This window comes from Eurytemora carolleeae, unplaced genomic scaffold, assembly GCF_000591075.1.
Source record: "Eurytemora carolleeae unplaced genomic scaffold, Eaff_2.0 scaffold34, whole genome shotgun sequence".
NCBI classification, from domain to species: domain Eukaryota; kingdom Metazoa; phylum Arthropoda; class Copepoda; order Calanoida; family Temoridae; genus Eurytemora; species Eurytemora carolleeae.
In genome coordinates, this window is record NW_019396116.1 from 479,015 (window position 1) to 551,103 (window position 72,089).

Consider the following 72,089-nt stretch of genomic DNA (forward strand, 5'->3'; position numbering starts at 1 on the left):
TTGCCAAACAAAGCTTGAAATTTTCAGAAAACTAAATTTAGTTTTCATTTTTGGACATTGTCTCGTATTATTATAGATGTTTTAAAGGGAGTGACCGCCAATGTATGGTAGTTGAACTAAGGATGTAGTATTGTGGAGAAATTTCTCGGGATTCATTTGAGCCAGATAAAACGTTTTAATGATGTATAGTTACTCAGTTTGAGCGCAAAGTTGACGTTCAAAATCATCCATTTGGGTGGTTACATTTTGAGAATCGATGTGTTTTTAAATCTTTAACTACCGACGACGAAAAATGTATCAAAAATTCAACAGTAAACTATATAGTAAAATTAAAATGAACAAAAACATATGCAAAATTGTTTTACAAAAATTGTACAATCTGCTTCTTTTTGTTTAAGGCTTTAAAATTGCTGTGCATTTTTTATATCCAATGACTGGAAGTGACCAATTAAATGTGGATTAATAAATGTTGTATAGGTAAAATAAGGCATTCAGGCTGCCAGGCAGTATGCCTGGAGACTTAGGCAGTATGAATTTAAATCCATGGGCTAGGTAGAAAAGTAAACAATTTGAACAGCCGTAGTCCAATACTTTGAGAGTTATGTCATGGGTTGATTGTACTAAGTTTACAATTGGGTTAGATAGATAGATAGATAAATATAATTTTTTAAAAACCATTTCAACTGCACAATTTTTACATTTTAATTAAGCTAGGGTTGATTGTACTAAGTTTACAATTGGATTGATTGTACTAAATTTACAATTGGGTTGATTGTACTAAGTTTACAATTGGGTTAGCTAGATAGATAGATAGATATAATTATTAAAAAACCATTTCAACTGCACAATTTTTACATTTTAATTAAGCCAGGGTTGATTGTACTAAGTTTACAATTGGGTTGATTGTACTAAGTTTACAATTGGGTTGATTGTACTAAGTTTACAATTGGGTTGATTGTACTAAGTTTACAATTGGGTTGATTGTACTAAGTTTACAATTGGGTTGATTGTACTAAGTTTACAATTGGATTGATTGTACTAAGTTTTCAATTGGATTGATTGTACTAAGTTTACAATTGGATTGATTGTACTAAGCTTTCAATTGGGTTGATTGTACTAAGTTTACAAGACCGGTCAAAAAAAGTTTTAAAAAGAATAAAAGTATTTTTTAAAATTATATTTCTTAAATCAATCAATGAAAAGAAAAAAACTGGAAAAATTATCTGTATAATAATTCAATTAGCTTTTCTTATAAAACGAAGAAAAAATGGTGGCATGGAATCTATGGAAAGCAATATTTAAAATACAAAATTGTTACTAAGAAAAGAACACTTAGCGCCCCTAAATCAGTCAGGTCAGACTATTAGTAAATGAGTCACAATGCACTGAAAAGTATGTCGATACGGCCACCTGTTGGATTTTTAGAATTCAATAATTAAAATATATTTAAATGTAGAGGATACGGAAACTATCTTTAGTATAGATAATATTGTTCTACAATGCTAATACGATTAGCATTAGTTAGCATCAGGCAAATATTAAAACACGCTAAAATCACAAAAAATAGAAGAACCTTAATCTTTTAGTTCTTTTTGGGGTTCGTTTTTGAGATTTTTTGCACTTTACAAACATTCCACAAAAAACCGACAAGTTTTACAAAGGAACTAAGTCATTGCCACAAACTCTGATTTTCTTTTCCCTCTTTGCAACTCAATGTCGTGACCTTAAATATTTCAAACTATGAATTTGGTTAGATTAAATAATCTAAGTTTGAAATATCTAATGTTTGAACCATCAGGTTGCATATAAATATAGCTAGATAAAATAATTAAAGGAATTGAGCCTTTGTCACAAACATAATTTTTTCTATCTCTATATCCTTGCAACCTGATAATGTAAACGTTTTATATCTTTAACTTTGAATATTTAATCTAACAGGGTTTGAAATATCTAATGTCCACGACATTTGGTTCCAGAGATCTAGGGAATTGACAATCAGAGTTTGTGACAAAGACTCAATTCGACTTCCTTATAAAGATTTGTATTCTAAACATTTGCTTTTATTACACTTTGCCAAATTAATGCAAAAAAATTAACCAAAAAATCTTTTTTTTCTTTTTGTTTTCCTTTTTACTTTCTCTTAGGATAAAGTATTGTAAAGTTTAATGAAGGCAAACTTTTCCAGAGGCCGGATTTAAAGAATTTAAGCCGCGGCTTAAATTTGAGCTGGGGCTCAATTATGGTTGGTTCCAATTAAAATTGTATTCAATTTTTCAAGATTTAAGCCGGCGCTCAATTGAAACCGGTTTGTGAGGGATTTGAGACGCGGCTTAAATTCATTAAATCGTTTTTTAAAAGCGAACCAAAACAAATAACAACCTTAGACAGAGCAAATATTTTAGGTCCAAATTATTATAATTATAATAAATTATAATAGGATACTATGATTATAATAAATTAGGTCGAAATTACTCTAAAAAGGTTTTGGTTTCACCACACGTTGGTATATTCTTTGTTGTAATAAGATATATGAAGCCTGGCATCAAATTTTGTTGAAACTAAATTAAAATATAAAATTAAACCAACCAAATATCCAAGGTTCTGGTTTTCAAATAAATTGTAAATTTTCTCGGAAACATTGTGAGAGCATTTTATCTCCTGGAATATAATATTGAATATTAACATAAACATATAATTAACCTGTAACCATTTAACATTTTTTGAAGCCTTAGATATCAAGATTTCAAAGCTGCATTGGGCTTGCTTATACCTTCCGTTTTAATAGATTATTAGGCAAAATCCTGTTGCCTTTTCGTCAGCAAGTTGTTACGTTTCTTTACAATGGTTTAGTAACGTTTTTATTTAAGTGTACTGCAAGTGTACAGCAGAGTTGTACAACCTGGGATTGTAAACAACTTTCAAGATGTAAACATCACAAACATTGATTACTCAGGTAGCCTCTTAAATCATCCTGGAAAATGTATTTCATTTCAAATTTCGATTTTTTATAATAGATACATTGTTTTGTGTGACTCGTCAGTTGTTTTTCTGTGGAAAAAAAAATATTTTTTTAAATAAAATCCTAAAATCTTAAAAACATATTTTTTAGAATTCTTGAGCAAACTTGCCCCATTATGGAGATCTGAGTGCAGGTAGAAAATTTGACACCCCACCCCCTTTACATTTTTTCTCAATACAATCTCAATTATTGTCATTTAGCCTTATTACTTTATCATTTCTTATTAGATTTTTTCTTTATTTCTTTATTTCTTTATTTCTGTTAGAATATTTTTTTTTATGAATTTTCAACTTCTTTGTCAAAATTAATTCTGTAAAAAAAATTAAAAGTAATGATGTTTAATTAAACATTTAATTTTTTCGGTAATATGTTGAAAATTCGTTTTTTGATTGAATGTTAGTTACTCACCACCTTCATGCTTTATCCCAACATTTTTAATAAAACTTTAATACAAATCAATACTTTAACACTTTGTGTAGTTTAACTTTAAGAATATTTTTATTTTAATTAAAGGCAAAAAATACAATATATCAGTAAACCTGTTTCCAATTCGTTTTTTGATTTCATGTTAGTAACTCAGCACCTTCATGCTTTATCCCAACATTTTTAATAAAACTTTAATACAAATCAATATTTTAACACTTTGTGTATTTTAACTTTAAGAATATTTTTATTTTAATTAAAGGCAAAAAATACAATATATCAGTAAACCTGTTTCCAATTCGTTTTTTGATTTCATGTTAGTAACTCAGCACCTTCATGCTTTATCCCAACATTTTTAATAAAACTTTAATACAAATCAATATTTTAACACTTTGTGTATTTTAACTTTAAGAATATTTTTTTTTTAATTAAAGGTAAAAAATACAATATATCAGTAAACCTTTTTCCAATTCGTTTCTGAAGTCTTTTTTTCTTTACCACAAAAGGATTATTAAAAGGCATAAATCCCAACGTTTTGTGTTGCGCCGTGTACCTTATAAACCACTTGTTATACACGTGCTGATCTTGCTTACCATTTTTCTTTGATCTTAACTGTTAATGACCATTGGTACAAAGACAATTTGAACAATTGTTAACAGTCACATTTGCATTTATTAACACTTTGTGTTTAATATAAATATGATCAATAATTAGAAGCACATTCTTTCAAACTGATAAAAAAATTGAGTTTTCTGTATATTCAGAAATTGATAATTTTTATTAGAAAAAGTAGCCTGCCGATAAATGCAGCAGCAAAATCAATAACAAGTTTGAGAGAATTAATATTTTTTTTAAAGACAGAGAAACAATAGTCTCATTCTCATTGTTTGTCCTATTGAGATGTTTTGTACATTTGTACGTTATTTTGTTGAAAACCTATTAAATATATTATTTTCCTGTTTTTTCTTCATCTTGTAAACAGGAAATTTTATTCGATATGTTGTTGTTGTTAACAGGAAATGGAATGAGAAGGAAATATATTTGGAAGAAGATAAAGTTAGTTTTCAAGGAAACTATTTCCAGGTAATAAATATGTTTTCCTTACAATCAAAACTATTTTTAATTTATAAAAAAAGTGTTTCAAATTTCGTTCAGAAATATAACAATTCGAATCCAATATTTCTATTAAATTGAGATAATTTTTAAAAGTTTAAATGCCTACACATAAAAACTCCCCCAAAAAAACAAAATTCAAATGTGAAATTTCCAGTTTAATTTTAAAATATATTTCAAATGTTTACAGTTTACAATTATCAAGTTAAGATCATTATTTTTCTAACTAGTTTTGAAGTTATTAATTTAGGTCTGAAGAAATCGTTTTGCGTGTAGGTTTCTATGAAGTTTTTAAGAAAAAATGAATAATTAATTGTTACAGGCTAAATGGTGGACTAGCGGAACTGCACCTAATCAAGACAATGATTGGGGAGTTTGGACTCTAATAGGTTCTTCTTGCTCATCTACTACACAGGTTTGTCTTGATTCTTTACATGGGGGGGGGGGTAGGCTTTTCATGCTCATCTACTACACAGGTTTGTCTTGATTCTTTACACATGGGGGGGGGGGGGGGTGGCTCTTCATGCTCATCTACTACACAGGTTTGTCTTGATTCTTTACATGGGGGAGAGGGTGCTTGGCTCTTCATGTGCATCTACACAGGCTTGTCTTTAGTTATTTACGAGTACTTTACAGGGAAGTTAAGGAAATTTTACTCTACCAAGGGTTCCCAAGACCAATTTTGTCGGAAAATATCCAGAGCGCAGCGAAGGATGTTTTGTAGACAAAATTGGTCTTGGGAACACGTGTTTAAGTAAAATTTTCAATTTCCCAAAAAAGTATATGTTACACAATTTTATCCTTCTTTGAGATGAAAATGCGAGATTTATTTTTTATTGAACCTTCGTTGAGCCGGTGGTTATTTTACCTAACTGTCCCAGCGGTATCCTTTAAAACTTTATCAAAAAGCTTTCATGATGGATCGATCTCTGCATAGCTGATCCTACAAAGCTTTCATGATGGATCGATCTCTGCATAGCTGATCGGACAAAGCTTTCATGATGGATCGATCTCCGTATAGCGGATCAGACAAAGCTTTTATGATGGATCAATCTCTGCATAGCTGATCGGACAAAGCTTTTATGATGGATCGGTCTCTGCATAGCTGATCGGACACAGCTTTTATGATGGATCGATCTGTGCATAGGTGATCGGACACAGCTTTTATGATGGATCGATCTCTGCATAGCTGATCAGACAAAGCTTTTATGAATGTGGTTTTGAATCGAACATCCCACTTTTAAAATAAGAGAAAACTAAAATTTCAGCTGTAGCCCTTTTAAAGGGACTGTAAGCGTAATTGAAAGCAAACATTCATACGCAGATGGTAATGGCCGCGATTTATAGTGGTATCCGAGAAATCTTTCTTTAGGATTACAGGTGCAAAATTCTTAGAATTAATTTAGATTTAATTGTAGTGGAAATGTAGTGAAAGAACGATGAAAAAATAATCAGATTTTAAATTTAAAAACCTTGTATCTAATTCATAGCAAACTGAATCAGACAAAGCTATTAAGGGAACCGTTGAGAATTGGGTATTGCTGTCATTGCTGTCTTTGCACGGAGATGGGAGGGTTACTTAGAACTACGCTGCAGTCCCTTTAACCTAGGGGGGGGGGGGGATCTTAGCTACCTCTCCGTGTGTATTAACCTGAGTGTACACTTCGGATAATTTACTGATAAAGGATATTAAGAGATTATGGCCTGTTCATAGTCATACAGTACAAACATCAAATATGCAGTACGCTTTCGTAGTAAAAATGTATGGGGGAGGTTTTGTATCTTGAATTTTACTCAGTTTTCTCAGAACGGTTTATTAACGATAAAATATAGCTCTGTAAAAAACTGTAAATGTACGTCTTCCTGTGAAAATGTAATCCTGCAAACGATAATGGTGTAGCATGGGTTTTAATAGTTACATGGAAAACAAATTCGTAATTAAAATATTTTCAGAAATCACCCCCGAGTACTTTAATTTATATAGATTGACCTTTGGAAGTGAAGTACATGGTCTGTACAATTAGTAAAGGATTAGCGTACATCATCACTCTATATATACTATTACCTCGTTATCTTTAACCCCTTTTCTTGTTCAGGAAGACACAGATGAAAACAAGAATAACATAGCAGAGGCTGAATCTACTAACACAGATATTGTTGATGAAACTGTTAAAGACGATAAAGAAGTTGAAAATAATGAAGTTGATGTCGGGGGGTCACATCATCTTAGTCCAGGAGAGATTCCTTCAAAACAACATGCAGAACAAAGGTTTGTTTCAAATTCTATCAAAACTTTCGATTATGGATTTTTCATTTTTGTTCTTTTTTAAGGGAAAAAGAATTAACAGACAGTGACCTGTTTAAAATGGTTAAAAAAAGTATTGCCACACTTGAGTCTTCACAAGTAGACAATATCAAACCAGGTAAATTTTCTCACAAAATAAAAAAGTTAAAAAAGTTCTCCACTTTATAGCAGCCAATTAGTCCTTTATCTGCTGTCAGCATTCTACATAACGAAATAATGAACATTATACTTAAAAAAGGGAGGGGAATGTTCCCAAAAAGATAAAGGTTCTTCGGTTTATTTGAAGTATACTGCACTGGGCTGAATTTAAATTTTACATCTGATGTTAGATTAATTAGAAAATTGCAACAACAACAAAATATTTGTTGCTTACAGCGAGGTATCCAGTGAAATCCATCGTTTGCTCAAAATTCCAACCAGTGACATCTAGCGGCTGTAGTATTGCCCTTAAAAGTACTCACATTAACAACGATTTTTAAAATTTTTTTATAGTTTTCTTAATACTCGAACATCAGATAAAAAACAATACTCGAACATCAGATGAAAAAGTATGATTCATTTCCTAATTTAATTTGGATTTTGCCATTATCCCCTTTCTTTAAAGCCTAAACTAAAATTAAAGAACGATTTATAAGATTTAAAAAGGAATCTTTTTCAGTGAAAGTCTATAAAAGATGGATCGAAAAATTCCGTATATACAATTGTTTAGAAAAATTTGTAACAATCTTTTACTTGTTTATAAGGTTTCATTAGCGGCACCTCATTAGTTCTCAAATTTGTACATTTTATTTCGATGAAATATATAATTTGTATTTTTTATATAAGAACTTTATTGTTGTTAGTTATAAAGAAGTTTTTGTTTATAAAAAGTAATACAACAAAGATTCGAAAAAGAAAAAGAAAATCAAATATTTAGAATCCAATTCCAATCCTGAGAATGTTAAGAGGGTTGAAGAACTACTCAAAAGTAATGATTGGGAATACTTATTTCCTGATAGACACCCAGACTACTCATACAGGTATTCAGATAGAAACCCAGACTACTCATACAGGTATTCAGATAGACACCCAGACTATACTTATACAGGTATTCACATAGACACCCAGACTACTCATACATGTAATTAGATAGACACCCAGACTACTCATACAGGTATTCAGATAGACACCCAGACTACCCATACATGTAATTAGATAGACACTCAGACTACTCATACATGGATTCAGATAGACACCGAGACTACTCATACATGTAATTAGATAGACACCCAGACTACTCATACATGGATTCAGATAGACACCCAGACTACTCATACATGGATTCCGATAGACACCAAGACTACTCATACATGGATTGAGATAGACACCGAGACTACTCATACAGGTATTCAGATAGACACCGAGACTACTCATACGTGTAATTAGATAGACACTCAGACTACTCATACAGGTATTCAGATAGACACCGAGACTACTCATACAGGTATTCAGATAGACACCCAGACTACTCATCATACATGTAATTAGATAGACACCCAGACTACTCATACATGGATTCAGATAGACACCCAGACTACTCATACATGTATTCCGATAGACACCCAGACTACTCATACAGGTGTTCAGATAAACACCCAGACTTCTCATAAAGGTATTCATATAGACACCCAGACTACTTTTATAGATAGTCAGATAGACACCCAGACTACTCTTACAGGTATTCAGATAGACACCCAGACTACTTTTATAGGTATTCAGATAGACACCCAGACTACTCTTACAGGTATTCAGATAGACACCCAGACATTTTTTTAATTAAATGTTTTTGTTAATTCCTTCCCACCATTAAAAATGTAGAAACCTTTACTTTGTGTTTATATGCCTCGTTAAAGGAAAGTTTGAATTGTATGTTTTAAAAAATTTACTTGTAATGGATATCACCAAAATTTCCAAAAGCCTGAAGTGAAATATAACATTTTTAAATTTCGCAAAAAACGTTGTTTTAATCTTAAGACAGAAAAGAAAAAACTATCCAAAAGGATATACAACATATTATTTCTATAATTATATTTGTGTAAATATGTTTTAGTTTACGATTGGTACAATTGAAACAACAGTTGAGAATTCAAACTACACTTACTACAATGTTAGATGAATTAAGATAAAAAGCTTAAAATTTGAATGTATTTGCAGACGATTTTTGCAAGCAATTGGCAAATTCCCAGCAATTTGCGGAACCTACTCTGATGGAAGAGATTCAGACTTAATTTGCAGAAAAACTTTGGCGACCATGTTTGCGCATTTTACGCAGGTAAACAGAATCTGAATATTTATGAATACGGTTACGAAAGATTAAGCCCAATAAAGTTCTGTACTACTTGACTTGTTCCACAAAACAGTAAGGTAAATCTCTCCTTGTTTTATGAAACAGAGGGTATAAATATCCCCTTGTTTTATGAAACAGAGGGTATAAATCTCCCCTTGTTTTATGAAACAGAGGGTATAAATCTCCCATTGTTTTGTGAAGCAGAGGGTATAAATCTCCCCTTTTTTTAGGAAACAGAAGGGTAAAAATCTCCCCTTGTTTTAAGAAACAGGAGGGTATAAATTTATACTTGTTTAGGAAACAGGAGGGCATAATCCCCATGGTGAAGCTGAGGAGTGGAGACAAGGGCTTGTATTTCTGAGGGAGGCTGGATGTCAGGTAAAAATAAAGATAAAATAATTCTTTTTTAAGTTTAGATTTTTAGAAATAATATATGTTGACTGAAATACAAATATAAGCAACAGGAAAAAGCTTTAAAACAATCTAATTAAAACCTAATTGTTTGTTTAGAACCAAACAGCAAATTAGAGGTTATACTGAAAACCTTTATATATTAATTTAATGATATGTACGTATATGTACATGGCAGTGTCTAAGAATATTTTGTTAGTTTGTAGAGATCCGGGAAAAAGAAACTTGAGAAAAAATTGATTCTGCGCGGGACATTTATTGCTTTTGAGACTAAAAATAGACTCTAGCTGATCAAGATATGACTCGGGCCGCTTTAGCTTTAAAAGTTAGACACTACAAGATTAGGCTTACAACTTATGTCCTCTGAACAAACATTATTGACTTTTTTGTTTTTATGCATTCATAGTCCCAGAAGCTGAATTATAAGTAAACTAGAATATCTTCTTTACAACTTTCAATAGTTGCTCAATCTTTTACCATTTATTTTTTATTAAACAATAATAACATTTTCGCGGATTTACAATTTATTTCTTGGATTTTCAAAATTTAACGAAAATTCTAAATTATTTAGGGCAACTTTTCGTAATAATAGGTAGCCATAAACCTTCCCTGGGGGTCATGTCGGACTATACATGTGAGGTCACACAAAAAGTTTTGGCTGACCGGTTCAGCCGTTTGAACGTTTATTGGATACAAACAGACAAACACCCACCCAGACAAGCAAAGTATATTTATAGATATTATTTAGGAGACTGGTCCAGGATGTGGATATGATTCTGCTTGTGATTTAAGCACTTGGCAGGTTTGTCGTGTTAAATTTTACAAATGTTAGCCAGAGGAACATACTGTTGTGTGAAAGAATCCAGAACGCTTGATCTCAATATCTTGTGGGGCAACTTTTAAATTTTGGAGATAAGTGCTGGCTCACTCCATTTCAGTTATCACTGCTCAGGGTATAATAAAGATACTGATTTATATATGGATTCAGAATACAAAAGTTTTAGTATTAGGTTTTGTTTGCTATGTATGATGCTTGAGTAGATGTACTCTGAGATTTTCTCCTTTTCTTTTACAATTTATCATCACAATATTTTTCTCTTGTGACAAATATGAAGATTGAAGATAGTACACATTTTTCATTCTTCAATAATTATCATATTTTTACAGAAATACATTTATTTAGACACTATAGCTTGGGAACCCAGCATTGCCCAGGGTAGTCATAATTAGTCCCATCGTTTACCCATCTCAAAACCAAGCTAAAAACATTCCCGTGGGTCTCCCGAGTTCCCAAATCAAAATTTGGAGAAAATCGGTCAAAGGATTCCTAAGTTATGATCGGACAGACAAACAGAGATTACAACTTTATATATAGATATAAACGTTTAATAGTTTTTATTTTCTGAATATGACAGAGTAAAAATAATTAGAAAACCTAGATTTAAGTCTAATATTTAAACTTTATACATTAATAAATATTAAAAGAGAATTTTAAAATATGTCAAAACTCAAACTTTGACCTCAGTTTTGAAAAATGGAAGAAAAAATTCAAAGTTAAATAAAATCTTTATTTTAAATATTTGACATGTAATATAAAAAAGTAAAAAGGAGTTCTTAAAGATTTTAGATCACAGTTCATACTAAAACAAATCTTCTTTTTAAACCAACCTTAACATTCAGTAGTTAGGGTGCAATTATTCGTTGCTAATTGGTTCTCAACAAATACTTTCATACTCTACAGAACATTATCAAATATACGATATGTAAATTTCGAAATTGTTTATGAGGAGCGATTAAACGCCACATATATTCATACGTTGAAATATAATTTATTGGGACACCCCGTACGTTCCCAAGGGCAACCTTCCAAGTGGCAACTTCCTAAATATGCAATTTCCCAAATGTATTTTAAGGTGGCCATTTAACTAAGATACCTGGGGCTGCGCCTAGTACAGACTTGGGAAATTGCACATTTGGGAATTAAATTGCCACTTGGGAAGATACACTTGGGAAGTTGTCGCTTGGGAAAATACCTTTGGTAAGTTGTCGCTTGGGAAAATACACTTTGGAAAATGTCGCTTGGGAAAATACCCTTGGGAAGTTGTCGCTTGGGAAAATATCTTTGGGAAGTTGTCGCTTGGAAAAATACCTTTGGGAAGTTGTCGCTTGGGAAAATACACTTTGGAAAATGTCGCTTGGGAAAATACCCTTGGGAAGTTGTCGCTTGGGAAAATATCTTTGGAACGTTGGGAACATCTAAATATCTAGGGTAAAACCTGGCCGTGCGGCGGAGACAGTGGTTCCTGGAAGAAGTATTATGGAAGAGGAGCTAAACAGCTGTCTTACAACTTCAACTATGGACCATTCTCGGATGCGATGTTTGGAGATGTCCATAAGTACGTAAGGCCTGCTTTTCAGGCTTTTTTTTTGTGAAAAATAACTTATTCACATAACAAATAAACTTGCTGTAAAAAGTTGTCTTTTCAGCTCAAATATTAAAAACTAATTTTTTTTTTTTATTAAAATGAATTCTGGGGACAAACACTTTTTTGTATCAAAACTAATTCGTATCTATAAAGACTAAATGAATTTTACCAAAACCTTAAATTTTGTCTCAAATCAAATGTGGTATTGTCTTGCAAACCAATCCACAGCTAAATTGACTAAAAATAAGGAAACCCAAAAAATATTTAGCACCAGAAAATTTTCATATTTAAACAAATTTTTTAATTCATTGTGGTTTGTAGTTTGATAGAAAAACTACATCTTGTTGATATCTGACTAATCTCTTAGAGCCAGTAACTTCTGAAATCTTGTTGATATCTGACTAATCTCTTAGAGCCAGTAACTTCTGAAATCTTGTTGATATCTGACTAATCTCTTAGAGCCAGTAACTTCTAAAATTGTTGATATCTGACTAATCTCTTAGAGCCAGTAACTTCTAAAATATTGTTGATATCTGACTAATCTCTTAGAGCCAGTAACTTCCAAAACATTACAGAGTTAATTTTTACTATAATGATAACCAGCGAACACTGAAATAAGAAGACGACGTTTAGAATCAAGTTATAACTTTAAAAAGTCCAATGAACATGAGACACAACAATCGTGCAGTGGAAACTGACCTATTTCACTAAATTAGTGATTTGATAAGTTTGTGATAAAACTATTTTCTTCATAACAAAATCAAATACACTTCAGTATTGATTTAATGTCGTCTTCCTATTACATTGTTTCTGGTTATCTTTTTACTTTACAATCTTGAACTTTAACATATGAATTATGAAATATGCAAAAAAATAGATGTTATTCAAATTCCAACGTTAACTTGTGAGGAACAATTGAGGCAGATAATGTGTTAACTTGAAATACCAGTTCATAACACGTTGGAATAGGAAGACGACATTTAAACAATCTGATGTGTATTTGATGTTGTTGTACAGCAAATAGTTTTGATATGTACCTTGCAATGGAATTAAGTTGTTGTCACAAACTCAAATTGTTTAATTTATATACCCTTGCCACTTAATGGTGAAAACCTTCTAACTAGATTATTTGATCTAACAGAATTTATAGTTTGAAATATCGTAGGTCTACGACATTGGGTTTCAAATAGGAACAAAAATTTAAAATCAGAGTTTGTTGCATAACTCAATTCCTTACCATTCATTCATACTCATTCATTTATACTCTACAAAATTGCTTTGGTTTCATATTCATCAGCCAATTCAAGATCATAACTTAATCCTTCTTTTTCCACAGTTCTTTGGTTACCAACGTAAAGTAAATTACTTGAATCTAGACTACTTGAGAATCCTGATCTTGTTGCATCAACTTGGTTGAATCTTGCTTCAGCTACATGGTTTTATGCTTATCCTCAACCTCCTAAACCCAGGTATAATCCTCAACCTCCTAAACCCAGGTATTATCCTCAACCTCCTAAACCCAGGTATTATCCTCAACCTCCTGAACCCAAGTATTATTATAAACTTCTGAACCCAGGTATTATCCTCAAACTCCTAAACCAAGGTATTATCATCAAAATTCTCAACCCAAGTGTTATCCTCAACCTTCTAAACCCAGGTATTATCATCAACCTCCTAAACCCAGGTATTCTCATAAACCTCCTAAACCCAGGTATTATTCTCAACATTCTAAACCCAGGTATTATCATCAACCTCCTAAATCCAGGTATTTTCCTCAACATTCTAAACCCAGGTATTATCCTTAACCTCCTAAACCCAGGTATTTACCTCAACATTCTACCCAGGTATTATCATCAACCTCCTAAACCCAGGTATTATCCTCATCCTCCTAAACCCTGGTATTATCCTCAACATTCTGAACCCAGGTATTATCCTCAAAATTCTGAACCCAGGTATTATCCTCAACTTTCTAAACCCAGGTATTATCATCAACCTCCTAAACCCAGGTATTATCCTCAACCAACTAAACCCAGGCATTCTCTTAAACCTCCTAAACCCAGGTATTATTCTCAACATTCTAAACCCAGGTATATTCCTCAACATTCTAAACCCAGATTAAATCCTTAACCTACTAAACCCAGGTATTATCCTCAACCTCCTAAACCCAGTTATTATCCTCAACCTCCTAAACCCAGGTATGATCCTCAACATTCTGAACCCAGGTATTATCCTCAGCCTCCTAAACCCAGTTATTATCCTCAACCTCCTAAACCCAGGTATTATCCTCAACATTCTGAACCCAGGTATTATCCTTAACCTCCTAAACCCAGGTATTATCCTCAACATTCTGAACCCAGACATTATTCTCAACCTCCAAAACCCAGGTATTACCCTCAACCTCCTAAACCCAGGTATTACCCTCAACCTCCTAAACCCAGGTATTACCCTCAACCTCCTGAACCCAAGTATTATTATAAACTTCTGAACCCAGGTATTATCCTCAAAATTTTGAACTCAGGTATTATCCTAAACCTCCTGAACCCAAGTATTATTATCAACCTTCTGAACACAGGTATTATCTTCAACCTCCTAAACCCAGATATTATCCTATACCTCCTAAACCCAGGTATTATCCTCAACCACCTAAACCCAGGTATTATCCTCAACCTCCTAAACCCAGGTATTATCCTATACCTCCTAAACCCAGGTATTATCCTCAACCTCCTAAACCCAGGTATTATCCTCAACCTCCTAAACCCAGGTATTATCCTCAACCTCCTAAACCCAGGTATTTCCTCAACCTCCTAAACTCAGGTATTATCCTCAACCTCCTAAACCCAGGTATTATCCTCAACCTCCTAAACCCAGGTATTATCCTCAACCTCTTAAACTCAGGTATTATCCTCAGATATTATTAAAGGACTGTTACTAAAATAACAAGATATTATTTAAAGGGGTCGCACGCTTCTCAAAAGAAGAAAATGATATAAAATAAAAAATAGATAAACACTTTAACACTTATATGTAGTTTAAACGTTCAAGGGCATTATTTATATATTTGAATATTTGAATATTTGAATATCTAATATTTTAAACAAATTATGTAAAATGAAATTTAAAGTTTGTAAAAAAAAGTAAAGTTTCCCCAAGAAACATCAAAGACCAACTTCAAGGCATCTGAAACAAGAAATTTCAATAAAATAAAGTTTAAACTTCAAAAACAAGAGAATGTAAAAAGAATACAGTGTATATATTATGTTGTTAATACGATACGTTTTGACAGTAGCTTGAAATTTGTCTGTGCATTGTTTTCCCATCTAGTAGAGTTAGGGATAAGGAATGCTCTACTAAATTTGTACCGGCCCGGGCACCGTTGTGATGTCCGTTTTAAACATTCAAACTTTTTAACTTTTAAGAAAAAAAATCTGGAATGATTTTCCTGGTTTAAAAAGTTTGCTTTTATTACATTATACAAAATCATTTTAATAAATCATTTTTTAAAATTATTTTGATATTTTTGTTAATATCCTTGATCGAAGAAAACTTTGTATTAACTAATAAAAGCAAACTAATCTTCTTCTATATGATAAAACAAGACATTCGGATATATGTTCCTTATACCCGGCCAAACGGCTGGACCGAATGAGCTGAGAATTTTTGTGGACACAAATGGGTGTCCCTGGAGGAAACATGGGTTATAAGAAAGTAGATTTTTTAAAATTCGATTATAAAATTCCACGGGCAACGCCGGGCCCTTCAGCTATAGTAAAGCATATAATTGTAGAATAGGGTAAACACATCTCAGATTCGTGGGGAACACTTATAAAGTCAAAATATTATGAATATTTCCAAACGAACCTCAAAACCATGGGTAAATCTCTGATCATAATTGTTGAGTGCAATTCCGTCGTCTTCGTATTCCACAGTTAAATATGCCCCACTGTATGTTCTAGTATGTTGCACGTGATTGATGGTACTTGGACACCAAACAAAGAAGACAAGAATAATAAGCTTGAACCAGGTATACCGCCCCCAAATTGGAATTGAAAATACGTCAAACCTTTTTTCTTTTGCAAAATATGTTCTCAACAATTATCATCACCGTCAATCAACGAGGTTATAGTATATAGAGTGATGATGTACGCTAATCCTTTACTTATTTTACAGGCCATGTAATTCACTTCCAAAGGTCAATCTGCATATTACAGTATACTTGGGGGTGATTTCTGAAAATATTTAATTGGAGAATTTGTTTTCCATGCAACTATTAAAATTCACTACTCCTTTATCGTTTGCAGGATTACATTTTCACAGGAAGACGTACATTTACAGCCTTTTACAGAGCAATATTTTATTGTTAATAAACTGTTTTGAGAAAACTGAGTAAAATTCAAGATACAGTACTTCCCCGTACACTTGTACTCCGAAAGCGTACTGCATATTTGATGTCTGTACTGTATTAATAGGCCATAATCTCTTAATATCCTTTTATCAGTAAACTATCCCAAGTGTACACTCAGGCTAATACACACGGAGAGGTAGCTAAGATCCAGCCCCCTGCTATCAATGTTATGCAGTGAGAACCAGAATAAAAAGCGATCTTTAGCCTCAAATTATGATTTTAAATTTTCCAATGATTTTTAAGTTACAATTATCATCAAATACACTGTAAATATAGTTTTAAAAAGGGAGTGTTCGCGAAAAATGAAAGGGGGTATAGGCTTAATGCGATAAAAAAGCGCTTTTGATCGCAACTAATTTGACTTCTATCAGTTGCGTCTTTAAGGAGAAAATTGTTAAAGACGTCTCATACCGAATAACTTAGCGCCCATACAAATTCAGAAAATTACAACATATGACTTAGACCATAAAAAATAAGTTTAATTTCAAACAAATCATTCAGATATTACAACCTATAGACATCGATTATCTTTCGCCACATTTGTAAATAGTTTATATTTTACAATATTTTATTTGTTTAGAAAACGTTTTAACGGATTTCGAAAATTGTGAGTGGTTCGCGGCATTCTTAGATAGTTGCGCAAGCAACAAGAGAAATAATCAAATTCAAAACAAAGTAACTAAAAAATATTATAAAACACTCCCTTTAAAGTTGTCCTCCTATTCCACAGTTCACTTTCTTGTCCGGGCTGAAAAAAGAATTAAAATTAAGTGAAAATTTATCGCCATGACTTTTTACAGAGATGAAGGGGGCCATTATGAATCTTAGATTATAAAAATTATTTACAAGTACTTTACAGCGGGAAGTTAATGGAATTTAACTTTACCAAGGGTTCTTCATACCATTTTTGCTTACAAAACATCAACAGCCCAGCGTTATTTTGAGATTAAAATCTAATTTTTTCCCGAAAACTTCGCTAAGCGGGTATTTATTTAACACAACTATCCCAAGGGACATTTATTAACTATAACCTCCTTCTGTTGGGGGAATCATAGGGAAAAGCCGGAAAAAAATTTATATTTTTATTACAAAACCTTTAATCCAGGATTTGGAGCAACCATTATGATAATAAATGGTGGAATAGAATGCGGGCATGGATCTGAAAAACCTCAAGCAATAAACAGACAAAACTATTATAGAAAATTTGCTGAATATTTTAAGGTAAGTTGCTTTTTAAATAAAACCATTTTCTTTGTTCGACTATTATAGTGAGAACCAGACAATTGTTGATTAGGAAGACGATATTAAAGTGTATTTAATATTGTTACAAAGGATATTTATAGAAGAAACATATTACATAGTGAAATAGGTCTGTTTTTATTGCACAATTGATGTGTTTCAAGTTCTATATTGGGATATTTTAGACTTGAGTCTAAAAGTCGTCTTCCTATTCCAGAGTTTTATAGTTGTCACTATATAATGTATTAAGTTAACCAAATAATATTATTTCATTATTTAGCTTGATATCAGCAACGAAGAATTAAGTTGTGCTCACATGAAACAATTCTCTAAGGGAGGAACCGGCTCCTTGTTTATCTACTGGGATAGGTGAGTCTTATACACTTCAGTTGTATTCGGATCCGGATGCAATTGTCAGCAAAACTGCTTGAATTTCAATCCGGATTCTTGCATGATTAATACATACTTGTTTCCGGGTCTGGCTCCGAATGGGATTTTATATTACCGGATCCGGCTCGTTGTATAACTAATGAAATAGTCAACCTATTTCATTTTTTAATCGGTTCCTGTTCATATCCATGTGGAAATTTGAGTCTCTTGCATCTCATTTTATCTGGATCAGTATTTCTACAGAACATCTTCTGGGATAGATAAGTCGTATACATTTTATTTATCCGGATCCGGCTCCCTTTATACTTACCGGGACGAGTCATCCAGAACTTGGATTCTCCCAGAAAAAAAGTTTTGGGATCGAGATAAAAAAACTAGCTCAGTGCCCGGCGTTACCCGTGGAATTTTTTTTTCTTGGAATAAAAAAAAATTTAAAATGTCGAAATTTGTTTAGCCAATGTTACTCCCCGGGCACCCATGGGTTCGACCTCAAAAAATGTGAGCCCATATGGTCCAACCGTTTGGTTAGCTATAGCTAACATATAAATATATTCAAACATAAGCCAAGAGCTTTATTATATAGTTTTAAAAGTCAATGAATTGCAGGGAGTGGGTGAAAGAGTACGAATGTAAACTTGTGAGCTATCAGACCCCTTATAATGCACTCAAACCTGGAGACTATACAAAGTAAGAGAAAAAATGCAAATAGTAAATGTTATTAATCTTTAGATATACATAATTGTGGCTTATTTGGATATTTCGATCCATTGTACAAAAAACGTGTCTGCAAAATCTGAACCGATCAGGTCCAATATTGTCATTGCGCCGGCGAAATTGAAATTTTGCATTGAAATTTGTTTGAATTATTAATATCTCACAATCAAAACTTAAAAAACTGGAAAATTTGCAATGTAATTAAAATTAAGAAAAAAAGAAAAAATGGCGAAGAAACAAAAAATATTGTCATTAAATTTTAGCATTTGTACACACAAAGCTCAAACTTTTTTTTAAAACTCGATTAACCAAGCTTACAGCATACACAATATAAATTCATAATTAATTTAGTTTAACTAATAGATTCTGCAGAAAGCAATTCAAATGCTATTATTTTCTTGTGTTACAAAAAGTTCATCCCCATCAGGGGATCCTTGTTAACAAAAATAATTGCCCTAGGCATTCATCATTTGTAATTATAAAACAAAAAAATCAGATTTTTTCAATTTATTTATTCTATATTATAATCTTATTTTAGATGTGTTGAGGATCAGTTTAAAGTAAAATTGAATTAGAAGAAGAAGACGAAAAAGAAGAAGAAGATTATTTATCCTTTTTTGTTATTGTTCACTATTTGCCATTATATGATATACAAATTGTTAATAACTTAAAAAATATTTATTACCGTAATAAACTTGAATCTTTGAAAATCTGTCCTAAATGGCCACAAATTACATAGTTAAGACAAAATATTTGTTGTTTTAATTCGAGATGTGTTAAATGAAAAATCGTATTCATATTCATATAATTAGGCTATTGATAGGAGAAAAAAGTTATTTTTTTAAATCATGAACATAATCGGGGATTGTATTTTTTTTGCCATTTTTTAGTCAAAAACAATAAAGGCATAGCAGTAGCAATTATTAAAAATAATCGAAATTTCAGTAATATTAATGATTTCAAAAGTAATTATAGACCATGTAAAATAAATATATTATGAAATACCAATAACCAACGAATATATATACGAATTCATCAAATTGAATTCGACAATTGTTAGCATCTGAAAGAGTAGTTTTAATAAAAATAATTTATTATCTGAGTGGAATAATGCAACTTCGGGGCTTTTTTACGTTCTTCTGTTTAATACTTTGAACCATTTTCTCCTTGTATGCTAATACGCAACAGATAAAAGTAAAAAAAAAGCCTGAACCCCTTTTATTTTTCGTAAACAATGTATAGTAAACTTTTTTATTAAGTGACTTTTACAAGTTTAACATTGAGAAAATCATAAACAACATGCGCACATTACTTTAAGAAGCTAATTTGTAAATGCATACAAATAATTAAATTACTAAGTAATTCCACCAGATAATCAATCTACATCGTGCACTAGAAGAATGTTGGAAGCGACTTAGGACAGGATGAACTACAGAATCCAACATATTTCTAAATTTTAGATTTGTTAAAGTTTAAGTTGGTATACAGTGGGGACCAAAAAACAATGGAATAATTATACAGGGTGTCCCAATTCAGTGACGAATTGGATATCGTCTTTGTTATGAATTAACATTGTAAATTGTAATACCTGATTTCAAAAGCCATAATATTATTATGTATACTAGAGTTTATTTTATGAAAACGGTAATTATGGTTGCAAAAGTTGTGTCTATAATGTCTCCGCAAGATGAACATTGAAGACGGACAAGTTTACTCTGTTTGCATACTGCAATTTTCTTGTTTTACTAATTACAACCGTATACAGTCAAAACATGAACAAACAAATTGTAAACATAGCAGACGAAAATTTTACGGATTGCAGCTTTCTCAGTAGGTATCACTATACTAATTCAAAGGATTATTTAAAGAGACGATATCGAATTCGTCACTGAATTCCCATTTTTACAGGGACACCCTGTCCTTTCTTTTACATCATACATATTGCTAAGGATTTTTTATTTTCTAATTGTTGCAACTGATATATTTCTAGAATGTATTCAATAATCGGAACTTTGTTAAACTTTAACACTTGATCACGATATCCAATGTAGGCACTTTTGAGTTTAAGATTTTTGATTAAATTCGAAGAATGAATATGCTAAGATATTCACTATTCTTTGTAAATGTACACGCAAAATGAATTGAACATGTTAACATGTTATTTCGCATTATTTAATAATCTTACTATACAGCCAAAATATGCTTAATGAGGGATCTGCCTAATTTATTTTGGTACCCTTGGAACCATCTCTTTAATATGTGGAAGATAACTTCGTTTTACAAGTTCAAAAATTTTTTATTTCGGATAATTTTTCCATTGCTTCAAATGCAAGATATGCCCAAGTTATTTTTGCAGAGAAACTACAAATAAAAATAATCCATTTTAGAAACAAAAACATGGATATCCAATTCATACTTGAACAGACAAAGGTTTTAATGATGATTCGGGCATTTAACTCTGTAAACTGGTGAGTCACTTTAAATTATGTTAATGTTTCAATCTTCATCTTAGGGAGTAAAAGAACTGAGTTTTTGCCACAGCCTCAAATGTTCTAATCCCAATATCTTTTCAACCTGATGGCGTACACATTTGATATTTAAACTCAAGACTTTTTAATATAACAGAATTCAAAGTTTGAAATATCAAAGTTCCACGACATCGAGTTGCAAAGATATGGGTTAAAAATTAGAGGTTGTGGCAAAAACTCATTTCCTTTTCAAGTGTAAAAAATTTAAAAAAATACTGTGGGGTTTCAAATACAGATTTTTAAAATACTTACTCCAGCGTTATCTGAAGGTCCTCGAACATGATATCTGTTCACATCTGTTTTTGTTGAACACCAAAACTGCAAACCTTTGTCTTCGCTAAAAACAGGCTTTTAAGGAAATGCTCATGATTATAGAAAAGAAGTATTAATCGAGATGTATAAAAGGAGGAGCAAAGTGTTATTTTGGTGTTTTGTGTTATAAAGTAATCATCGTGCTACAATGTAGAATTAGATGTATATTATAATTATAGAACCGTGCTTTAAAGTTTCGATTGGTTTTCGGATTTTCTCGCTAAAGCACAGGTAGAAAATATAATCAAAAAAGCTTGAACCCTCTCGATAAAGAGAAAATTTCTGATCATAAAATTGTAAAGCTTTGTGAAACAAAATAATAGTGTTATAAATAGTTACTATTACTTATTTGTTTGAATTTATTTTTGAATTACAGTGTTTTTATTTTTTAACATTTTAATATTTGTTTCGACTCACCTATGAAGAGGTGCACAACCATTATATTTGACCCCGTTATAAATAAAAGGAAATACACACGGTTCACCGGCAGCTGGCCCGGACTCAGCGAAACAAGCAGCTAGACATAGGGATTATATAGCTAGAAAAAGGGATTATACAGCTAGATAATGGGATTATACAGCTAGATATAGGGATTATACAGCTAGATAATGGGACTATACAGCTAGATATAGGGATTATACAACCAGCCATAATGAGTATACAGCTTGATAAAGGGATTATATAGCTATATGAAGGGATTAAACAGCTAGGGAATATGCAGCTACATAAAGGAAGCATACAACTAAATAAAGGGATTATACAGCTAGATACAGGAGCATACAGCTAGATAAAGGGATTATTCAGTTAGATAAAGGGATTATCAGTTAGATAAAAGGATTATCAGTTAGATAAAGGAATTATTCAGTTAAACATAGGGATTATACTTTATACAGCTGGTTAAAGAGATTTTAGAGCTTAATAAAGGGATTAAAGGGACTGTAAAGGAAAAATGAAAGGGGGTATAGGCTGAAAACTAATCACTTTAGCTCTCAATCGCGGCCCATGAAAGTTATATCTGATTTTCCTATCTCGAGAAATTGATATACAACTGTGTCAAATTTATACGAAAATTATTATATATACAATTTTGTATAAAAGTAGTGGGTTTAAATAGATCAAATTCAGGCCCCACAGACATAAATCTGAACAATATTATGGCAACTAGGGCCCCACAGACATAAATCTGAACAATATTATGGTAACTAAGGCCCCACAGACATAAATCTAAATAATATTATGACAACTAGGGCCCCACAGACATAAATCTAAATAATATTATGGCAACTAGGGCCCCACAGACAAAAATCTGAACAATATTATGGTAATTAAGGCCCCACAGACATAAATCTAAACAATATTATGGCAAATAGGGCCCCACAGACATAACTCTGAACAATACTATGGTAACTAAGGCCCCACAGATAAAAATCTAAACAATATTATGGCAACTAGGGCCCCACAGACATAAATCTAAACTATATTATGGCAACTATAGGTCCCACAGACATAAATCTAACAATACTATGGTAACTAGAGCCCCACAGACATATTTTAAACAATATTATGGTAACTAGGGTCCTACAGACATAAATCTTAACAATATTATGGAAATTGGGGTCCCACAGCATAACTTCAAACAATATTATGGCAACTATGGACCAACAGGCATAAATCTGAGCAAAAGTATGGCAACTAGGGTCCAAGAGACATAAATCTGAACAATTTTATGGCAACAAGGGTCCCACAGACATAAATATAAACAATATTATGGCAACTAGGGCCCCACGGACATAAATCTAAACAGTATTATGGCAACAAGGGTCCCACAGACATAAATATAAACAATATTATGGCAACTAGGGCCCCACGGACATAAATCTAAACAGTATTATGGTATTTAGGACCCCAGAGATATAAATCTAAACAATGTTATAGCAACTAGGGTCCCACAGACATAAATCTGAACAATATTATGGTAACTAGGGCCCCACAGACATAAATCTAAACAATACGATGGTAAATAGGGCCCCACAGATATAAATCTAAACAATATTATAGTAACTCGGGCCCCACAGTCATAAATCTGAACTATATTATGGCAACTAGGGTCCCACAGATATAAATCAAACAATACTATGATAACTAGGGCCCAACAGACATAATTTAACAATATTATGGTAACTAGGGCCCTACAGACATAAATCTTAAAAATATTATGGAAATTAGGGTCCCACAGACATAACTTTAAACAATATTATGGCAACTATGGCCCAACAGGCAAAAATCTGAGAAAGAGTATGGCAACTAGGGCCCCAGAGACATAAATCTGAACAATTTTATGGCAACTGGGGCCCCACAGACATAAATGTAAACAATATTATGGTATCTAGGACCCCACAGATATAAATCTAAACAATGTTATGGCAACTAGGGTTTCACAGACATAAATCTAAAAATATTATTGTAACTAAGGCCCCAACGACAAAAAAAAACAATATTATGGTAATTAGGGTCCCACAGACATAAATCTAAAGCAATTTTATGGTAGCTAGGGCCCCAAAGACACAAATATAAACAATATTATGGTAGCTAGGGCCCCAAAAACACAAATATAAACAATATCATGGTAGCTAGGGCCCCAATGACATGATTAAAATAATATACAATGTACATATCGACACTTTGTGACACCAAATTTTGTACAGGCTGCATGCGTTTGGTCTTAAAAATTGAGATAAAAGGCGGACATTTTGCATGCAGCCTCCAATTATCGTCATTTACAAAGATCACAAAAAAAATTTGGGCTCAGAGGTCATTGACCTTCATTTTGACCTCCATAAACTCAAAAAAAAAATTCAACTATTTTAAGGTAATCAGGCATGTTTCCATATTTTTAGTTGAAGGTCAGGTTTGACTTTTGACATAATTTCCTGAGTTGATTGGTCAACCTAATTTTAGAAGTAAAATTCTAGAGATAATAATCAAAGAATACTTCTAACCCTGGGATATCCAAAATTACCCAAGATATGAAGAATTTAGTTCAGATTTCAACAATTTCTCGGCCAATATTGAAAGCACAAAAAGCAGACCACATTTTGGAAATGCTAGAACTAGTTGATTTGTTTAACAATAAGTAAGTTGACAACTGGATGTCACTAATAACTTCAAAGATCAAGGGCGACTTTTAAGTCATCTTGCTACTGTTATGTTTTTTGTTTCGTGGGACACCCTGTGCCACATCAGGCTTGTAATAAAATAAACACATATATCTGACTTCAAGTTTGACTTCTCTTTAATAATGACCTCTAAACAGGTCAAAATATATAATCAATAAAAACGAATCATGTGAGGTATCAACTATGGGTTTTTGGTGTTCTGATTCCATTTGAGACCCCTTGTCTGAGATGATCCTGGAGGTCGTTGACCTCCAACCGTCACTTACCTCAGGAGGTCAAAATATTAAACCAATGATAATAAGGACCAAACGCAGCCTGTAAAAATTTGGTGTCACAAAGTGTCGAATTGCAACTGTTGATAATGCGACTGGTCACAATTATTACCTATTTCTGTATTAAGCAGTGAACCACAGTCAAGTTTTTCAGGAGACAATGGACTAACTTGGGAACCTTGGGAGCTGATAGGGCTTTGGGAACTTTGGGAACCTTGGGAGCTGATATGGTTCTGGGAACTTTGGGAACCTTGGGAGCTGATAGGGTTCTGGGAACTTTGGGAACCTTGGGAGCTGATAGTGTTTTGGGAACTTTGGGAACCTTGGGAGCTGATAGGGCTTTCGGAACTTTGGGAACCTTCTGAGTTAGAAGGGTTTTGGGAACTGGCATGGTTTTGGGAACTTTGGGAACCGGGGGTGCCTTGAGATTCCTGAGAATTTTGCGGTGTTTGGGATCCTTCCTGTGAATCTTGGGATTCTTGGGATCCATTAGATATGTCTAGATTCTGATTTCTCTCCTCACATTTATCACAATTATATCTATATATTTTAAATTAAAGTAATTTTTCATTTTGGGAAATCAAAAAATCTGATAAATTTGAATTTATAGCAAAAAGAATTTTTTGCTTCAAACTTAGGAATTAAATATTTGAAATCAATACTTACTTGCAGCCTAAACACATCCAAAAATTTTGAAATAAATAAACCTTTAAAGGGACTGTAATCGTAATTTAAAGTAAAAATTATATATCATTATTTTCAATTGTGGTTTCTCTACAAAAAAATGACTTGCGCATTTCTACTGCAAAAAAACGTAGAGGTTTTAGCATGACTAAACAATTTTAAACTTTGAAAATTTACCAATCTTCCACATTATTGATCAGATAAATTCATTTCCTTAACCAAAATTTTATTTTAACAATCCGGATTATGGATGTTATTTTGAAACTCTATAATATGTATTGCTGTAGTTTTTAAGGATCATATAGTAGTTTGGACTTGAGTTCCCAAAGTGTTTTAAAATTGTAAACACTTTAGTTAAACAGCATGGAGTACAGCTATTAGAAATCTTTTTAATGTACCTAGAGATACGCATAGGTATTTGATTTAATAATGTTTACTTTCAAAAACTAAGTTAGTCAGTTCATATATGTCTTTCTATGAGACTATTGAAGCAAGTTCTAAGCTTTGCATTAGATTTCTTTCTAATTTATGCAAAAATGACTTCATCACAGTTCTTGGAAGAAATTTATTTACTATTGCAAATGATTGTTTTGTAGATATGTCTGATCTTAGTAAAATGTTAGTTAAAAAAAATGATGTCCAATTGGACCATGCATGGAAAGTTCCGATTTTACAAGAAAAATAGAATACAAGAATGAATAATTTATATATGTTGAACGATTCGATGATTACGTAATTTCTGAAATAATAATTATGTTATGTAATGAGTAATGATGAATGTTGCCTATTATGACTTAATTTTGCATATTATTTCTTTTGTAAAACTATATATTCGAAATATCTAAACAAATGTAAACCACACTATTTACATATGTATGTATAATATACATTGGATACCTTTGTCTGTGAATAAATAAAAAAAGATTCAAGGGTACCGTTGTGAATCAGGCATTGTTATCTTACCATGGAGGATTGGTTGAAATTACGTTTACAGCCCCTTTAATAAAAGGGGTCGGTTGTAGGGTTTCCACGAAATGGCTAAATCTTATGCGCAAAATTTGCGCTATTTTCTCGCAAATTTTTTTTGAGAACTTTTGCGATGAAACGCAATTAGTTTTGCGCAATTTTTTTTGCGCAAAACTGGAAATATTTTTTGAGAAAGTTGCGTATGAAACGAAATTTTAGTTTTGCGCAATTTTTTTTGCGCAATTTGCGCAAAACCGCTAGTTTAACGCAAAATGTAACTTTTTAGGCAAATTGTAAAAAATTGATATTCTAAGCATAGAATTAACAACTGAAGATTTATTCCATACATGAAAAAAATATTAACATACGAGTATGATAACGATTATACTACACTTAATAGGTTACTTCCAGTTCCATAAAGTTTAAATTAAGGGACCAAAATTAACAAAATAGAAATTAGAGAGTGTGAAACTAGTCAATATTTTAATCCTTTTAAATAATTTCAAGTGAATAAGGTGCGCGCCCGTGAGATTTGAACTCTTCTTAAATGTCATTGGTCAATTATGTAAAAGTGACCAATAGGAAGACATTCCAAAACAAGATTTTTCCAGAATTAAATTCTAAGAAACACACACCGTCCCCAACCGTTTGATTTTTACGAAATTGCGGAATTGCGCAAAACTCTAGTTGCGGAATTGCGCAAAACTTGAGTTTCGCAAAAGCGGAATAGGGCAATTTTTGCGCGAAATGACTTTTGCGAATGATTGCGCAAATTGTTGTTTTTTTCGCGCAAAGAAAGAAAAATTTTGCGTTTCGTTCCGCAAAAATTGCGCAAAAGTGTTTCTAATGGAAACCCTATAGTCGGGTGACTTTATGGAAGGTGACAAAATAAATTATTTAATTTTATAAATTCTGGATTTCCTATTGATGTCGAACAGTCACATGACAAGCAAAGAGCAGAACATTTATCGCAGTTATATGCACAACCAAAATCGGATTCACAACTATGAAAAATACAATAGTATTAGTCACTTTAAATCAGAATAATGCTTTCTAAACCAAAACTTTCATAAAATAAAAACACTAGGCATGATAACCTAAGCTATTAAGGTTAAGTCAAATGTCACAAAGTGTCGTATTTTGTGTAAATAAAAAGTTCTTAATCTCAATTAAAGCAGGCTTTTACTACAAATTTGGTATTTTATATCATCATGTTTATTGGAGGAATTGGATATCAGAATGAGACCATACACTCATCCAGAAAAGGGTGACATGGAAACGCCTCAACACGGAAACGACTCAACACGGAAACGGATCAAAAATTATTTTTGAGGCATTTCCGTTTTTTTTTAGAAATTCAAGGAAATCCCTCAAAAGTTCAGAATTGATGAGGGATTTCCGAATATTTTGTATCCGTTTCCCAATATTTAGAGTTGAATGGTTTCCTCTTTTTTTTGATCAATTTCCTCATATATTTAGGTCCGTTTCCTCATATTTTTGATCCGTTTCCGCTATATTTAGAGTTGAATGGTTTCCTCTTTTTTTTGATCAATTTCCTCATATATTTAGGTCCGTTTCCTCATATTTTTGATCCGTTTCCGCTTTTTTCAAAAACTTTAAAAATCTCAATTTGTAGATCGGTTTCCTCAAATTTTTGATCAGTTTCCTCATATTTTTGATCCGTTTCCGCTTTTTTTATAAAACTTTAAAATTGATCTGTTTCCCCATATTTCTGATCGGTTTCCTCAAATTTTTGATCCGTTTCCGCTTTTTTTGATCCGTTTCCGCTTTTTTCAAAAACTTTAAAAATCTCAATTTGTTGATCGGTTTCCTCAAATTTTATAAGACCCAACCTTGAGCCTTATTCTCCACTAAAACCAACCAAGGTCGGTTTTATTTTCATTGGGCCTAACTCCTTAAGTCGAGCCTAAGATCTCAAAGCTGTCAATCACGTGACACAAGCTGTCATCAGAGTTGGGTCTAAGACTGGGTCTTAAAGCTGCGTCTCAGGAATTAAAACTCGAGCCGAAGCTTTTAAATCGCGGGCTCTGGTTTCAATAGATCTGGAACTAACCTGCAGCCTGAACAAAGAGCCCTGATGTCGATATCTGGAACTTACCTTAACCCTGAACAGAGATTTATGGAACTAACCTTCAGCCTGAACATAGAGACCTTGTCGAATGTCGATATGTGGAACTAATCTGTAGCCAAACAGAGATCCCTGGTGTCAATGAATGGAAGTAACCAGCAGCCTGAGCAAAAATCCTTGGTGTCTATACATGGAACTAACCTGTAGCCTGAACAGAGATCTCTGGTGCTGATATCTGGAACTAACCTGCAGCCTGAGCACAAATCCCTGGTGTCGATGCATGGAACTAACCTGCAGCCTGAACAGAGATCCCTGGTGCTGATATCTTGAACTAACCTGCAGCCTGAGCAAAAATTCCTGGAACTAACCTGCAGCCTGAACAGAGAGCCCTGGTGTCGATATATGGAACTAAATTTCCTCCATTAAAGACCGGAAAACCTGGTCTAATCACAGCATTTTCACCGCCATTCAAAACCGAGTTTTGGTTTATTCTTTATTCAATGATTTATGAATCTGTTCTAGTTAAAATTGGTATAATTAATTCTACATGATATAGTTCAGGAATGGAAGACGACTGTTAGAATGTAGTTACAATACTAAATAGTCAAATTAGCATGAAAACAGCAATTCATGAATTGCTTACAGGGACTGTAAAAGTAAATTCAAGTGAACCTACATACAAAGATGTCTTTGTCTGATTTACAACGGTACCCTTAGAAGCATTGTCTGGTCAAACATGGATAAGATAAGATATCCATGTTTTTGTTTTTTTATTGAATTTTATTTGTGGTTTCTCTGCATTTAAGAAACAACAGAGATATCATCTACGGAAAAAAGTAGGCTCACGGCAACAAGACGTATAAGGGAGTGAGGTGAAACCAAAGGCCAAGACATTGCGATACTTTGAAGGTGAGATTAGTTTTGAATTTTATGACTAACTTTTAGAACTTTTTGATTTGAAAAAACAACCCGTTTCTTCAATTCTTGTGATAAAATTAAGGTTTCAAGGCCCAAGGGTACCGTTTTAAAATCAGGCATCTTAATCTTTGCATGAAATAACGCGTACAGTCCCTTTACAGGTCGTCTTCCTATTCCTGAGTTTTATTGGTATATTACTGTATACAAGATTTCAAACCAATAATTTTCTGTAACTGAGAATAAAAATGACAAACCTAATACAATTTTTATCAAGATTAAAGCAAAAAGTTGAAAATAATGATTTTTAACAGAGTTTACTGATTTAAATTTCATAATGTTTAGTGAACAAAAAAACATTCTTCTGCAGTCTTGTTAATTAAAGTTCTTTTCAACCTGAAGGCTAAATCTCCTTTGTTGTAAAACTTTAAATTAACTTTTTAAAATAAAATCATTCCTTGATGAAAATAAGTTTGATGGTTGATTTAATCCTGGTTGATAAATCCCGGGTTGATAAATTCCTGGGACAGGTTGGTTGACTGAAATCAACGGATTATGAGGTTGGTAGGGTTGGTAGGGGTAGGAGAGAAGAGTAATAGCTCCGGGTTGGGGAGTGAGAGGAACTGTGTGTATTGAAGGTAGGATGAAGAGCAGAATAAATTGCTTCATTTTCATTCAACACAAATCTAAATATTAGATTTAATTGGACTTCAGCTTTCAGAATAGAAATATCTTTTCTTCATTTCCAAAGATATTAAAAATTTTGTTTAGATTTAAGTTCTAAGTAAAACTATAAAATTAACTTATTCTAAACGATATCATTCTTATCTTTAGTAATTATAAAAGGGCAATACAGACAGACAACATATTGTAAATGCCTGGCCAATTTTGTGATTACTTTTACATGAAAACAAAAGGTTACCAAATGAATGCCGCAAACTATTTCTAATGCCAAATACGACATTAGAGGTTGAAATCAGTTAATATATTCTTCCTGTTTATTAAGAACAGCACTCCCTGTATATTAGAATAATTATAAAGTTTATTAAGAACAGCACTCCCTGTATATTAGAATAGTTATAAAGTTTATTAAAAACAGCACTCACTGTATATTAGAATAGTTATAAAGTTTATTGACTCCATCATTTATACTGAAACACACACATTGCAAGGTGTTAAGGATAGTATGGTTAATTGAAATCAATTCTATCCTGGTTCAGCTATTTTTATTTGATGACATTTTTGGAGGAATCCCCCCCATCCCAGGGGTCGGAAACGTCATGTGTGTGTGTCTGTACCAAAAGAGTGTGTGTCAGTTTAAAGTACCGAAGGTGTGTACTGTAGGTTTATACAGTACGTAAGAATCTCGGTATTTGTACAGCCTAGGAGAGTACATTTGTTTATTGTTAATTGTTTACTAGACTTAGAAATAAGTTTAATATACATGTAATATATTATTTACATATTTAAGTCAACACTGTAAAGCCAAATTTTCATGCAAAGAATATAATTTGATTAAAGTTTACAATAAACTACTCGTTATTCAAGTTTAATTATAATCGACGACATTGTTCTACAATTTCCTTGAATGTAGTCATGTTGTGTGTCTGTACCAGAAGAGTGTTTGTAAGTTTACTGTACTGGTCTGCAAAGCAGTGCGACTGTCTTTCTCTTGCCGGACCAGCGCCATTTCCTTTCCCTATATTCCTGTTCCCTGCCCCATCCCCCCCCTCCAACCAATACAAGGTGAATGATTAAATTGTTAAATTGATTTACTTAGCAAAATAATTGATTTCTTTATTTAGCCTGCAGATATTGTTTAAAACTAGCATTCGTTAAAACTTATTCGAATCCAGATTAAGAGATTGTATCTTGATGATATATATACCAATCAATGCAATGCATAATGCATGCGACCAAAGGGTTAATCAATAAGAATTTCTAAATATTTTTAAGCGTTATTTCAAGAGACCCTGCATGAACAAATTTAAAGCTTTGTCCGATAAAGAATGAGTTATATAATGTTTATAATTTTTAAAACTTAATATTTTCAATTGTAGCTTCTATACAAAAGTGATTTGTGCATTTCTAGCACTGTACTGCATTACAACATTTAGGAATTATTGGAATTAAATACTTTTAAACCTATAAAAATGATAATGTATTGTCTTCCACATTTTGGTCAATTAATGCACAGGGATTTAAAGGTTTCAAGCAGGGGGGATGATAGTTCTCTACCTGTGTGCTCAGTTAGCTGTACTGTACACTTACAACTGTTTACTATTATTGATATATTATGGTTAGGCCAGAATCAACTTATAAGAAACAAATATGCAGCACGCTCTTGGTATAGTTTATGGCCTATACAATTAGTAAAGGATAGGCGTACATCATAACTCTATACACTATAACCTCGTTGACCTCAAGCAAAAATCGTTGAGAATTTTGCCAACTACTTCTTAAAAACCAAAGCTAACAACAAGTGCTTTATAGTGATGAGACGTAAATCTAAAGGGCTGCAGAAAAGCAAGAGTGAGCTAGAGCGGTAAAAACCAAAGCCAAAGTGTTGCGACACTTCAAAGTTGACCCTGTCTTAAAAATTGGTGAGACTTTTTATAAGCAGGCTGAATCTACGTGAATGGTTACTGCTGTGAATCGGGCATTGCCATCTTTGTATTGAAGATCACAAACAATTGAAGATCACATACAATTGAAGATCACATACAATTGAAGATCACATACAATTGAAGATCACATACAATTGAAGATCACATACAATTAATTGAAGATCACATACAATTAGGTTTACAACTTCTTTAATGCAAACCTTTCTTTGTTCATTAATCATGAAAAAATTAAATCGGAAAACTGTAAGGGAGGTCGATTTTAAAAATTCCCCTTGCTTCACCCAAAATAGCAAATTAGCAAAATAGCAAAATAGCAAATTAGCAAAATAGAAAACATATTGGATATTTTAACGCTTGTACGAAAAGACGTTTATCTCTCAAGTTTATATATTGCACGGAAGAAAACCGGTTTTTATGGCGATTAAGTTTGATCAATTTAATGTTCCGGAGAACTTTATTTTTATTTGTGTTTTTTATTATGTTTTTCTTAAAAAGAAAATACGTCCTAAGTTGTTCGAATTTCTATGCTCCGTACAACTCCGGTTGAAGCAATTAAGTTTTCGAAAATTCTTTAAAAATCGACCTACACGATACTGTGGACAGAGTGTTCCACGAAACATGACAGTAGCAACTAGCAAGACGGTTAAAAAGTCGTCATTAATCTTAGAATTTATTTGAGGCATCCAGTCGTCTACCTTTATTCACATGGTCATTTAAAAATAACCACATACTTCTGATAGTCCTGGAATTTCCAAAATGTGTTCTGCCTTTTTTGTGTAGTCATTATTACCAGAGATATTGAGAATTTCGTTTATATTTCTATTTCTATAAGATAAAACCAAAATTGTTGAAATCTAAACAGAATCTCCGATAATATCAAAAGCACAAAAAAAAACAGAACACAATTTTTGGAAACGCCGAGGCTACGTGTATTTTGAGACTATTAACTCTAGAATTTTACTTTAATTTGGATTACAAATAAATGTCGTAAATTATTTCAAAGGTCTAAGATGAAAACCACCGAAAACTTTTCTCATATAAAATCATATTCAAGAACTCAAAAAAATCAATTTTTCCTTAATAACTTTTCATTCATTCATTGTTAAAAATAACACTAGGATATAACGGTCGCAACAATTTTCTTTATTCAATCTAATAAGCAAAAGAGAAACCAATAACTGTGCAATCTTGCCTGTCTGTGTATGTTCAGAAAAGAGAAAAGAGAAACCAATAACTGTGCAATCTTGCCTGTCTGTACAAATTGCAGGGATATAATGTTTACCCTTGTTTACTGCCCCTGTACTATCCTAGATCTTTGTGTGAGCACATTATTTATTGTTTACTTTCCAGGCTCAAGTGTGTCTTGAAATATTTGCATTTTTAAAGGGAGTGACCGGTTATGTAAGGTAGTTGAACTGAGTATGCAGTGTTGTGAAAAGCTTCTTTAGGATTCATTTAAGACATGTAAAACTTTTTAAAGATCTGTAAATCTTGAGTTTGAGCGCAAATTCGATGTTCAAAACTTCTACTTTGGGGTTGGATACGTTTTCTGAATCGGTTTTTTTAAATTATCAAATAATGACGACAAATAATGTAAACAAAACTCTACAGTAAACTAATTAGTGGTTTAGAAACCAGTTGAGAAAATAAAAATTAATCTTATCATCGAAAATAAGTAATCTTGTTCAATTATTAGTTTGTATTTTCTCAATATTCTAGTTCTCATTATTCACAAACATTTTCTGCAGATTTTCTTGAATTATTATTGAAAATACGACATTTGAAGAATTTGAAGAAATCTGTGAATAAATTCAAAGAAAATAAGAAATTAAATATAATGATGAAAACGAATAAATTTATTCTAGCATTGATTTATTGACAAATTTCTTTTGCCAAATATGTTCCCAGCCATCTAATTAGATTACTGTATGATTTTTATTTTTCGTCGTCGTTATTAAGTAATTTTTAAAAAACCGATTCTGAAAACCCAAAGTTTATATGTCTTATATGAATCCTACAGAAGATTTTCACAACACTGCTTACTCAGTTCAACTATCTTACATAGCCGGTCTGTCCCTTTAATTCATTATATTTTTAGTGCACTCAGACTCATTGCTCAAAGTGGCTCAATTATATATATAATTGTCACTGAAAAATCTCGTTGATTAACTTTAAACTTAATTTTTGCATAAAATTTGCTTTTAACATTGGTTTAGAGTATAATCTCTGGCGTCAACTAATGGTATATTTTGTTTGACATCCTGCACATATATATTTTATCATCGTTCATCCGTCCTGGTTAAAATTCTAAAAACAAATTCAACTTGGTTTCTTAGTCCTAAATTTTAGAGGAGTCCATCTATATACATATAAAGTTGTAATCTCTGTTTGTTTGTTTGTCCGATCATAACTTAGGAACCACTGGACCTATTTGCCTCAAATTTTGATTGGGGAACTCGGGAGACCAACGGGCATGTCCAATTAGCTTGCTTTTGAGATTCTCAGTTGAGTTGGTCGAATTTAATCAAAACAATTTAGTTTCCCCATAAAATCGTTCAAGTCTGGTAAAACGGCGAACCTGGTCAGCGCTGGGTTCCGAAACTAGTGTTCATGTGAAATTAAATTTATATCCGGTCTTTTTGTAAAAACATCTTTTTTTAAACTTTTAACAGTGTCAGCAATGTACGTAAATATCGGATGGAAATGAATCAAACTTTTTCCTTTGAATTTTTCACAAACCTCCCCTTCACTATAGTTTCAGTAGATGTAAATATTTCCATTTACTGATAGCGCCCATTGAAAGATTCATAACTCTAATTGGATAATAAGATAGATATAAAGATTGATGTCACTATTTTATTGGTTCAGAATAGACAACAAACACATGACTGAACTCTGATTGGATGAGGCGCTAATGGACTTGGCATACAGTTTCAGTATCCGGGTATTATGAATTGCTTAAATTTATGTGGGAAGAGGGAGATACATAAGTTCCAAGATAGATCGAGGTTATGGGACTGTAAGCGTAATTTCAAGAAACCTTCCATGCAAAGATGGCAACACCCGGGATTTACAACGGAAACCTTGACACCTTTAGCTTAGCATGAGACTGTTGATCTTGATCTCAATAATCTACTTTTAGTTGTTAAACACTTTGTTTGAAAGCTGTTATAAGTTTTAATATTAACTTTCTAGAATTGGCAGATAATAATTATTTTCCTTCGAATTTTGGAAACCCCTTTTAATGTACACTATTCGGTAATGTCAAGGGACTCAAGTAACGGGTCAGCTGTTTTGCGTTCACACTGTACGCTGCAGCGTTTACTTTGCTTTACCGGAAATCATACGGTTTTCAAGAGATTTAAACACAGAGCTCTCTTTACTTGAGAAAAAATATTGAAACAAAAAAGAAGTTGAGTTCTCCTAAGCTTGTGTTAAAATTATGACCGATTTTGATTAACTTAGTTTCTCTAAGACTGAGTTCTTACACAAACTCTGATTTTCTAATCTCTATATCTTAGCAACCCGATTTCGTAACTATAGAGTTCAGAGTTTCAAACTATAGAGTTCAGTTAGATCAAATCATCTTAATTCTAAGTTTTAATGGTGCACACCAAAAGATTGCAGAAAAAAAGGATTAATAAAACTAAAGTTTGAAGTAGAAACTCAGTTTCTTTAATAGCCTTAATTCTTGGTTTCACTGAAACCCAATTCATTTGAAGTATTGGCCCGACTTTTAGGCAGCTAGAGCAGTATGTACACTGTACAATGTTCATACACGGTTGTTAATCGGTCGAAAAGTGATCGTTCTTCGTTTCGTTTTCGATCGTTTCAAAAACGATCGTTTTGTTTTCTAAAAAAATTATCGTTTTTGAAAATGAACCACTTATTTTTAACTTTTATAAAACAAATATTTGAAAAAAACGATAGTTTTTTTAAAAACTATGGTTTTTGAAGCGATCGTTTATCAAGAAAATGAGACGATCCATCCCTATGAACATGTATATTGTATAGCATATAGACTTTAATACAAGGCACAGTAAACCAAATGAATCATGCTTCTTCTAATCATATTTGTGTTTGTTCATCGTTACTGATAAAAATCTACTCTTAAAATTATTGACTAGCTCAAGTGCCCGGTTTTGTTCGTAAAATTAAAAAAAATCTTAAAATTTGTTTTTGGAAAAAAAGCTTTATTATTATATAACGATGGAAAATGACTTATTGGTAAAACTGTTGTACAGAGTGTCCCAAAAAACATGGGAATTCAGAGACGAATTGGATATCGTCTTTGTTATGAATTAGCATTGTAATACTTAGTTTCAAGAGTCATAATATATAGCATTGTAATACCTAGTTTCAAGAGTCATAATATTATTACGTCTGCTAGAGTTTATTTTATGAAAAGGGTAGAAGACTGTAAAGATTTGTCTATAATGTCTCCGCAAGATGAACAGTGAAGACGGACAAGTTTACTCTGTTTGTATACTGAAATTTTCATGTTTTAAGTACACCCTTATGCAGTCAAAACATAAACAAACAAAATGTGAACATAGCAGACGAAACTCTTTCTCAGTAGGTATCACTATACTAAATCAAAGAATTATTCAAAAATACGATATACGTCACTGAATTCCCATGTTTATTGGGACACCCTGTATATTATATCTATATCTATGACAACTTTACTTGCAGTATTAAATCAAAAACTGATCAAAGACGACAACCTTTCTACTCTATGTTATTGCAGTTATCACAGAGGCCGTTTCTTCCCAACGAACAGAATGAATAGAGGTCAAACCTCATGACGTACTTTCAGGGATGATGGTTTGACCACTTCCTTATGGTATATTCTTATATCTGATATATAGATAATTAGGACATTGTGATTAAAAGGTCTCAAATTCTCAATCAAAAATCGAGAAGAATTTTGCCAATTTCTTCTTTAAAGCTAAAGCTAACAAGTGATGTATCGAGCTAAACTGTTCATGTAAAGGTCTACAGAAAAGCATAAGTAAGTTAGAGTTGTAAAATCAAAGCCCAAGTCGTTTCGACACTTTAAAGTCGACCCTTTATTATAAATTGATGAGACTTATTATAACCAGACTGAATCTACAGGGTGTCCCACGAAACATGACAGTTAATGAATAATTTTGAATGTCTTCTTCCATATCAAGTATTATATATTTTTGCAGTTCATTTTGCTAAAAATCGTTTACTCAATTATATTTTGCTTTGAAATAATAATACTACCAAGCGATGTTTTTTTATCATTCTCTTTTGTATTAAAGAACTTTGCAAATTAAGGAAGAAGACATTTAAAACTATTCACCATGTCATGTTTCCTGGGACACCCTGTATGTGCTAGGACGTCCATAACTTCATCTACTTCATCTAGTCGAACATTGTGCTGTTTGGAAGAACTGTTAATTATAGGAAAAGTTTTTTCTGGAAATTGCTGCGTAACCCTAAATTTAGTCTTTGAGAGAAACTATTTGCATGGCACGTTAAACTCAACACAACCAACCCAAATCTTTATATAACGGGATACTAAACAGGATTTGTGTGACCTTATGACTCCATTTTGAATTCAAATGTAAATTTCCTTTTGTTAGCACGTCAAAAACTAAAAATACATTTTTTACTTTATACAGAAAGATAAGGTTAAATTTATTCAACATCATTGGTACGACTTTGTGACCTCCTAGCGTCTCTAGTTTTGAATTTCCGAAGATGTATAAAAACTACTTTATCTAGTTACATATCAGAAATTATAAACATACTTGTTTTCCTCAATAGTTCTTAAACAAAACATATAATAATTAAATTTTATGTTCATTTGACGTTATTTGTAAACAGTTGAAATTTGAGCATTAACAATATTTAATTAAGGAAGATATCGTCGTTTTATATTTAAACGTGTTTAATGTTGACAATTTCCTTTACTGGCTCTGCAGTATAAATCCGTTAGACACGTTAACTGAGAAACCACAATTTTCAGTCAGTAAAGCAAGAATGTATTCATCGATCAGACAACAGTTTCAAGGGAAAATCGTGAATTTCACATGCCACTCATAATAGATGGAGGGGGGGTGGGGACTTAAAATTTCGTCTTAAATCAAAGTATGTGCTAAGTAAAGCCAAAGAGACAAAAAACTTTTGAAAATATTATATAGTTTATGAATACATTTAAATATACTGAAGTTTGAAAATAACGCATGAAACATAATGAAAACAATAAATATTTTAGTTTGCTTTTAATACTTTTCTGCACATTCATGAATAGTTACTCCCGCCGTTTACCCGCTCTTTGTATCCAATCATTATTTTAGCCCGACGTTTTACCTGTGGAATTTTAAAAATGTCCAAATTTGTTTAGCCTATTTCACACCAGGGGGTACCCATGGGTCGCCCTAAGCCATTTTAGTCAAGCAGTTTGGCCAGTAAAGAAAACATATATGTATATTAATTTAAATAAGCATGAACGTGTGCAAATAGCTTTATTATATAATTACTACATTATGCAAGACATACAATTTTGAGATATTAATATCAGATTATTATCAATTTCTTGAATAATATAATTTACATTGTTTATGAAAGTAATGTGTTGTAACATGAAGAAAGACGATACGTTTCCTTATATCTATATGGGCTCAGATCAAAGTTTAGATAGATAGTCAGACAGACAGACATACAAACAGATAGATCGATAGCTCTTTACACAAATAGATACAATATAACGAGTAGATGTGTTATTTGAGTAGATATAAAGATATGTCTGTTATATTTATATATGAAAATATATCAATATGAAACTATAGTAGATAGATAGATAATAAGATAGTTAAGTACAGACCGTATATCTTCTATATGATTGGCTTCGATCGTACTGAATAACAGTGTCTACAGGCTTGCATAGGTTTCCTATAGGTTTCAACAACACAGTAGTATTTCAGAATCCATACACAGCTCTTCCACAGCTTAGTGACTTGGTTTCACCTCAAAGGGATGGGTTACAGTTTTAGACAGGTTTTAATGAATATTCAGAATTATCCGAGTTGAAAATATTTTATACTTTTGCCATTTCAAACTAAAATCAATTAACATATTTCCATTGAATAATGTCGATTAGTAATGTATATTGTATATTACTTGTGTTACACTTTTTATAATTACACCTTACAAAGTGCTCTATAATTACATTTTATAAAAGCAACATTTCATTTAGTTTACACTTCAGATAAGAATCATGTAATTTACATTTTACACAAGTTAAAGAAGGTGTAAAATCTTTCCCTAGGATATTCAGAAAGTTGAAAATTTCCCTGTATGATAATTGAAGGACTGCAGTATGGATTTGGTGAATAATAAGCCGTACAAAGCCTAGGGGTGCCAGAAATTATTTTTTAACATATTATTTTAACCGGATAAAGTTTAATTTTTGATAAAACTTTTTATTTTGGATAACTGCAAATATATTTTTAAAACTTTCTTAAATCGGCATATTTTTTTAAAATTCATTTATTGAAGAGGTTAAGTCAAAATAAGTATTGATAAATATTGATTTATATCGAGTAAATATTCTTAAACATACCGATGTAAAACCTTTAAGAGAGTAGAAAAGATTTTTCGTACAAGATTTGCCAAATCAAACCAAAATTTCATTTTGAACAAAAATATTTAGTATTTATATATGATATATAGAACAAAAACCAATATATATATACTTTGCTTGTCTGTTTGTATCCAATAAACGGCTGAACCGATCGGGCCCAAATTTTGTGTGGGACCTCGCGTGACCCCAAGGAAGGTTTATGGATGACCGAATTTTCAAAAAGTTGCCTCGCCTCTTTAAAATGTGTTGAACAAAAATATAATCATTTTCCCTGTAAAAAATTAAAGTTTATATTGAAACTTTAATCAGATTTCTTAAAAAAATCAAACATTTTCCAAACAAAAGTTTTACGTTAAATTTCATATTTCTAACAGCAGCAACCATAAAAATTATATTAAATTTTTCTAAGAGTTCAACAATTTTTATTCATATTTCAAACTTTAAATTCTACACACATCTAGAGCTACAGGGTTACCCACAAAGGATGAGACTTCAGAGACGATTGTACGAAATTTGTTTAGTCCGTTTTCATGTATTCAGGGTTCCTTGTTGGCCAAAACTGAAGGTAAAAGAAAAAAAGAAAATGGGCGCAAAATACCTTATTCCTCATATAAAGAGTTTTTCATCATCATCAAATATCATGCTTCTGCGAAATTATATTGCCAATATATTTCTGCCTAATCATACTTCTTATAAATCCTTTATTAAACTACATATAATAAATAGGGCGTCCCACAAAATGTTATAATAGAAAAACGAGCGCTTAAAGTAATGCATTTCGCTTGTATACTGTAAAGGCTAGGCTAGCTACAATAATCATTATTTTTTCCTTCAATCATTTGCAGTAAACAACGTTTAACAATCATTGCTCACAAAATCAAAATCCTATTTTTACTTTTGTAACCTGACATCTACTTGACAAATTGTTATCATAGATAAATAAATAAACAAAGATAGCTTATGTACGCAAAATCACCAAGAATTGTACAGTCCGCGAACTCATACTTCTAGGGGTCAAAGTGTACTTATATGATAAGCGGGGTGGTTTAGTGTTTTAATGGATTTCATGATAGAGTGTAAAATAACTCCGGGAATGGAACTGTTTATACAACTTAACAATATTTCACTGAGCAATATATCGTATATTGACAAGAACTTTAGAAGGACATGAGAAGGACTAAACTGACTTAAATTTGTCTCTACAGAACACAAGTACTCAATGACATAAGAACAGCCAATGTTCACAACCGACTTAGTTATCTATGATTATTACACTCAGTAAACTAATGAAAATACAAATCTGAACTTTTTCGTTCATCTCGTCTTATTTTGTGTTCTAATAAATTACCATTACAATACTTATTTAGTCGTCCGTGGAATGAGTTTTAAAATATAATTTTCAGAATTTTGGAAATTATTTAACTTGCTCAACCACTCGATCATAGCTACGAACAACCCCCCCCACCCCCCCGCCAGGGGGAGCTACACGCCCCCAATCGATATCAACTGGGAACATTTATAAAAAAAATATTGTCTAGGCTAGAAATATGATGCTATAGAACTGACCTACATGAATCCCACTTAATTACTAAATATGGACCAAGTAGCTTTTCCGGATTTAAATAGATTTCCCATTATAACTACGTCTGTCCAAGAATCTGATCCAACTTCACCTACCTGGCTTAAGCAATTTTTACAATTTTAGTTCGGAAATCCCTTAGATCAGTTTCCTCTAGGTCGAATGAGCTACCAGCAGGAACCAGAAATCTATAGCTCCAGAAATCACTGAAATCTAGATAACTCTAAAATAAGTCATTAGAAAGTGTCGTATCGCCATGGCTTTTGGTTTTACATCACAAACTCAATTAAACTTTTTTGTAGCTCTAGAAATATACATTTTTAAAATGCAATACACTTGCTTCTAGCTTAGGTTTAAAAGGAGTAATAAGAAATATACTACTTTATTTGCGTAATAGCATGATCTTGGTTTGAAGTGAAATTAACTGATATAATGATTTTTGTCTGAAGCAAGTTTTATTTTTAATAGTTGAAAATGAAATATAAACAATAAATGATGAAAAGAGGAAAGAAAAAATTTGAGAACAATTTTATCAAAATTGTTCTTTATAAAATGTCAAACCTCTTTTGAAAGAAAAAGTTAGCTGTTTTCAAGGTTATAATGCAAGGAAAGTTATTTTAGAGGTGTACGCACAAGATGGATGTCGAAGCCTGACATGGGATCCATCTTTCACATAAAAAATCAATGAAATATTCTGGTCAAAGGAAACTATTATGTGAATTATCAAAATTATCAAAATTTAATGCTTTTAACCTCCTTAGATACTAAACGAACACTAATTCCTCTATTCTTGTTTACAAATTCTGTCCAGAGAGAACTGGTTTCAATATGTACGCAGAGTATACGCAACTGCAATTAACTTTCCTTGCATTATAATCTTGGCTGATTTAAACCTTTCCAGATAATGAAAATATTAATCTAGAGAATTAACTTGGTAATTGGTGTTAGGTGTACACTGTACACGACACCCTACTCTGNTCTCCTTCTCCTCACCTCTCTCTCTACCCTCACGGTCTCTTCTCAGTTTGAAATAAACCTCAGAAACAGAATGTTCACGAAAGTTCTAGAAGTTCAATATATAAATAATTTGCTTTTAACAGCAGTGTGAGTCAAATAGCATTTTCTTTCATAGTGTTAAATATCAGATTCACAATATTATTCCATCACCTTTATCCAGGATGAATGATATATCCTTCTTTTTCTCTTGGTAGATTGTAAATTTTTAATTGTTGATACCCAATAATATGCTACTTAAGAAAATAATTCTGGATGTTGGTAAACGAATCATTTATCAGATTTTTGGTCAACTATCATTTATCAGGTTTTTGGTCAACCAATCATTTACCAGGATTTTGGTCAACCATCATAGACCAGGATTTTGGTCAATCAATCATAGACCAGGATTTTGGTCAATCAATCATAGACCAGGATTTTGGTCAATCAATCATTTACCAGGTTTTTTGTCAACCAATCATTTACCAGGATTTTGGTCAACCATCATAGACCAGGATTTTGGTCAACCAATCATTTACCAGGTTTTTTGTCAACCAATCATTTACCAGGATTTTGGTCAACCATCATAGACCAGGATTTTGGTCAACCATCATAGACCAGGATCTTGGTCAACCAATCATTTACCAGGTATTTTGTCAACCAATCATTTACCATGGTCAACCAATCATCTTAAAAAAATAAGTAATACTTTTTAAGAAGATAAATAAAACTAGGAAAATCTTGTATTTTGTTGAAAATTTGTGTTCATCGATTCATGTTCTGATGCCTTGCATTAAAATGCTTTTGAGTGAATTCTGTTTGATCTGAAATAAAATATCGTCATCCTTGCCTAATATTTTTTTTTATGATTTGAACAATTTTTATGTTTGAAAACAATTTCGCATTAGATCTTTGTTCAAAATCAAAGACGTGAATAAAAATGTTTTTTTAAAAGCTCATGTTTATGGTCATCTCCATGTTGGACTAATTTTGGAAAGAAAGTTAAAAAAAATCATACAAATGCAAAGAAACTATACCGATATGGGCTGATAATAAACATGTATCTCATTCTCAAATAGGGATGGGTGCTTTTGGCTCTTTTTCAATTTTGCTCGTTCATTGTTCGTTTCTGACACATTTTGCCAGATTTTTAAGCTGTTAAAAAATTTAATTTGTTTAATTTCAGAATTAGCATTTATTTCGTTCGTTTTTTAAATTTTAAGTTAAATTCTTAACGATTTGTATTCGATTGTTTGTATTTTGATCGTTTTTTTTTATTTCTTTGAACAACCATTTTAATTCATTCTTTGCTCATTGTTCATTATTTTTAAAAAATTTACCAAACCAATTACGAAAAATGTTGTTAGTTATGAAAAATGTTGTTAGTTCTGAAAAATGTTGTTAGTTATGAAAAATGTTGTTAGTTATGAAAAATGTTGTTAGTTATGAAAAATGTTGTTATTTCTGAAAAATGTTGTTATTTCTGAAAAATGTTGTTAGTTATGAAAAATGTTGTTAGTTATGAAAAATGTTGTTAATTATGAAAAATGTTTATCGTTGATCAAAACAATGCCCATGCTCTGATCTCAAGACCTATAATGCTGCAAATCTTTTTTTCCTCGAAATTTTTGACATTTTTCAAGTCATGGCCAAACTACACTTTATTTTGAGACTCTGTGATTGTACACTTATCTGGATGATTGATTTGGTGTACTATCCCGTTTTAGTGTCTTTAGGCTGCATGTTTTTATATACTTAAAGAATATTCTCGGGCCAGAACATCAAATAAAGTGGAGTTTTGAGTGCTGTCAATAATGTAATACAATGATAAGGTTTTTTTGTCACAAATTACTTTCATTATCGAGTGATTCTTGTGAAATGAACGCTGCTATGATTTGTAATGTGCCGAATTCAATGTTTCTAATTCACTGTGTCAAAGAAAGGAAGATTTGATTCGCTCGATTTAAATCAGTGTAAAAGTTTTCATTTTTTCCTTGTGATTTTCGATCAAATGTTCTAGAAATAGTTTTCAGCTTAATTCTTTTTGCAAAGTTCTTGGAATAGTTAGGTGAAGATATTACACTTAACAATTATATTTGTTGAGAGCTTAGAGAGAATAAGCACCATCTCTACACTACTTATACATACTATTCCTCCTGACCCCTCCCTGTAATTTTTTTACACAACTCAAAAATTATTGATCTGAGGCTGTTGAAATTTTCTGACTTTTCCCATTGCCCTCCTATTGGGTCTAAAACAGGGCTATTATACTAACTACATGAATCCTAGAATGACTAATTTTTCCTTTAACAATCAAATCATTGTTTTGACCCACTTTTTGTTGTCAGATTTTGATAATTTTTAGATTTTTGGAAAGCCTATGACGAAAGGAGAGGAATTGCACAAGTTTTGCAAAGAAATTTTTGCACAACTTTTGCATACAACATTTTAAAAAAATTTGCAATTTTTTGCATATTTAAAATGGCATGGTCAGGGGCTTTCAACAATGTATTTGTTTTTTGGACATTTTTTTGCAAACATTTTTACTTTATAACTAGATTTTGCAAAAAATTTATTTTTGCAAATTTGCAATTTTTTGGCAATTTCTCAAAGAAGAAAAGTAGAGCTTTCCAATGATGTATCATTTGTCATATTTGGACATTAAACATGGGATTTAAAAGGGGAAGGTCAAACTGCCCCCCCCCCCACTAAAGCGTATCCTGGTTTTCAAGTATCCCAGCAGGGATAGGGTTAAAATGAATAAATTTAATTAAAGATGAAAACTTTGTTTACTCTTTTATTAAAAATCTTCTCTGAGGAAATTTGAAAATAATCTAATAATCAATTGAAGTTGAGTGGAGACAGATTGGACAGTTGATAATTAAAGAATATGGAATCATGAAAAAATCATAAATTTTAGATGTTTATGAACAGTACACCTGAAAGACTGAAAATGAATTTCAATGCACATTAAAAGAGATCGATATTGAAAAATTGGGGGTAACAATGAAAACCAGAAGTGTTCTTTACCTTAAAAAAAACAGATTTTACTTTAAAACAGAAATAAAAATGTCACCAATTTTGATGTTACATGAGATATGATATACTAATACTATACGATACTATATAAATCTTCAAATAGTTGATATCTCTTCATATATATATTTATATATGTATATATGCATTCTATTGATAAATATAGATTGTAGCTTCGTAACTAAAATCAGAATAAAAATAGAATAACATCGACTAACGATCAAATTCTTGTGGGAAGAAAAACATAATTATCTTAAAAATCTGAATCAAAGATTCCAGAAGGGTCGGTGGTATGTATTAACCCTGAAAGGAGTATTTCTTATATACTGAAGGGGGGTGGTATTTATAACCCTGAAGGGAGTATTTCTTTCTGTGATGGTATATTCAATTTCAAGATATCCTACATATAGTATAAGTGCAATGTGAGATTTACAACGGTTCCCTCAAAACTGATCACTGGCTGACCACGAATGAATAAGCTATTCAAGTTTATAATGCAAGGAAAGTTAATTGCAGTTGTGTATACTCTGCGTACATATTAGTATCCGAGGAGGAAAAAATTAAAAGCATTGAATTTTGAAAATTTTTATAATTCACATCATAGTTTCCTATGACCAGAATATTTCATTGATTTTTTTTTATGTGAAAGATGGATCCTATGTCAGGCTGTGGCATCCGTCTTGTGTTAACATTACCGCCCAGAGACAGTACACACTACACAGCTGTACAAAAGATGCGTACACCCCTAAAATAAATTTCCTTGAATTATAACCGCTATCCAAGTTGCTTTTCTATGAAGATTAACTATCTTTAATTATGGTTTCTATATATATAATTAACTTGCAGAAATCCATATACAAAATTCAAAGAGATAGTTGACAGAATTGAAAAGTTTTAAAACTAGAAAAACGTCGATTTCTTCCACATTATTGATTCAGGTTTATTTTAAGATTTAATTGGCTTTCCCAATAATACGTAAATGCTGTAATTACCTTACCATTACCAAACAACCACCCAGACGCAAAGTATATATATATATATATAGATACCTTATTTTTTGTATCTATTATTACAAATATGTAATGTAATCAGAAAACTAAAAGTCTGTTTAAAATGTAAAGTGAAACCAGTTATTTTTTGTAAAATTTGTGCATTTTTCTATAATTTATTAAATTAGACTAAAAAGAAAGAAAATGTGTACTCTCTAACATATAAAATATTAATAATAAACCATCGAACTTATAAATATAACCTTTTCAAATGTTTTTTATTAAATGCCAGTACTAAAACTACTCTTAAAAACCGTTTATTTAGTTGTGGAAAATATTATAATATAATGATAGAGAAAAAAGATTTGATAAATAAAATCGATTTAAAATTTCAAAGTTCCCCTTTTATTGAAATTAAAAAGTAAGCAACCAAATTAACTAGAAAACTAAAAAAAAGATAGTTTCAACAAATACAAAGTCCATTTCCTATTAAAATAGTGAAAAGTTAATCTAACTCGTTCTAAAAGTTGTAAAATATAATTCTCAAGTGACAGAAATATAATTCTCTAAGGACATAAATATAATTCTCTAGGGGCAGAAATATAATTCTCAAGTGACAGAAATATAATTCTCTAAGGACAGAAATATAATTCTCTAAGGACATAAATATAATTCTCTAGGGACAGAAATATTATTCTCGAGGGACAGAAATATAATTCTCTAGGGACAGAAATATAATTCTCAAGTGACAGAAATATAATTCTCTAGGGACAGAAATATAATTCTCTAACTAAGGACATAAATATAATTCTCTAGGGACAGAAATATAATTCTCAAGAGACCGAAACATAATTCTCTAGGGACAGAAATATAATTCTCTAGGAACAGAAATATAATCCTCTAGGGACAGAAATATAATTCTCTAGGGACAGAAATATAATTCTCTAGGGACAGAAATATAATTCTCTAGGGACAGAAATATAATTCTCTAGAGACAGAAATATAATTCTCTAGGGACAGAAATATAATTCTGGGAATTTCCGCGGATTTTCTGCAAAATTGTTACCTGGGTAGGTTTTTTATTCTTGGTATATTATCTACGTATAAAATAAAACCAACAGGGATCAGTCCATGGATATATGATCAGTCTCAAGAATCAAAGAAATAAATGAATCAAAGGATATGTTAAAAAACCATGATTTTGAACGATTCCTTTTGCCTCATTTAGACTTGCATTTATAATATTTATCCTTACATCTTTGAAAACCCTAAATATAAACCATTGCTGTTTCAAACTATTAATTCTGCTGTAATCAAATATTTAAAGTTTGAAATATTAAAGAATTACACCATCATAGTCTTTTACTAAAGAACGAAAAGTTCCGACTTAAATGTTAAGTTTCAGCTTAAATGCCACTTCTGACTTAATTTAAACCTGACTTTTAAGCTACACCTTAAATATTTAACTCATCGATTTCGGCGAGTTAAATTTCAAACCGAAAATACCCAAATTAAGTTTTGTAATACTTCAAATGATTGAATCTAACGATTTAAGTTATAAGATTTTTCCCGTAATCTGGAATAAATAAATAAATCGTGTACGTTTCTAATATGAAATATATTTTGTTAATATGTGCGCTGCAGTTTTGTAAAGTAATTGAAATTAAAGAACAGATGATGTGCAAAAACTATGTCGATCCATAATCTCTATAACCTTTAGCGATTTTTTTTCGCCACTTCGCGCCGTTTAAAATGTAATAGGCCGTTAACAACTGAAGCCATCAACAATTGTTGAAAATTTCCCGTTATTTTTTTCTTTTTTAACGATTGGAATTAACCGTGAACGATGTCGTACAGACTAGATTTAGTTTATAGAGGATAATCATTTCTATACGTAAAAAACCTCTTTAATAAATCAGAATAATTCAGTGCATTCACTGGTAGAGAAAATACAGCTGTGCAATAAATTTGTACAATAATTTATTTCAGTGTAAAATAACATAAAAACAATTTTAGTAATCAGGTTTCTGTATATTCATCCTTCTCCAGGGTTCTACTAATACAGGAAGGGGGCCGAAATATTTGGTTCAATTTCTTCTATGTATGTACAGCTTGTACAACAAACGAAACGGCTAGAAAAAGTTAGAACGTGCCCGAACCCTATTTCTTTTTATAGATTAAACTCAAGACACTTGATACAGTGATAACCAGAAAACTCTGGAATATAATAAGACCACTTTTAGAATCAAGTTAACTTGAAAAGTTCAATGAGCATGAGTCACAGCAAAAGTGTCCATAAAATTATTTGCTTTGTAACAATATTAGAAACACTTATGTATTGTTATAATGTCGTCTTCCTATTCCATTATTTTCTGTTTATCATTGTAGTTTTCTGTATGGAAACTTAAATCTTTTAAGAATCGCATTAACCAGGATCGTCTGGGCTAGATATATTGCATTAAATTATTCCCCTTAATAGGACAAAAGAATATTAAATTCTTATAATTTCAGACAATTGTTCTCAAGAAAATACATCAAGGTAGGAAATGAAGAAAGGGACTGTTTCCCTTGGTTCCCCTGGAGGAACCTCGTTCACCTCTTCTGCATCAGACGATTTTAATTCATCAGCTGACTTCAACTCAATGCCTTCGTTTACCACGTCAGCTGATTTTTTAACATCAAGCAGTAACCCCGTAGAAAATGGCCGAAACGGAAATGGAAAATCCGCAAAAGAGAAAGGAGATGAAAAACAATCCAAGAAACAAATAGAAGCCGATCATAGCCTAAACAATACAGGTGAATACAAAAATAATGCATCCTTGAGGTCGTAACTTTTTATTTTTGTGTGAAGCATCTTTTATCATGAACGCCTGATCTCGATATCCAATGTGAGCGCTTTTAATTTGAGAATAATTGCTCGATCTCTTTATTTCCGTTATCCCTGCAAGGTACGATTACCAATGGATATCGTAAGGGAATTCAAAAAGGAGATCAATGCTTGATCCCGAAATGTTCAACACAAAAGTTCAGATTTCTGAGTGTGTTGTTTAATATTAAAATGGTTTTCCACGTTGCAAACTATCAATTTAGAGAAATTGCAACTCGTTGTCTATAAAAAGAGGACAATTTAATTAAACAGTGTGTAAAAATAAAAATATAATGTGCAATTTTTATTTAAACTTTACAAATGATTGCATCTTAGTCTAAATAAATTTGGGACAATTTGGCACTTTTTTGATAAAAATGTTAAAATTTGTGTCTTAAAATTTTTATATTAAAAAAGCAAAACATTACGTTTTTGTAAATAATAAATCAATAGTGCTAGCAAAAACATGTTTCGAAAACATTGAAAAATCGACCTCCCTTCGTGATTCTTGATTTTTAAAAGTGTTTGCGCTGATTCATTTTTTTAAATCAAAAAAAAGTTCATAATGTTAATTTGTAAGTTTAATGGAACAATTTTGGCTCAAAGTTGGTTAATTTAAAAAAAATATATTGTCTTGAGGTTTTTAGAATCATATACAAAGATCAACAAAATTAAAAGTTTTTAAAGTTGAAATTTATAAAGAAAAAATGGTTTTTAAATTTTGTTAAAGATCATTCACCTATTCTTTCTTAAGCTTTTAAGTTAAAATTTTGATTCTTTGATTTAGAATCCTTTTATTGTTTTTAATAGCAGATTTAAAACTTCTGATTTTGGAAAAGTTTGAAAATTACTTTTTGTTTTTATTTTTGCTTTTTTTTCCAATCTTCTTCTTTGTAAATAATTCACGTTAACTGTAGAGTAAAATATATTTCACTGAAACAACTTTACACAAATAGAAAACAGAAATAAAAACAAATCTGGAAAACAAAGGTTTTTTTATAAAATTATTTATAATTATGATTTTCTCCAATTTTTTGCATTTTCCCAAACAAGATGAGTTAAAAATGTTCATCATTTCTTCTCCTATTTCTTTAATCGGACACCTCTAAATGCAACCATGAATTATAGAGTATAGTTTTATTTTACTTAAAAATAAATATTTTCCCTTCCCTTGATTTAATTTAGAACATCAAAAAAGGAATCTGTTGATGTCCTAAATTCCAAGAAATTTTCACCAAATTCTATAAATATTATTGTTTTCTAATCATTCTTTAAAGAACCGTAAGCGTCGTACTTAAATGTGACCCTCCATGCAAAGATTTTCGTTTTTCTAGGTTTAAAGGTGTTTATTTCTGATAATTGATATTTGTTTTCCTGCAGTATAGAAAACTAACTTTTGTGGAGAAACCACAATTAAAAATAATCAGTTTTCATCAAAATTATTAATATTAATATCTTTTTAATACTTGATCAGACAAATCTTTTTAGGGTATCGTTGTGAATCGGGCATTGTCATCTTTGGGTCACTTTAAATTACGAATACAGTCCATTTAAATATTATGATGACTAGTTACTGTTAAATTGATCTTTAAAAAAACTAGCCCAAAATGGTCCGAAATTAAGGACCAAAAATAGAAATAAAAACTTCTCCGTTTAGGAAAATTCTAAAGTTTCGAATTTGGACTGTTTTTTAAATATAGTGACTGTCAGGTTTGAGGATAATTATCAGTTCTTTTTTGTGCAATTTTTTTATTTGGCTAGGAGGTGGATGAAGCCAGAACAATTGGTTCTGTTTGACTTTTCCGAATCTATATTTTAATAGTATTTGATTTAGATGATATTAAGCTGATTGAAGACTTGAGACTTCGTATTAGTAGTGAGCTGAAGAATGAAGACGATATTCCTCCAACATACATACTTTTCAGATGGCTGAAAGCCACACAGGTAGTTTGGTTATCATTACATTTCATTAACATTTTTAGCTAGTATATATACCATACATATAAATATATATCTGTTTGTTTGTTATAGCTGGCCAAACGGCTGAACTAAAATTTTTCAAGGAAACTCGACATAAGTTAATTTTTTTTTGGAAAATTTGAAATAATTCCCGGGCCAACGCCGGGCACTTTAGCTAGGTATTTAATAAAATCGTGACAAAATCTATCTAACAGTTAATTATTATTAAACAATGCAAAAAAAAACATTTTGTTGAATGTCAACCATAAATAAAATCAAAGATTTAATCTGTTTAATATAAGTTAAATGTTTTATCAGTTTCATAAATCCAATCAATAAATCAAACAATTTTAATGAAATAACAAACAGTATGGATTCATTTATTTAGAAAAAAATCAAAAATAATTTTCTAAACATTTCTTCTTGAAAAAATTATAGCGGATAAAAATGATTAGAATATAAAAAACATGTTTTTTCTAGTTCAATGTGGAAACTGCTGCTTCTATGTTCATCAAATCTCAGGTTTATCATAATTTACATAATTTTTTTCATATTATAGAACCAAACCAGCCCACCCCCGGGGGGGGGGGCTGGTTTTTGTCACAATACTCCTCTTAAAATGCATTTGTCTTGTGTTTCATGGTGAGAATGGACAAAATGAATATATCCTGATAATCTTTTCATTTACAAACATCCTTTCAATAGTAGCTTGTATTCCTTTCAATTTATAATTATTTTTCCCGTTGATATATTTATCCTTTAAATGGAACCTGTAACCCGCAATATATTTAGAATATGTGTGAACTATTTTGGAAAAATAACATATATTTTATAGCTTTCTTACACAAACAGGATAATCAAGATATATAAATAGATTCTAACAACCACTTTAAAAAGTTGTTGGGGCGTCGTCAGCCCGCCAAAGTATTATTTTTGCCTCTGATTCCTGTTTAAAATACCCATTGTAAGAGATTTTACGAAAAACACCAGCTTTCAGATCTTCAACACAGCATTACTATGACTTGCAGAGACTCCTCTAAAAAAATTAAAAGAATTCAATTTGATTAAGAATTCAATTTGATTAAGAATTCAATTTGATTAAGAATTCAATTTCCAAAAAGTATCACACTCCACTATCTCAATTCTAAGAACAAAATCATGAAGGGGGAGGTACAGTGTACATCCCAATCTATATTAGACAAAAATAGTCCAATCGGGAAAGGGATAAAACATATTTACTTCAGGAGTGGAGAAAACTGAGAGGAGTAGATCATATAATTAACTGGACTCCCCCAGAAGTTCTAAGGTAAAAAAATTAACTTTTTGCATAAAATGGCGATTAGTTTTTTATCCATGGATTTCTGACCGTTATTAAATATGCGTAGAAAACTTGGGAACAAATTTAATTAGATGACTCAAATCAAATCAGTTAAAGTTAAACTGTTATTTTTAATTTTTTATTAACGTCAAATCTAAAATTAATAAAATAAAACTTTTTTTAAATAAACATTTCTCAGTCTAGTTCTTTGTAATTTGAGGCTATGTCTTTACACCAAAGCGTGTTGCGAATTTTTATAGCACAGACAAGCTAGAAAATGGCCAAATTATTATAGTTTTCTGTTTTGTTTAGAAAGTTCTACCCTGGTGGTTTGAGCGGATATGATAAAGATGGCTGCCCTGTTTGGATAGTTCCACTGGGATCAGCAGATCTTAAAGGTTTTTGTACACTAATGTTGGGAAGGGGGGGGGGGATAGAGTGTAGTTTTATTTCTTCTCATATAATAATATAAAAACGGTTTACACAAGTGCGCTCAAATGTCTTCACTTCATAATTGAAAATAGTTTTTGAAAAAGAATTAGGATGGGGAGTGGAAGAATTCCCCCATCTTAAAATATACATTAATAGTGCTAAAGGGATGAGGGTTAAGTCAGAGTTTAGAGACATCTATATTCTATAATCCTTGCAACTTTATACACCCGTTTCTTTCTTCGGTCATTTCTTGTATCATTAAAAACAAAAGTGTGTTGAAAAAAACACAAAAAACTTCACTTTTTCTCCAGGTTTAATTAATACCCGATCATAATGAAATTAATTTCACATTGTCTCTAGGATATTAGAACAACATGGTTTAAAGTTTAAACATTATCAAATTTGGTCATCCTAGCTCTGAATAAATCTCTGAATAAATCTCTTGGGGATGGAACTGATCAGCCTATACCCTGCAAAACAAAACATTAACAAAGCTGTAGGAGGTAGATAACTGGCTTAAAAATTACAAGAATCTGTTTAAAGGTGTTCATATAACCCTAATACTCTAAACAGCTTTGTTAATTATCAGATTACATGTTCAGTGTGGAGTTGATATGACCCAAGAAGTCAAACCTTATAGAAATCCAACGTATAGAAACCGCTACGTATTTTCCGGGAAAACATTTTTTATATTTTTGAGAAATTAAATAATCAGTGTAAAGTAGATATAATGTTCATAAAATCCTTTTATTTAAATGGTAAAACGGAATTGTATGTAATCATATTCGCATTACTGGACAACTTTTTGTTATACTTTTAAGAATTTTTTTTCTAAAAATAAAACTGTAGATAACATTTTTATGAAATATTCTTTTAATAGTAACACGCAATTTTATGTATAACCATATGATCATTCATTTATGTTGTCAGTACATAATAAAATCTGGGGGACCTTGAACACAATAGAGAGCAGTACAAATATACATATTAAACTATTTTGCTCCTTTAATACCTAGGGTATGTTAAACAAATAGAAATTATGATAATGATAAGCCACAATGTTTTACAAAAACGTTTACTTTCTCAAAAATATAAAAAAATGTTCTCCCGCAAAATCAGGAGTTAATGTATCAGTTTTAGTTTTACAAGGAATATGGGATGTCTCTATACCTAACTTATTCTTTATCAAATATTTCGAACTATTTACTAATACTCGAGAAATATCAAACGGGGAGGGGTTGCAATATAATGGTAAAAAAGACTTGAATTCCAAAATTGATACCTGGCTTACTTAAATAAAATACTTTCACTTTTGAGTGGATTGCAATAGAAATACAACTTGAAAACGTCTCAGTTTTAGTTGCAGCTTATTACAGATCTAACAAATATTTCAGTATCAATAATTCATCAAATCACTTTGAACCATTTTTTAACGATTTATTATCCTTTTTAGAAATTTGCAATAACAGGAATTGCAAATCCTATATTTTCTCAGACACTAACATAGATCTTAAGCAACACAATGATGTTGTCAATGAGTATACTATGCAAATATTATCTTCAGACTTTATGCTTTTTTCATTTAAATTTCGCGGCCTCGCGATTTGTAAATATACAAAGTTTCCTAGACCATATTATAACCAATGATAACCCAAAAGATACAAACATTATCCTAAATATCCAATCGATTTCAGACCATAAAACAATATTTCTACCAATTATTCTTGATTTAAAACACAACGAAAATTCATTTCAAAATCTAAAAAAGGAATATGAATGATAATAATATAAAATCTTTTAAAACTGCACTTGAAAAAGAAAAATGGAATAAATCATTTTTATCTCAAACTGCAGAGATGGCGGCAATAGAATTTAATCAAACATTTTTCATGAATTTTGAAAAACACCACAAACAGTTTATATTATATATAATGTAAACAATAATTTTCCTTTGATTTATATTTTTTATATTTTTTTTAGAATTGGGGGGAAATATTCCCACAACCTTTTTTTTGGAGGTTTTAAAATATTTTATCATGAAACACTTAATTATGTATGTTTTTGGTTATAATTCATAAATAATTACTTACTTGCTTACTTACTTAACCTAATCAAAATTAGAATGAGATTACAGAAGAGTGGGACGGTGTGAGAAATAATAACTTAGTAATTCAGAGAAAATGCTTTGATAGCCTAGAAGGGGAATCTCATCTTATACACTCTCCTTAGATTATAAGAACTTCTTTCTTTTGAAACATCTAAGAAATTTAGCATTATTTAAAGGGAGTGTTCGCAAAAAAATGAAAGGGAGTAAGCTTGCGTCAAAAAAAAAATCCATGGTGATCGTTACTAATCTTATTTCTATCTGTTGCCTGTATTAGGAGAAAATTGTTAGAAACGACTCATACCAAAGAACGAGCGTCCATACAAAATCAGAAAGTTTCAATTTTCAATAATCATCAAAATTTCTTCGACGCATTTGTATATAGTTGATCTATATAATAAAACAAGATATTCATATAAATTTTCCCTCTGGCCGGCCAAATGGCTGGACCGAATGGACTGACATTTTTTGAGGAAATTTATTTTTTCCACGGGCAACGCCGGGCATTTCAGCTAGTATTTTAAAATATTTTTTATTCGTTTTATATGTGATGGAATTTTAACTACGTTACTTCATGGTTCCTAGTGGACAACAAATCATAATTAAACTTTTAAGGTCTTTTGACTTCGGTGTCGAAACAGGATTTTATAGACTACACAATTAGGTAAACGTTTTACTATCATTATTATTATTATTATTATTATTATTATTATTATTATTATTATTATTTATTATTATCATTATTATTAGTTGATTATTATTATCATTATTATTACTAACTATTATTATTATTATTATTATTATTATTATTATTATTAGAATTATCATTACTAGACTTTTATAGGGCCATCTTCTATTTCAATTTTTAATTGTCGCTCTATCTGAAAGCATCTTCTCTTTGTACAATATAAAACAATAACAAAAATATTCACAGATTTCATGATATTTTTTTTTGGAGTTTCAAAATTTTTCAAAAATCAAAAAATTTTGGAAAAAACTTTTTTAATTCTAAGCATCCATAAACCTTCCTTTGGGTAATGTGAGGTCCCACACAAAATTTGGGTCCAATCAGTTCAATCATTTGACGTTTAATGGACACAAACAGACAGACAATAGACAGGCAGTATATACTTAGCATATTATTACTATTATTATGATTATTATTATAACTATTATTATTGTTACTATCTTTATCATTATATTAATATTGTTGTTATATGTTGATATGAATAATATTCCAATAATACAGGTTGCTGGAGGTATCCCTGGTATTAATGAAGGAGAAGACTAGACAGCTGGGGAGTCCAGTCTACCAACACACCTTTATATTTGATATGGACGGATTCTCTTTCAGGGTAAACTGATATTCATACAGTGACACCTACAAAATTGTGGAATGATATAATACACAGCAACTGTGCGTTTGCAGTGTACACAGAATCGTTTTATTTTAAAATTTGTTGTTTTTCATGACATAACAAACATTAAATAAGTGCATAAGTTTACTTAAATATCGTCTTGACATTCCAGAGCTTTCAGGATCTCATTGTAAAAACAGATTTTGTAGAAAAAGATGAAAAAATTGCCAAAAATTCAATTGCAATGTTAATCTGGCTTGAAATTATTCTTCTATTTTCCTCGTTTTATTTTTCCTTTATAACAAAAATATTCTACATTTTTGCCTTTTCATTCACATACATTGCTTTTATTCAAATATTAGTTCATGAGTTTTGACATACAGGGTTACACACAAAGAATGAAATTTCAGAAATGTACAGAAATGTAAACTTGTTTTTTTTCTGGTCAAATCATTATGTTTACAATTTAAATACTTTATTCAAGGCAAAAATTTCACCCTGAAATCTACTTGTATCAAATGATATTAAAATCCCTGATCCCATTCTTTTAGTGTTTCCCCTGTAAATATGAATTCTTAAATAATAATGTTTGCCAGGATGCGACCTATGCTCCTACAATAGAAGTGGTCCAAGCTTTGATATCTGTTTATGAAGGTCAGCCAAACATCAATTAGAAAATACGTAATCTTTATTCTTAACGTAACGTAATTTTAAGTGACCCTGACCTACATGTGAACGTACATGGCACTACCTGATTTACAACGGTATCCTTAAAACCTTTGTCTAATCACGTATGAATGAGATATGCATGCTTTTGTTTATTTAAACTGTTTATTTTCATTTACGGTTTCTCTGTGACTTGCACATTTCTTACTTTTCAGAAAAAATGGAGAAGTTAGATTAATGGTTTGAGTTAAGGGTACCATTGTAAATCAGGCATTGCTTTTTTTGCATGGAGGGTCACTTGAAATTACGCTTACAGTCCTTTTAAATATTTTTTCGGTTCTTGTCATGAACTATAAGCTTTTATTCTATATTGAGGTAATTTATCAACCTGTTATTCAAATTTCAAATTTCATACCTAATATTTCCCGTTGTAGGTTGATAAAGTTACTTTATCACCCTTAAATGCTTCCTTATTTTCAGAGTTAAAGATAAAACTATTTTCAAATTTGTCAAGGAATGTTATTTCACAATCAACACCATTTATCCTTAAGACATGAGTAGTGTTTCCAACCGCAAGTGGATTTTACTTGCGCGCAATTCCGTAATAATTGCGCGCAATAAACGCAACGGAATTGCACGGAATTGTGCGCAATGTACTAATGTACTGTAATGTTTAGAGTTAAAGGAGAGATATATCTGGAATGTTTGTTCAAGGGAACTAATGTACTGTAATGTTTAGAGTTAAAGGAGAGTTATATCTTGAATGTTTATAGTTCAAGGGGACTAATGTACTGCAATGTTTAGAGTTAAAGGAGAGTTATTTCTGGAACGTTTATAGTTCAAGGGGATTAATGTACTGTAATGTTTAGAGTTAAAGGAGAGTTATTTCTGGAATGTTTATAGTTCAAGGGGATTAATGTACTGTAATGTTTAGAGTTAAAGGAAAGTTATTTCTGGAATGTTTATAGTTCAAGGGGACTATTGTACTTTAAGGTTTAGAGTTAAAGGAGAGTTATTTCTGGAATGTTTAAAGTTCAAGGGGACTAATGTACTGTAATGTTTAGAGTTAAAGGAGAGTTATTTTTGGAATGTTTATAGTTGATGGGAACTAATGTAAGCTGTAATGTTTAGAGTTAAAGGAGAGTTATTTCTGGAATGTTTAAAGTTGAAGGGAACTAATGTACTGTAATGTTTAGAGTTAAAGGAGAGTTATTTCTGGAATGCGTATAGTTCAAGGGGACTAATGTACTGCAATGTTTAGAGAACTATCCTGAGACCTTGAAAGCTGCTTATGTTATAAACACTAGCAAATTATTCCAGATCGTCTTTAATATTATTCAGGTAAAATTCCGTAAATATTTTACTGTCCTAATGGATACGGCGTCGGTTTCCTAAGCCAAAGATTGTGAGTTCGAGTTCCACCGTGGGTACATCTATCTCGTGGACTGAATATTGTTTTACACGATACAAAAATATAATTTATCAATCCTCATTCTTTTGCATCCTGAGCTGGAAACTATTGTCCCGTTTGCTTAATCTTAATATCCACGGTAAGCACTTTTGATTTGCTGCTTAATCCCTACGTGGTTCCAATCCAACAAATGTTCTCTAATTTAACATATAAATTTGGAAACTTAGAACCTAGAAATATTTCAGAAGTTAATTTAGTCTTCATAAGATAATTTTTGCTTTCAGTGATTTATTTTGTAAGTTATGAAAGTGAGTTTTGTTTTAAATTGTGGATTGTACTCAATAACGGGAAAGTGGGTTTTGTCTCGAAAACGCGACTATGTTTCAAATTCAGAATATGTTCGAAAATGGAAAACCTAACATTGTTTTAAAAACGGTAAGAGCTTTAGTATAAAAAGAACTCCTATTATAATTTTGATTTTAAAAAAAGTTTTAAATTGGGAATTGTTGTCCTCGTCATCTTTAATAAAATGTTGGTTATAGTTTTTATTATCGACTTTTACTCTGGATATGGGCCAGGATCCCAAAAACCCAGTCTTTAAATGTGTGCCCATTTCTTACACTCAGTGTTAGAAATGGGCCAAGTGTTAGTTTTGAAACTAATGTCCCCTGTATTATTTCAAACTTTCAATTCTGTCAGATCAAGCAGTCAGAACTCAGAGTTCCTTCAGGTTACAAACAGGGATAAACGGAATAGAATTTGAGGCGATCAATTCTAAGAAGAAAAAAGCATATAAAAAATGGCATATTTCAAATCAGGCGCGCAACTAGGGGGGGGGGGCAATGCCCTCCCTAGCCGGATTAGGGGAGACATGCCCCTCCCTTAAGAAGGCTTTCCCCCCCTGTAAGGGGGGGGGGGTCAAGAAGTCCACTTTGTTTGCAATTTAGCGATTCATGAATTTAAGTATATTTAGAGTATTTTCATATATATTTTCACTTATTATGACTAAGCTTTAATACTGTAGTTCTTGTAGCACAACTTAAATTAATCCTACATGTTCACCGCAAATATTGTGTGATGTGTCATATAAAAAAATATTTTTCGTTTAAAGTCATGTTTTTTTAATGAAATGCATTTCTTGTCAGTGTCTGAGTACAATGTACATATTTGATTTATGGATAAATATTATGTATATATATATATGTATATGTAAATTGTAAATTAATTAATATTGTGATTTATATTAACCAGAATAGATTTCTTTTTTTATTTCATATGAGATATGTTGACTGACTGAATATCCGGTTGGTGACGTGAGTTTTTTATTGTTTGAATATAATACACATGTTTTTGCCACCCCCACCCCCCTTCTAAGGGGGGGGGGGGCAAAATTTCTTTTTCCCATCTTGCTCCCCTCCATCAAATGTCTAGTTGCGCCTGTTTCAAATAACCTTGTCAATCTTCCATTGAATGATAGAATTGATAATTGATATTTTTATTTTTATCTTGAATTTTGAATTTGTGCACCTCAATGATTTTGTAATTTGGCTTTTTTATTACTTTTTATTTGTTTAATCTCCTGTTGTGATTTTAATTCTCTTATTTCTTACTAATGCATATGGAAGAATATTTAATTTCTTGATCTAAATCTTGAATTAAATCTGCATGGATCACAGAGGGAGGATAAGTAATTATCCTCCCTGTAAAGAGGGAGGATAAGTAATCATCCTCCCTGTAAATAGGGAGGATAAGTAATTATCCTCCCTGTAAATAGGGAGGATAAGTAATTATCCTCCCTGGAATTAAAAAAGGAGGGAATTTAAGGTTGGTTATTTCGTTGAACAGGAGATCATAACTATTAATTACTACTTAACCGGGAGATTTAGGGAGGATAATTAAATTGAGGGGAAAACCACTTAGCCGAGGGCCTCCAAGACCTTTTTGGGGTTCTAAACCTCACGAGCGTAGTAGTGGTTTTCCCTTCAATTTAATTATCCTCATGAAAACTATCGGTTAAGTAGTAATTTATCGTTATAGTGATAAACTTAACAATAAAGACAGAAAAGATTAAGTGAAATAAACCATTGAATAAAAAGATATTGATGTATGAAGTTTAACATGGTAACAACTACCAACTATTTTTAAATGTGGCTTGTTTGCCTGTCTGTTTAAAACAGCTAAACAAATAGGACCCACATTTTTTGTGGCAACTCACACAACCCCATGGAAGGTTTATGGATGGCTAAAAATGAAAAATTTCACCAGGATAATTGTCTATTTCTTTTTACAATTATGAAGAAAAATGGCCTCCTGGAAAACAACATTCAAACGCTTAAATTATAGCTAGAAGGGGGGCACGAAGCGCTCTGAAAGCCTATAGTTTTTTAATTTTAATTTCAACTTTATATTCTAAATGATGGCTTATTTTAGCATTAAACATTTTATAACAAATTGTATAGATATGCTCTAAAAGTTTATTCTCTTTATCCAATGTTAAATTTTAAACTTTGAAAGAAATTTTTAATTTTTGGATTTTGTTCAATAGTCTTTTCATGTTGAGCAAAGAACCTGTTTTCCTTAATATTATATCTTAGGGGAAGGATGCCCCCCCTGAATAAATGTTGGTGAGTTATATTTTAGATTTCCAAGAATGTCCTGGCCCCTTGACTTTGACACCGACTGCCTGTGTTCTCATAAATTGGTTTTTTTTATTGTTTTTAAATTTTCTTCGGATTGGAACCTAAGACCTTTTAAATAATCTACTTTTTCATAATTGGAAACTGGATTAAGAAGCGGAGAAGTCATTTCCCNCCGGATTAAAACTTTAATTTAGACTTCAAACAAAAAGAATAAGTGAAAAAACCGCAGGATAACACAATTGTAGGGGTTTCAAAGAATTTATCGTTGAACGAAATTTGAGAAATTTTCGCGAATTTTGATGTATTTTCGTCGAAATTTGAAAAGCCTAAACACAGGGCATAGTGTTCATAAATAGACATTTTCTCTTCTCAGCTAGAAGAAAAAAGGTTACATTAAAACAAACTTTAGAATCTTTTCTAGGATTCTTTAGGAAATTTTCAAACTATATAAGTTGGTTCGGATACAGAATTGTGTGGCTGATATTTCCTCTTTTTCCATCACTTTCTCTCGATACCTCCTCTCTAAACTCATCTTTGATCATTTAAAGTAGTTCCCCCCTCAAACCCTCTTTATAGTATTATTTTCCTCTTCTTCAACATATTTGAAACTAAATAAGATAATTATTCTAATAAGGTTTTAACATTCGAAAGCATTTTCTAACTGAAACAAAAATGTTCTATCAATTTGAAACAAACAATACAAAACAGACAAAAACTAAAATAAACTGAGACCAAGAAAACTTCAATAGGAAAGAAACCATGATTATTTTCAAATAAGAGAAATGCAGTTTTGCAGTTTCTATACATTCAGTTTGTTTACATTTCTTCCGCGGAAACTCACAGATCTTCGTTCCAAGTGAATATATTTCTTGGATGGAACTATCCAAGTGTATATTCCTTGTATGGAACTGTTCCAAGTGTAAATATTTCTTGGATGGAACTTTTTCAAGTTTATATTCCTTTGATGAAAAACTATAAAGAAAATTTTAGAATAAACTGTTGATAAATATATCATTGAAAATTCCTTCTTGTGAGATTATTGTGATATACATAATACAGGGTGTCCCACGAAACATGCCAGTTGGTGAATAGTCTTGGTAAATGTCTTCTTCCATAATTTGTTAAGTTGTTTTATACTAATGAGAATAACAGTCATATCTTGTAAAATTGACTTCAAAGTAAAACATATTTGAGTAAAAGATTTTATTTACAAAATAAACTGCAAAAAGTATCTTGAAAAAGACATTCAAAACTATTCACCAAGTGTCATAATTCGTGGGACACCCTTTACATATGACTGATATCCTATTTCTAGGTCCTTCTAGAACAGATAGAGAGCCAGAACCTACCGGAGAAATGGGGCGGAACTAGAGAACTGGGACAGTTGTCAAATGAACCGCATGCGGTAAGAAAAAGTGTAAATATTATCTTTATACAGAGCGTGGTATGTAAATTAAATACTACATGATAAAGGTACAGCTAGGCAAAATTTAAGAAATCGTTGAACGAAACTACCGAGTTTACTTTTTGGGGTATTATACAATTTCATTTCCGTAGAGTTTAATTTAGGAAATTTTGAAACATAAAGAGAAACAAACGAAACCACAAGAAATAATATTTCTTAACAAAATATCGGTATCTACTACCTCCCTGGCCTAACCCCATTCATGAAACTGTGTTTCCAATACTAAACTCCGATACTGAACGATTCTCTGTCTCAGGCTCGGAGGAAAAGGGGTTGCAGTACATATTTGACTAGGGGAACGTTCAGAGTTTATTCAACCTGTTTGCTATCGATTAGCTAAAATCGTTTATAAAACAAAATGAGCACATATCAATTAATTTTTAACTGAAACATGCACGTTCTCTTCAGTTCCCCTGCAGAAATAGAATTAAACCTCTTATACTTAAACTGTGAAAGGATATAATATATAAAAGCAGGAACAATAGAAAATATATAAGGACAGAAAAAAAAATTTCTTGGGAAATACTCAATCTTTCAGAAAAGTTATATCTTTCAGACACTAAAACTTAGATTCAAGAATTACAAAGGATTTCTCTTCTTTTCTGTTTTACCCTATTCCTGAGTCCTCAGCACACTGCCTTAATTACTACTTTTTCCTGTAACAAACTAAATCTTTCTTTTGACCCACTTCCAGATTTTGATTTTCCTAGCTTATTGGAAAGCCTTTGACATAAGGGGAAGTGGATTGCACAATTTTTGCAAAGAAATGCTTCAATTCTTTGCATACACCCTGTCAGAAGAAATTTTCAAATTTTTAGTTTTTCTTAATGACCAATTAGGTTATTTAAAATTTTACGAGAAGTTTTACATATTTGAAATGGGATGGTCAAGAGCTTTTCAAAAATGTATATTTTATTATTTTTTGGACATTTGTTGTTTTGCAAAACTTTTTTACTATATAACTGGATTTTGAAAAAAATTACAATTTTTTTCAAATTTGCAAATTTGTTTGCAGATTCCAAAAGTATTGCACAATAGCTTTCCAATGATTTATCATTTGTCATATTTGGACATCAAACATGGGATTTACAAGGGGGGGGGGGTTAAATTGACCCCTCCCCCAGCGTATCCCAGTTTTCAAGTACCCCAGCAGGGAGGGTTAAGTAAAAACTGAATTTCAAAAAACCTAAAATGAGAGATTTACAGGATTGATTGAATCGAATAATCGGAGCTGCAATGTTTGTAAGTTTAATATTGTTCAGGCAACTGTAAACCAAAGAACATTGCAGAAAATCAAGGTGTTCGGGCTGCAGAACTGGAAACAGGTATAAACAGGTTTCAAGGGACTGTAAGCGATATTTCAATCGACCCTCCATTTCTAATTGTACTCATTAGTTAACAGGATTCTTTTCTTCCAAAAAAGATTGCGTTAGTGTTATTCTCACAAACGCGGGTTTTGTAGTGTTTTTGTGAATTTTAAAACACGTGTTTTGCACATTTTTAAATAGAATATAGAATACAAATATTAAACGAATAGAAAAATAGGAGAAAGGGCGCATCCCAAAAGTCTAAATAATTGTTTCATAGTTGTAAATGATGTAGGTTCTCCAATTTCCTTGCTCCATTTTAATAGAATAAATTTATATATTTTACCCTCATTTTATCATTTAGGATAATTTGCTATTTTACTGAGATTTTATTTTATATTTGTCTTTTTCTGATTATATTCAAGTAATTAATCCCTTCCCCTTTCCCGGATTAAAACTTTAATTTAGACTTCAAACAAAAAGAATAAGTACATCCTTCTCCCATCCCTCTCTGCAAACAATGTCCAATACTCTTCAATTAATAATTTTCTCTTTATTCAGGGAGACATCTGTATGGGAGGGGAAGTGCCTCTCTACTATAAATCAACTACGAAAAGTATAGACGATGTGAAAGGTAAAGAATATTGAGAAAAAAAGACTTTTTTAATTTAATTTAATTCTTAAAATAAAAGGTTCTCTGAAAAAGACAATTCTACTAATTCATTTAAATATTTTAGTCATGTTTAAATTTTAAATCCTCTGCCCAATAATCCAGTCAGCCATATACGGTGGTAACAATAATAATAATAATAATAATAATAATGATAATGACAATAATAGTAATAATAATAGAAAAAATAATAACAATAATAACAATAATAAGAATAACAATGATAATGAGTTATCATTAAGGTTTGAACTCTATTTACAAGCAGAGTATAGTTGCTGGTTCCATCTTTACTCTCAAATACCCTGTCAGGAATTGTTTTAAATTGCTCAAAATCTAATCTGATATTCTAAATGAACGCTTTACTGTTATGTTTAAAACGTACAAGATTCAAGTATGTCCTAACCTGGGAACATTTGTGCTAGATACTCAAAATCCCGATAGCTAGATATCGATATCCATAATAGGCACTTATAATTTGAGGATCAGTAAATTCAGTTTAACTATAATTAAGGGACTAATCATTTGTGCTTAAATTTAAAAGTGAACAAATTGAATATCGAGATCAATCGAGTTGAAGATTAACGATGCTTAACACAAAAGTTCCGAAATCAGGACTACTGAGTTAATCCGATGTATCGGTTTTATTTATGCCAGACAAGTGGTCCAGTTGAATTCCCTTTATTTAAAGGGGAGGGAGGGGGGGGGTAAAATTCGTCTTTGTGACACCAAAACAACTTACCTCCGGAGTTCAAAATATGAAATCAATTAAAAAAAAGTTATGTGAACGCAATCGCATAGGTTTTACGTGTTTCGATTCCATTCTGATCAAAGATGGTCCTGAAGGTATTTCACCTCCAAATATCAATGACATCCGGAGGTCAAAATTTAAAATCAATTAAAATAAGTGATGTGAGGTGTAGATGATCACGAAGGTCCTTGATCTTCATATTTTAATGACCTGGGGAGGTCAAAACATAAAATCATTGTAGTGTAAGGTCTAACCATGCACTATAATGTAAAACATTTGTTTAAAAGTAAGCTTTGCAAATTTATTTATCCCAAATTTTCTAGTTTTAATGTATGATGAAACTTACTCTATCAAAATTACACTAAAAATCCATTTAAACGATTTAAATATCAGAGTGCAGAGTAATCTAATCTGGAAGTTTCGAATAGAAGGAGGAGAAATAGAGTTTGGAATACAACGAAGAAGGTAAAGAATTGTCTTGATATATGTGTATGTACCAAGGCTGTATAATAAGGTTGCTTACTCTCGATGCGCTCTAATGTACGGGACATGTCGTCTCCCAAGCATTGATAGATAAAGTACTCAGATGACATCACTGATCATAGAGGTGAGCGTGACGTCATATGAGGATTTTATCTATCTATAGGAAGGAGACGAGGTTAGTCATTCTTGCAAAAAAAAAATCTGTATTAAAAATATTCGCAGATTTTCAGTAATGACCAAAATCTGCATTTTTTTGGGGAAAACTGGAATTAAAGTTATATTGTGATTTTTTAACATCCATTTTGACTTATTTAGGATCAATCCTCATTTAATCATTTTATAAATCTTGGTAAAAAAGGTGTGATTTATTTCAACTTTTTTATCCTCTTAACACATTTTTTTGGACTGAAGAAATAAATGAATATTGTGGATTTTCAAAAAAATATATTTTCCTTTGCTTTAAGATTGTCTGCTGTATATTTTAGTGACACTTCTGAAATGCATTTTTTGCAAAAAAAAAATATTTTGCACCCTCTTAAAATACATTTATAGGAAACTTTAAGTAAGGGATATCCGATATAAAGAAGAAACAATAGAGTTATCCCGCCCTAAATTTCAAATAATTAAAAGATTATACAATTAAATTATACGTTGAGATATCTTAAGCATTGTGATTTTTGATTTAAATTTAAAATAAAGTTATTTCTTATATTAAATCTAAAAATATATTTTAAAAATATATTCAAAAAATATATTCAAAAAGATATATTTAAAAAATACATTCAAAAAATATATTTAAGAAAATGATTATGGAAAATATCTGGAACCTGAAATGTGAACTATGTAAGAAGAGAACATGATAACTTCATTATATATAATAATAGTACTTAATCAAGGGTTTACACAAACAATATTAATATATAGACAGGGAAATCATAAACAAAATGTTTGAAAGAAACCAGGCAAAGAGTATGCAGAACATATACTCTTCCATTACGAAATAATATGGAAAATTAAGGAAAATTTTGAAAACGAACAAATTCAAACTTTTTCAAGCAACTAATAACAATAAAATGATCTTAACGAACAATAAACAAACGAATTGAAAAAGCCAACGCTTCCATCTTTACTCTCTCCAATTACTACTATCATGTCTACTATCTACTCTAATATCGTCATGATCTTTTTTCCCTCATTTAAGAATGCAAAGTAATATAACACATCCACATAAGGTTCTAATCTGAAAATTGATTATTGGTGAAGTAATTACATGCAATGAACAGAATTCAGTAAATCTAACAAATAAACCTGATATTAGATTGGTGGAAGAGGATTGAGAAAAGAAACCTTGCTACAAATAAAAAAATATATATTTATATTTTCTAATATTTTCAGAGTCAGATCTGTAGAAGAAAGTCCAGACTCCAAAAGTTCGTTGAATTCTGGTAAGCAAAGAAAATATTTAGAAATTTAAAGGGAGTGTTCGCGAAAAACAAAGGGGGATTAGGATGATATCAAATTAAATTCGATATTGATCCTATCCGTAGCGTCCAAAAGGAAAAATGGTTAAAAATGTCCTCTACCCAAGAGCGTAGCGTCCATCAAAATTCACAGAGTTGCGTTATTTCACTCAGATCGTGAATACTATAGATAGAAAGATAGATAGATAGATAGATAGATATAGATAGATAGATAGATAGATAGATAGATAGATAGATAGATAGATAGATAGATATTACCGCAACAAGGAAACAAGAAATTGGATTCTTTTAGATATATCCTAGAAGTATAAATGTTTTTTATCTTTATCACGTTCACAATATTTTATTTTACAAATATATCTATTTTCTATTTCTACATCCTGATGCTTTGTTCGTAGAAGAACCAGAAGTGCCTGCCTTACCTGAAAATGAAGCTCAGAGTTTTCAAAAGGTAAAAATATTAAAATAGAAAGAAAAAAATTGATAATAATTTTTTTTTAGAAGAAACCCTCAACATCGACAAATTCTGAAAAAGGTAGAAAATAAGAAATGATCAAATTTTTTAATATAAGTCCCTTTGTCCTTGAAACTTCAGAAGATTTAGATTTTCTTATTTAAACAAAATCATTAATCCCAACTTTTTAAAAGAAATATACAAAATATTTATCCATCTATTACAGATGTGATTGGTGCCCTAGACCAACCATCTGTAAACATGGATGAAAAAGAAACCAGCACTACCTCGCCATTGAAGGAACAAGACGAGTCTCAGTCAGCCCCTAGACACAACCCACTCCTAGACTCTAGCAGATACCAAGAGCCAAGTGATCTCAAGAAAGCAATAACAGACCAGCTGACCTCGGAGCTAGTTCTCATGAAGAAAGAGAGTGACGCCTTGAAACAGATTAAGGATAGAACAGAGGAGAAGATTGATTTGTTTGATGAGACTGACGAAGATGAAAATATTCCTCTGGAGAATATTTTTCAGAAAGTCAAGGTTATTTTGTTTTCTCGTCTTTCCACAACATTACCGACCTATATGATTCCCTTATCAGAGGAACGTTATGTTACTTAACGTTCCTTAGAACTATTAAGTGAAATAACGACCCGCTCGGCGACGTTTTCGTGAACATTTTCGCGCTGTTTTATTCAAACAATTATATAATTAAAAACTTACTCGCTGCGCTCTGGATGATTTGAAAGCAAAATTGGTCTTGGTAAAGTAAAATTCTCCTAATTTCCCTTGAAAGTAGTTAACTAGAAATTAATCACAACGTTTCCTGAACAACATCAATGAACAAAATTTTGTGATTAAAACCACAATGATAATGATGATGATAATGATCATGATGACAATGATGATAATGATGATGATGATTAAGGTGTTGAGCAAGGATTCCCAAGGGGGGTGCTTGACTTGTGATCCTGGGTATGTGTACACACTCACATTTGATAACAGGTATACAAGAAATACAATATCACAGAACAGTACAAACGGCGTTCAATACTTTATTATAACACACATATAAAAGGGAGTGTTTTGCGAAAAATGAAAGGGTTCTGGGGTAGTGGGCTGATCACGATTTGAATTTGGTTTTGTGCTGGTCGCTACTACTTTTTCTTCTATCTGTTGCGTCCATAAGAATAAAATACTTAAAAACGTAGTATACCTAGAGTGTAGAACCTATATTAATTCATGAAATTGCATTATTTACCCCAAACCGTAATTTAATCAAGTAAATTTCGTTCAAAGTACTTCGTATGTGAAAAAAAATAATAAAAATTATGATTTGAAAACTACAAACGAATGTCCTAAAATAAATTTGACATTTATAACTTGTAATATCCACCTTCTTTATCCATATCCAGGTTGGGGTTTTTATCTAATATATTGATGCATATAAAAACATGATTATTGCAAATTTTGTTCTTCACTATAGGTTGTGTAAACTGTAAAGTCAAGCATGGTGCCATTTTTTAGGAAGAGTTATAGTAAAAGCAGCGTACAAACGAGATTTTATTATTCTAGAATGATTAGCCATTTATTGAAAAAAAAAAATTCTTTTTTTGACAATTTTCGGATAAACTGTTGTAGCACAGTCAATCGTGAAGGGTTTGAAGTCTCAAAACGAAGTTTTTTAACTCAAATTCTTCAAGACTGTTTTGATCATTTAAAATTTTCCTTGAAAACGCGTAGAGGAAAGTATGGAAGAAAAAGGCTAAATATTTGTTGCCAACCTTTGCTAGGCCCTGATGAAAGTTGTTGTCCAGCAAAGATCAATTTTTATGTTATGATTGCAAATTAAAAAGCAAAAGTTTGACATCGTCTTTTAAAATGACCGAACTATGGTTTATGTATTGGGCCAAAATGTGGGGTTAAAAAAATTATACTCAAACATTATCTGGTGTTTGAACAATGACTTCCACAATGGTATTAGACTTCAAAAAAGCTTTAACAATTCGGTCCTTATTCCAGCAAGCTCTGACTTTCGATCACAATTTAGCCATTTTAACATAATTTTTGGGTTTTATTTAAAAACAACTCTTCAACTTTAAAGATGGGTGAACTATAGACCAAAACAGGGTTGAATTTAATTAGAAGAAACACAACGCATCTTTAACAAAATATCCGAATATGGTCGAATGGAAAACGCCCCCCCCCCCCCCAACCGTAGGATAATATCATACTTGTGTATACAGTGTCTATCCACTAACAAAATTCATTTTAAAAATAATGTGTTATTATTATTATTATACTTTTAAATCTAATTAACTATGATTTTAGGAGATATAAAGATTATTTACAAAATGAAAATTTAAAAATCAAAAATATCTTTTATTTAGTGAGTCAATGTTTCGGTCAAGGAAACTATTCTACTCCGTTAATCTAGAAGATACTCTCAAGGAAAAACAAGTTTATTATTTCTTTAGTCCTATATAACCCAGAACTATATAAAATGTTGTTTTCTATACCTACTGATAATTCATATAGTTTTTTAATTGAATAATTTATGCATGGGAGTACTTACAAACTGTTCCCGTATATTTCCTGGCTTTTTGTATATCTTTACAACTACAGTGATTTAGATTTAGATATAATAGTAAAAACCCATTGAAAAGTTGTTGAGGAGACATTTATAAATTCTTTAGATGTTTCCTAATTTCTAGATTTAAGTGCAGATTGTTTGAGCCATGAAATTCACTGCAAACTATACTGAAAGGGTGGGTAAACTCGTCTTTGCCACGTCCCTGGTACAACTTTGAGACCTTGTAACTTCTCTTGCTTTGATCTTCCGTGAGAAAACCAAAGTGATTCTGTTACATATTAGAAATTCAAAACAGTTTTATTCTGCTCAATAGTCCTTCAATAATAGGAGTTATGAATTAAAACATTTAAGATTCCAATCTTACATGCAATTTACCTAATAACATTTGACGTGAATTTTGATTTTTCTAAGAACTAAGCGCTCTTCTGTAAGCAATAAGCATTATTAATTCATACAGTTTGTGTTTAAAGGAGAAGAAAAAAGAGAAATGGCGAGCAGACCATATTTGGTTTGGTATTGCTTCACAAACGGGGGTTGTTTTTACTACACTTTAACATGTAAATTCAACACTCTTTAGGTTATGAAATTTAATCATTTACTATTTTTAATCAATTTTCTTAAGAATTTCCTACTTTTGCATAATATCAATTAACAATTGGAAAATAAAGATGAAAACAAGTTGTTTGATCAACTTCATTATGTTAGGATTATATCAATGATATTCAACTAAAGTTAATTTTATAAAAGTACAGTAGGATGTCCTATAAGCTGTAAAAGTACAGTAGGATGTCCTATAAGCTGTAAAAGTACAGTAGGATGTCCTATAAGCTGTAAAAGTACAGTAGGATGTCCTATAAACTATAAAAGTACAGTAGGATGTCCTAGAAGCTGTAAAAGTACAGTAGGATGTCCTATAAGCTGTAAAAGTACAGTAGGATGTCCTATAAACTATAAAAGTACAGTAGGATGTCCTAGAAGCTGTAAAAGTACAGTAGGAGGTCCTATAAGCTGTAAAAGTACAGTAGGATGTCCTATAAGCTGTAAAAGTACAGTAGGATGTCCTATAAGCTGTAAAAGTACAGTAGGATGTCCTATAAACTATAAAAGTACAGTAGGATGTCCTAGAAGCTGTAAAAGTACAGTAGGATGTCCTATAAGCTGTAAAAGTACAGTAGGATGTCCTATAAGCTGTAAAAGTACAGTAGGATGTCCTATAAGCTATCAAAGTACAGTAGGATGTCCTATAAGCTGTAAAAGTACAGTAGGATGTCCTATAAGCTATACAAATACAGTAGGATGTCCTATAAGCTTTAAAAGTACATTAAGATGTCCTATACGCTAAAAAAGTACAGTAGGATGTCCTATAAGCTGTAAAAGTACATAAGGATGTCCTATAAGCTAAAAAAGTACAGTAGTATTTCCTATAAGCTATAAAGTACAGTAGGATGTCCTATAAGCTATAAAAGTACAGTAGAATGTCCTATAAGCTGTAAAAGTACAGTAAGATGTTCTATAAGCTATAAAAGTACAGTAGGATGTCCTATAAGCTGTAAAAGTACAGTAGCATGTCCTTTAAGCTGTAA

General features: G+C 31.5%; 4 protein-coding genes and 1 long non-coding RNA gene across 5 annotated transcripts in view; 3 read left to right on the top strand and 2 right to left on the bottom strand.

Moving 5' to 3' along the window:
- The first annotated feature begins 1,451 nt into the window (after positions 1-1,451).
- LOC111695428 (uncharacterized) lies at positions 1,452-19,478 on the top strand. Its single transcript, XM_023464750.1, has 18 exons — positions 1,452-1,531; positions 2,868-2,953; positions 3,110-3,152; positions 4,459-4,525; positions 4,878-4,970; positions 6,652-6,824; positions 6,887-6,978; positions 7,777-7,879; positions 9,054-9,171; positions 9,484-9,564; positions 10,346-10,399; positions 11,866-11,993; positions 13,400-13,492; positions 15,977-16,044; positions 17,531-17,646; positions 17,945-18,033; positions 18,661-18,741; positions 19,307-19,478. The coding sequence occupies exons 1-18, from the start codon at positions 1,500-1,502 to the stop codon at positions 19,341-19,343; spliced, it is 1,554 nt and encodes a 517-aa protein (XP_023320518.1). The 5' UTR covers positions 1,452-1,499; the 3' UTR covers positions 19,344-19,478.
- Positions 19,479-19,970: 492 nt separating this feature from the next.
- On the bottom strand, positions 19,971-22,133 carry LOC111695429 (uncharacterized). The gene is made up of 3 exons (XR_002763868.1): positions 22,026-22,133; positions 21,549-21,633; positions 19,971-20,217 (listed from the first exon to the last, which is right to left on the bottom strand). It is a non-coding gene; the product is annotated as an uncharacterized LOC111695429 (long non-coding RNA).
- A 1,372-nt stretch (positions 22,134-23,505) lies between these two features.
- Positions 23,506-33,593, bottom strand: LOC111695415 (uncharacterized). The gene is made up of 7 exons (XM_023464737.1): positions 33,530-33,593; positions 30,168-30,396; positions 29,164-29,286; positions 27,628-27,710; positions 25,723-25,729; positions 25,169-25,596; positions 23,506-23,609 (listed from the first exon to the last, which is right to left on the bottom strand). Exons 2-7 carry the CDS (start codon positions 30,383-30,385, stop codon positions 23,506-23,508), a joined length of 963 nt encoding a protein of 320 aa, XP_023320505.1. The 5' UTR covers positions 30,386-30,396; positions 33,530-33,593.
- Positions 33,594-49,038: 15,445 nt separating this feature from the next.
- On the top strand, positions 49,039-58,015 carry LOC111695419 (SEC14-like protein 3). The gene is made up of 9 exons (XM_023464742.1): positions 49,039-49,348; positions 51,253-51,362; positions 51,858-51,899; positions 52,622-52,683; positions 53,008-53,093; positions 55,847-55,895; positions 56,481-56,586; positions 57,186-57,243; positions 57,933-58,015. The coding sequence occupies exons 1-9, from the start codon at positions 49,099-49,101 to the stop codon at positions 57,992-57,994; spliced, it is 825 nt and encodes a 274-aa protein (XP_023320510.1). The 5' UTR covers positions 49,039-49,098; the 3' UTR covers positions 57,995-58,015.
- A 3,301-nt stretch (positions 58,016-61,316) lies between these two features.
- LOC111695416 (uncharacterized) overlaps positions 61,317-72,089 on the top strand; it is a 16,171-nt gene continuing 5,398 nt past the window's right edge. The window contains exons 1-11 of the mRNA XM_023464738.1: positions 61,317-61,367; positions 62,621-62,710; positions 64,639-64,711; positions 64,990-65,056; positions 65,889-65,960; positions 67,374-67,423; positions 67,858-67,910; positions 67,961-67,994; positions 68,140-68,456; positions 68,842-68,918; positions 70,304-70,364. Coding sequence (XP_023320506.1) covers positions 61,317-61,367; positions 62,621-62,710; positions 64,639-64,711; positions 64,990-65,056; positions 65,889-65,960; positions 67,374-67,423; positions 67,858-67,910; positions 67,961-67,994; positions 68,140-68,456; positions 68,842-68,918; positions 70,304-70,364 — 945 coding nt within the window. The remainder of the gene's footprint in view (positions 61,368-62,620; positions 62,711-64,638; positions 64,712-64,989; positions 65,057-65,888; positions 65,961-67,373; positions 67,424-67,857; positions 67,911-67,960; positions 67,995-68,139; positions 68,457-68,841; positions 68,919-70,303; positions 70,365-72,089) is intronic.

What these genes read in the sequence shown, in the direction of transcription:
- LOC111695428 (XM_023464750.1), top strand. Translation starts at nt 1,500, where the DNA reads ATGCTAATACGATTAGCATTAGTTAGCATCAG. An exon ending in TTAGCATTAGTTAGCATCAG is followed by an intron (nt 1,532 to 2,867) that starts GCAAATATTAAA and finishes TTTTTATTTAAG; the next exon opens with TGTACTGCAAGTGTACAGCA. An exon ending in AATTTGCTGAATATTTTAAG is followed by an intron (nt 17,647 to 17,944) that starts GTAAGTTGCTTT and finishes TTCATTATTTAG; the next exon opens with CTTGATATCAGCAACGAAGA.
- LOC111695415 (XM_023464737.1), bottom strand. Translation starts at nt 30,385, where the DNA reads ATGAAAATGAAGCAATTTATTCTGCTCTTCATCCTACCTTCAATACAC. An exon ending in GCTCTCTGTTCAGGCTGCAG is followed by an intron (nt 27,711 to 29,163) that starts GTTAGTTCCAGG and finishes TATTTTTCATAG; the next exon opens with TTGTGAATCCGATTTTGGTT. An exon ending in ACTGCTTAATACAGAAATAG is followed by an intron (nt 23,610 to 25,168) that starts GTAATAATTGTG and finishes CGTATTGTTTAG; the next exon opens with ATTTATGTCTGTGGGGCCCT.
- LOC111695419 (XM_023464742.1), top strand. Translation starts at nt 49,099, where the DNA reads ATGAAGAAAGGGACTGTTTCCCTTGGTTCCCCTGGAGGAACCTCGTTC. An exon ending in TCATAGCCTAAACAATACAG is followed by an intron (nt 49,349 to 51,252) that starts GTGAATACAAAA and finishes TATTTGATTTAG; the next exon opens with ATGATATTAAGCTGATTGAA. An exon ending in GATGGCTGAAAGCCACACAG is followed by an intron (nt 51,363 to 51,857) that starts GTAGTTTGGTTA and finishes TGTTTTTTCTAG; the next exon opens with TTCAATGTGGAAACTGCTGC.